Source organism: Martes martes (assembly GCF_963455335.1).
Source record: "Martes martes genome assembly, chromosome: 1".
NCBI lineage: Eukaryota > Metazoa > Chordata > Mammalia > Carnivora > Mustelidae > Martes > Martes martes.
This window is the reverse complement of record NC_137888.1, coordinates 11,366,278-11,434,711: the sequence shown is the minus strand read 5'-3', so window position 1 is coordinate 11,434,711 and position 68,434 is coordinate 11,366,278. Positions and strand designations below refer to the sequence as shown.

Here is a 68,434-nt window from a genome sequence, read left to right as displayed (position 1 = left end):
GAAAAAGCACAAAAAATGGAGGGGAGAAAGTATCTAAAAAACAGCACAATACTGGGGCTTCTGTTTCTGGATATGATGGAATAACACAGACCAGATTGACTTTCCTGCCTTAAACAACGAATAAACAAAAAGACAAAATATATTTTAGATAGATAGATGTTAGACAATAGAGAGTTCAGGACAGTACTTCCTGAGAGAAGAAAAATAAACAAGTAAGCCCTGTAAATACCCAAGCTGACTTCCTGGAGATAATTTCCAGCCCTCAGCACAGAGAGGAGGAACCCAGAGCCCTGTGAATTGAGAATGTGGGACTAGGAGCCCAAGACAGCTGAGGCAGTTGGATCTGACAGGGAGAGGAGAATGCTGTTCCAGAGAAAACTCTGGAAGTCTACGAAGGGTCTCCCTGAAGTATTTCACTAAGTACTGATTAGAGCATGTGTTGGGAAGAAACTTGAAGCTAGAGAAAGAGCCACTCCCCAAAAAACAAAGGGATCAACCCCTAGGGCTCATACAAAGCAGGGAATAGTTTACCAGCCAGAGTGGAAAACCTCATAACTCATGAGGCATCAGGAGAGTACTCAGAAGTCTATCTGTGGGGCAAATTTCGCCCCACGTTACACCCTTCTCTGGGATCACCTAACAGAACCAAGCCTCCAAAGGACAAAACTCTTCCTAAGTGAGCTAACTGCATCCCAGAACAAAACTCAAGCATATTTGTAGGAATACAGAAATGTCTAGCATCCAATAACGTAAAATTTACAGTGTCTGTCATCCAACCAAAAATCACCAGGCATGCAGAGAGGCAGGAAAATAGAACCCGTAAAGAGAAGGAAAATAAATCAATACAAACATTAAATAGAATTAGCAAACCAGAACATTAAAACAGTTATTAAAACCATATTTTGTATGTTCCAGAAGGAAACATAGAGGAAAGCGTTACATAAGGAAGCAAACATAGAGGAAAGCGTTAGTATGTTAAGGAGAGACATGAAAGGTGTATTAAAACAAAAACAAAGACAACCCAAATCAAACAGGAAAAACACAATGTCTGAGATGGAAAATATACTGAATTAGGGTTAACAGAGATTAGACGTGGCAGAGGAAAAGGTCAGTGGACTTGACAACATAGCAACAGAAATTATGCAAAATGAAGGCTTGAGAGAAAAAAGACTGAAAAGAAACAAAAAAGATGCCAATGAGGGGCGCCTGGGTGGCTCAGTGGGTTAAAGCCTCTGCCTTCGGCTCAGGTCATGATCCCAGGGTCCTGGGATCGAGCCCCGCATCAGGCTCTCTGCTCAGCAGGGAGCCTTCTTCCTCCTCTCTCTCTGCCTGCCTCTCTGCCTGCTTGTGATCTCCCTCTGTCAAATAAATAAATAAATAAAATCTTTTTAAAAAAAGAAAAAAAAAAAAGATGCCAATGAGCCACACCAGAGCTTCAACATAACCTATGTGTATTTGGAAAGAGAACAAAGAGAGGGCACAGAAGAAAAAATATTTGAAGAAGTCATGGTAAAAAATGTTCTGAACCTGATGAAAACCATAAACCCACAGATCCAAAATGCTCACAAACTCCATTTCCTTCAGCCAAAGAGAGACACAGCCTTCCCAATGGGAAGGGCCCTCTGAGTGTCCAGGTAGCCCACTAGGACACGAGCCCAGCTGAAAAGAAAATGCAAAGCCTTGATTCATTTATGGCCCCCGGGGCCAAGCAAGAGAGGCACGGGCTCCCCAGGGTCCCCCCCCACAACCCATGGAACTGCTCAGAGAAGTCCGATAAGTGAAGCAGATGGGGAGAACTGTCTCACCGACAGGGATCCCCAAACAAAGGCTCCTGAACAAAAGCAGGGTGTGGCGAGGGAGAAGGACTAGGAGTGGAAAGGCAGGGGGTCAAGGTAGAGAAAAGGGTGTCAGCCCGGAGGTGTGGGGAACACAGAGATGCCTATGAGCATGGCTGGCCTGGGGCAGCCTAAGCTTTTTGTCTACGGCTCCCTGTAGAAAACTGTCCTGAGAGCTGCCCCTGGGCACTCAAAGGCTCCTTACCCCTCCCCTGTCCTTGGAATGTGGGTTTTGCTTGCCTTTCCAATGCCCAGAGGCTGCTCCAAGGACTCAGCCTTGAGATGGGGATACGGCGTCGCGAACACCCGCATGGTGTACGTGGCTGAACCCGGTTAGGGCCTCCTTATCCGCTTTTAAGATTTGATGTTAGGGTGGGTGTGGGTATCCATTCGTCCTGCTTCCTCCTGAGACAAGCCTCATGTATAAATTCCCTTTGGTTATTAAAACTGCCACCTACCAATCAGGGGTGGTCTACCCCTTTCGTGGATCTCTCCCCACCTTCCATGTACCGGGAGCCAATTTCCCATTAGATCTGGAAAGCTCCTGGGAGGGCTGTGAATCAGCAGCTGTGCACCAAGTCTGGGGTGGGGAGGGCAGTTTCCCCCGTGACACCTGCCAGGCAAAGCTTTGGAACTGCTCGTGGTCGGGACTGACAGATCACACATAGCATTTTGTCCTGGAACTGGACTCCCTCACGTGGGGAGCAAAACAATTGGGGAATATTTCCAGCACATTGGTGGATGTAAAATCTGGATATCAGATGCCAGATCTAGGTCAAAGACAATTTGGGGAGCCACCAGCAAAACTGATAGCTAATGAACTCATACAGGGGAGGAGACCATGAGGGAATATCACTTAAAGTGAGAAGAAAGGGGGTAGGACAAAGCGGGAAGTGACACCAATATTTCAGTGGCAAGCAGTGGCATGGGTTTGTGATGGAGGTTGAGAAGAACGGCCAGAGGGTTAGAAGGGAAGGGAAATGACAGAAATCATGAGACCCCAAGAAGAAGAGAATGGGGGTGAGCAGTGCCTGGGTGGATCAGTTGGTTAAGTGGCTGACTCTTTGTTTTGCCCCAGGTGGTGATCTCCCAGTCATGGGATCTAACCCCCATGTCCCACTCTGCCCTCACCAAGGAGTCGCTTCATATTCTCACTCCCTCTCTATGTCCAGATCACGCTCTCACTCTCTAAAATAAATAAATTTTAGAGTCACTCTCCTCTCTAAAATAAATAAATAAAACCTTTTAAAAGGGGGAGGGACAGGAATGAAATATACTAAATGATTCTGAGAAGTCAAGTATGACAAAGGCTACAGAATCTAATGGGTTTGAATCCTAGAAATTAGCTGGTGATCTTGGCGAGAATGGGGTAAGCCCAATCAACGGGAGGGACTGAGAGCCAGACTCACTGGGCTGAGAAAAACACGGGCAGTGAAGAAATACAGATAGGTATGGATGAATGTAGTTAAATTTGGTTGTGAGTGGTAGGACAAAGGACCACTTCTGGACAGAGTAATTGCTATGCCTTTTTAAGACGGAAGAGACTTGAGGGTATTTCATCGTTGATGAAAAGGAACCAAAGAGAGAAGATGAAGTCATGGGGGAAGGGAAAGATTATCAGTGGAAAGTCATCCCTAGAGAGGAGTTGCAGGAGGGGTTCTGACGCCGCATGTCGTAGGGAAATATTTGTTCTGCTTGCCCCTGTGTGATGATAAACTAAGCATATTCCTTTGTCAGCAAATGCTGTTAGGTGTATAGAAAACGTGGCTGTAGATTTGAAGAAATGAGTTAACCTTCACGATGGGAGAAGTTTGCCATAAAACTCCAAGGCAACAAGATACAAAGGCAGCTGTTTCTAACAAGAGCTTTTCTAATGTGAAATACACAAGGAATGACTTTGTTAACCAACCCAGAGAGACAAAGATACACATGCAACACTAACTTACTGCTTTAATTAAAACAAAAAGTTTTAGTGCCTAGATATTTGTTTCTAAATACTATTTCCCACTAAAAGAAACCAAGGCCCCTTGGAGAAATGGCTGATTTCAGGACTGAGGCAAGAAAAGTCTAAGATAACCCTAGAACATCTTATGCTAGAAATGCTAAAAAAAAAAAAAAAAGATAGGTTATATCAGAAGGAACAAGAACCAGCTTGAAATAACTCTCACTGGCCAGAACTAGAATGATTTGCGCATTAAGGGGGATTTTGAAAGCAGTAAAACTGTATGATATTGTAGTGGTGAATAAGTGACATTGTGCATTTAGAAAAACCCATAGACCCAGACTACCAAAAAAGTGAACGCTAATGTAACCTGTGGACTTTAGGTAATAATAATATCAGTATGGAATCATGGATTGTAACAAGTATACCATACAAATACAAGATGTTAACAACAGGGAAATTGGAGAGACTGCGGGGGTGGGACCGAAAGGGAGTATCTGAGAACTATCTGTACTTTCTGTTCAGTCTAGCTGTAAATATAAAACTGCCCTAAAAAGTAAAATCCATTAATTAAAAAAAATTTAATAAGGATAGCAATGAACTAGAACCAACTGAACACAGTAAGAATCTATGTCCTTACTAATAATAAATGGAAAGAAGAGAAAGTTCTTTCATATCCTATGTCGACCAATAGTTGTATTTGGAGAAGCAGGATTGTAAAATTACCATTTCACAGCTACCAAAGTAAACTGTTTCAGACAGGGATCACTAACAGATGCTAATTCTAGATGTGAGAGTTTGATAAAGAGCAGGGTAATTTGCAAGATCTCAGGGTATCTCTCCACAGATTAGATGCAAGAGGAAAAAATAGCAGCTATACAATGGAGAAATTGGGTAACACCTTGACCATCTGATCAAAATTAGCATTACTAACAAGGGGCTAAGGAACATAGGGTGACTACAGATGAGATATCTGGGAACACCACATAATTTATGCAGTATTCTAGCCAGGAATATGTAACGTATTCTGAATCTAATCATGACCAGCATCAGACAAGCCCAAATTAAGTAGCATTCCATAAAATAATTGGCCTGTATTTTTTTTAAAAGGGGGGGGGGGCAGTGTTGTGAAAGACCAAAGGCAGGTAAAAGCTCCAAATCAAAAAAAGCTAAAGAAGTTCGGGGAAACTGTATAAATAGGGACAGAAATATTTCATTTGAACTGGAGAGTATGCATGTGGCAAAATATTAACAATTTGGGAACTCTGAGCAAAGGCTATGGAGGAGTTCTATTATTTTTGCAACTTTTTGGTAAATTTGAAAGTATTTCAAAACAAAAAGTTAAGAAGAACAAATTTTATGAAAAACTCCAAGTACAGCCTCTGATTAATCATTTTTTTTAAGATTATTTATTTATTTATTTGACAGACAGAGATCACAAGTAGGCAGAGAGGCAGGCAGAGAGAGAGGAAGGGAAGCAGGCTCCCCGCTGAGCAGAGAGCCCGACGTGGGGCTTGATCCCAGGACCCTGGGATCATGACCTGAGCTGAAGGCAGAGGCTTTAACCCACTGAGCCACCCAGGTGCCCCTGATTAATCATTTTGACATGAATTCAGGGAGTGGGGGGCAGGTTCTGAGTTAAGGTTACAAAGGCAGAACCATGGGGGAAATTAACTCATGTCTTATCCACAAACCATTACAGCAAATAAACTGAAACGTTTACTTACAATGTATTTTATTAAGATGGGGAAAGACCATGAAAATCTTCTGTGCCTTACAAATGCTATCAACTTAAAGATGAATTATTTATTTTTTTTTTCAAGATATTTACTAACTTCTGTAGCAACTGGGTAACACTGGCATGTTATGTGGCAGCATTGAAAAAAAAATGTACCATAAAATCCTTTAAAGCTGCTTTAATGAACAAATGAAGATAAAAATATATATAGACATACACTATATATAACTCTTGCATTTTAAAATACATTTGGAGGGGTGCCTGGGTGGCTCAGTGGGTTAAAGCCTCTGCCTTCTGCCCAGATCATGGTCCCAGGGTCCTGGGATCGAGCCCCGCGTGGGGCTCTCTGCTTGGTGGGGAGCCTGCTTCCTCCTCTCTCTCTGCCTGCTTTCTGCCTACTTGTGATCTCTGTCTGTCAAATAAATAAATAAAATATTTTAAAAAATAAAATACATTTGGATTATTTCCATATGGATGTAATTTTTGTTGCCAAAAATGCTGTGTGCATCTGTAAAAAAATCTCTTGCTTCCCATGGGTGGGGGGGGACTGCCAACATATTTTTAAATATTTCAAATGGAAAGTTTCAGTCTGTGAAATATTTTGGGCTCATTGCTCTAAATGCAAAAGAACAAACCTATTTCAACTAGTTTGCAAGAACAACTTGGACAGTAGGAAATGGAAATTTTAATTAAAACCTTAAGTCAAGGGGGGCCTGGGTGGCTCAGTGGGTTAAAGCCTCTGTCTTTGGCTCAGGTCATTAGTACGAGGATCCTGGGATCCAGCCCCGAATCCAGCCCAGCATCTGGCTCTCTGCTCCGTGGCGAGCCTGCTTCCTCTCTCTCTGCCTCCCTCTCTGCCTACTTGTGATCTGTCTGTCAAATAAATAAAATCTTTAAAAAAACAAACAAACAAAAAACCTTAAGTCAAAAAGTTGTTGGAAAGTCTTTTAAAAATAAGTATGATTTAGTAAGTGCAACAAGGAATTTCCTTTTTCCATTTGGACCCACTTATTCTCGTGGGATATTTTTCCATCTATGACATTGTTAAAGCACTGACAAACCCAAAATCAAACCTAAAATTCTTGACTGACAAAGTAATAAGCCAAGGCTTAAGAAAATACCAGGCCTGGGGCACCTTGGTGGCCCAGTGCGTTAAGAGTCTAACTCCCGATTTTGGCTCAGGTCATGATCTCAGAGTCCTGAGCTGGAGCCCCTCCATTGGGCTCTGTGCTGTTGAGCCTGCTTTAGATTCTCTCTTCCTGGATGTCTGACTCTTCCTCCACAACCCCCCACCCCCAACCCTTAACACCCGCTCTGGCTTTCTAAAAATAAAAATAATAAAAATAATGAGGCCTAACACTGATTAGATTTACTGAAAATCATTTTTCACTTAAAATGGGTGAATTTCATGGCATATAAATTAAACCTCAAAGTTGTTTATAAGGCAAAATCCAAGGGCACTGTTCTCTACAAATATTCATTTCATCACATAATTGATAATTAATATGGTTTAGTTGTAATTAACAGCTAAGCATGATTATTTCATCTCTCATCCTTTATATTTTCCGTTTTGCACATTTTAAGCATGGACCATCTATTATCGAAGCGTTTAAATAACGAGTTGAATGGTGGACCCAAATTGTTTACTGATAAGGGTAAGCGATCAAAACTGCTTTAGAGACCGGGGTTCCGGAGACCTTCCCAAGCCCCGACGCTGTCACGACTTTCTCCAAGGGTCCCGTGAGCCCCTCGGCCAGGTCCCCCGAAAACGAGCGCTCGACGCTTCCTGGCTTAACTGTGGGCACCCTTGCCCCTCGCTCACAGCGCTCTGCACACAGAAAACGGCCTGGTCCCCTCGGCAGCTTCCTCCTTCCTGCCTCCCCTAACCAGGCAGCCCCGACACCGCGTCCCACCGCCTCCGCGACCGGGAGGGGGAGAACGAGAGCCGGCAGCGCCCGGCCTCCGCCGCGATCGGAGGGCAGGCGTTGGGTAACTCCACCGCCGCAAGGCCTGAGCCAGCACACGCCGCGTTCCTGTTTGGGTCAAGGCCTCCCGTGAGGCGTAGCCTTTCCGGAACGAGAGGGTGGACCGCCGTGGGCGGTCACTGACGGTAAAAGGAGGAGCGAGAAGGACAGCGGGACAGACACCCCACTTCCAAGTGCGCATGCGCAGACTACCAACCTCCCACCAGGAGCGCACCTGCGCTCTAAACCCGCAGGGCGGCGCGCGCATGCGAAGGGGAGAAGCTAGCGTGGAGGGGACGCGCGTGCGTGGAGAGGCGGGGCGAGTGCGGGAGGGCGGGGCGAGCGCGGAGGGGGCGGGGGAAGGGAAGGGAGGGGCGGGGCGGGGCGGAGGCAGGGGGGTGCCCCTCGCGCCTAGGCCTGCCTCGCGTAGTTCGGTGCTGCGCGAAGTGACCGAGGATGTGACTTCCTTGGCCGGCGGTGGCCCGCGGACGATGCTCGCCCTCCTGGGCGCGACGACCCTGGTGTTGGTCGCTGGGGTGCCGTGGATGCTGCCGGCAGCCGCAGGTGAGCGACGAGGGATCCAGGCGCAGGCCGGGGGGCGGGGCGAGAGTCTGGGCGGTGGGGGCGTTGGAAGCCTCGGCCCCGGGGAAGCTGGCGTGCGGTCCGGGGGACCTCCGTTGGTGCGGGGGCACGGCGCTCAGATCGAAAATCTGGAAGCATTGGTGTTCCGAAGGATCGCTCCACGCCGCTCGCTTGGGGGCCGGCATACTCGTCCGCGGGCGGGGCACGCCCTCCCCGCCGGCTCTGTGGGCTTCCACCGCCGGGGTGCTGGGTGCGCCAGAGCCTTCCTGCCGGCTTTGTTTCTCTTAGATGAAGCCGGTCGCCGGGCTGGACCCTTAAGTCATAAACAAGGCGTCAGCGGCATATGGTGTTGCTGTTCCTGAAACATTGTCTCAATTTAGGGAAACAGTTATTCAGCCCCACGTGGGAGGGCGATAAAGATTGCAAGAATTTCGCTGCCCTCGGGATTCGTACAGTCTAATAAAAAGTAATAATAAGAGAAAAATAGGCAACCAAAATAGAGAGGCCGGGACCACCCGGCTAGTTTGCTGTCTTTATTAGTACTTAACGGGGACGCATCGGGGGAATGGCAACTATTACAAGGTTGACTTCGTAGTGAGGAGGGGTACCCAAAGAGAAAGAGGGACTAGCGCCGAAGGGCAGGAATCCAAGGGGTCAGTGAGGCCACCTAGTAGGTCCAAAGTCCTTAACTGTGCACTTAGAAAACCGTACCCCCATACGGTACAATGGTGTCCTACTTCTCAAACCCACCCATAAATATAATATATATAGTATATGAGTACTATGGTCCTGGTATAACCCGCGGTAATTTCTTTGAAGTCTTTTCTTGAAATTCTTGTATTCAGCTCATCGTGCGGTGATATAAAAAGAACTTCCCCAGAATTTTCACGTAAAAGTAGCAATCCAAGAGGATGTCCATTAAGATCCTTATTTTAATCTAAATTAAGGGAGAGCTGCTAAATTAAACTTTATACACAGCTAGCATTTATTGGACTCTTAACGAAGTGCCAGGCAATTCTCTAGGTGTTGTTTTTTTTTAATATTTTATTTATTTATTTGACAGAGATCACGAGTAGGCAGAGAGGCAGGCAGAGAGAGAGAGGGGGGAAGCAGGCTCCCCGCTGAGCAGAGAGCCGGATGCGGAACTGGATCCCAGGACCCTGAGATCATGACCTGAGCTGAAGGCAGAGGCTTAACCCACTGAGCCACCCAGGTGCCCCTTCTCTAGGTGTTTTAAAGCTATAAACTCATGTAGTTTTCAGTACAAAGCTACAGCTATTATGCTCATTTTACCATAGAGCAAACTGAGATACTGAATAGCTTGGCCATGCAGCTCAGCAGTGGCCGAATGGGAAATTAAACCCTGGGAACCAGGCTGCAGAGCCCTGGGCTTAAGAGTAGTCTGTTTTCCTAAAGGTTAAACAATTTAAATTCTCAATTCTCCATCAATATTTGTTACGCACCTAGTTACCTTTCAGTTAACCAATGTACTTTTTTCCTCTATGGAACAGTAAAATGGTCAAAACTCAGTAAAATTTTAACCCAAACTAGAGATGCTAATGTTGCTCTCTTTCAAAGCCATTAAAATATTCGTACTTTTAAAACTAGTCAGTTCAGTTCTGGGACCCTAGCCTAAGAAAATTACCCAAAATATGGGAGGGAATTTATTATTTGTATGGACGTATGTGTTTGGATTTATGTCAGACTTAAAAAGATCGTAAGTCGTTTCTGATCATCCATTAAGAATGTGAAACGCTGGGGGCGCCTGGGTGGCTCGGTGGTTAAAAGCCTCTGCCTTCAGCTCAGGTCATGATCTCAGCGTCCTGGGATTGAGCCCTGCATCTGCATAGGGCTCTCTGCTCAGCGGGGAGCCTGCTTCCTCCTCTCTCTGCCTGCCTCTCTGCCTACCTGTGATCTCTGTCTGTCAAATAAATAAAATCTTTAAAAAAAAAAAAAAAAAAGGAATGTGAAAGGCTGGAAGCAACTGGATTAAGTGCCCATTTATAGATCTTTCACACTACAAAGGTGAAATAGACGCTTTTCAAAAGGATATTGCTTGGTCTTCCAAATGCTAAGATGTCCCCAGCTGCAGTGTCTCCATCCTTTAGCAGAGGAAGGATGCAGCCCAGAGGAAATCCCTGTCTCGACCCCATCAAATTTCTTCTCCCTGTCTCAAGGGCCACAGTTAGTGAGATTAGACTAGTCTAGACCAGAGACTACAAATGCTGTCAGATCTTTTGTTGGTTCCTGTAAACCCAGTCAACTCCCCTTTGGCTGCATATAATCTATAAAATCCCAATAAATGGGATGAGAATTAAGTTTAAAGGGAGGGGTGGAATAAGGAAAGGTATTGTCCTTTGTGATGAAGTCTCAGAGAAAATAAGTGCAAAAAAGAAAATTGAGGGTGGGGACACTCAAGGAGGAGCTCCCCAGATTTAAAAAAAGAAAAAAAATTTTTGGAAGATATTTTCTCAGCTCTTTCCTTTTGGACTTCATACCATATCTCTAGCTGGAGACTAGAGGAGACAGTCCCAATAAAGAAAGTTCTACGTAAGGACTCCTATGGTAGAAAGTCTGCCAGAAGGTACCATGCTTGCCCCGAGGCAGAAGTAAAGGCTAGAAATATTATAGGAACCAGAAATAAATTTGAAAGTCTGACCTTTTAAAAATTTCAGCTCATCTCAGTGAGAAATCAGCGCTTGGTGCTGTTGAAGAAACTTCTGTGAACCCAGCACTATGCTGAGTCCTCTGAAAAATGCAGATTGAGTAACCCACTGTAGAGACCCTGCCCTTAAGGAACTTGGCATCTAAATAGGGATCTGTGTTTCATTCAAGAAGCAATTGGCTTTCTTTTGAAATATCTTCATTCAGCAAGTTTTGAGATCCTACTAGATGTCAGGTACTCTGCTGAGTACATCTGCTTTCGTGTGAAATTGACCAGTAGGGATCCGTAGTCCAGCATGTAATGAAAGAACAAGGTTAGCGTGAGCCGCAGTGTTAAAGGAAGGTTTTCTGTAAGGAGTCAGACTTGAGCTGGGTCTTGGAGTATTTGGGTAATCGGAGAGGAAGAAAACAGGTTAGAGGGGCCGAAAGGGAAAAATAAGAAGAGAGGACATCCAACTTCCTACTAGAAGTGTAAGAAATAATAGATCTCTAGACGGAAGTCCTTAAAAGTAAACGGAAGGGTTCAGGCTCGATATGAACACCTTTCCGAGTTCCTGTAGGGCTTGGCTGACGTGATAAACATTCATACTTCTGTCTCCCGATTTTGTCGTGTGAATATTTGGTTTCTGTGACTAGCTGTTAACTTTGAAATCACAGCTGCTCCATTCTGTATCAGAATATATGAAGCATATATACAGGATGTGAAACCAAACTGAGGCCATTAACCGTTGAACCTTGTATCCTTTACATCACTTCTAAGATCAAAGACAATTTTTATACAGAGACTACTTTTTCTCTTTGTTTGTTTGTTTGTTTTAACCTTAATTGCTAAAAAATGCCAGCTGTCATCTGAACTTTCAGCAAGTTGTAATCTTTTTGCTGGTGGAAGGTCTTTTTTTTTTTTTTCTTTCCAGCACGCTGAGTGTAGTCTGTAATCCCCTTCACCCATTTCCCCCATCCCCCCATCCCCTCCCCTCTGGTGACCTTCAGTTTGTTCTCTAGAGTTAGGAGTCTGTTTCTTGGTTTGCCTCTCTCTTTTTGTTTTCCTTTGCTTATTTGTTTTGTTTCTTAAATTCCACATATAAGTGAGACCATATGGTATCTGTCTTTCTCTGACTTACTTCACTTAGCATAATACTCTGTAGTTCCATCCATGTTGTCGCAAATGGCAAGATTTCATTCTTTTTATGGCTGAATAATATTCCATTATATATGTGTGTGTGTATGCATATTATATATATATATATATGACATATTTTCTTTATCCGTTCATCAGTCAGTGGACATTTGGGTGCTTCTATAACTTGGCTGTTGTAAATAATGCTGCTATAAATGTAGGGGTGCATGTATCCCTTTGAATTAGTGTTTTTATATTTTTTGGGTAAAGAGACTTTCAATTAAAAGATCAACACTGATTTTCTTTCTTTATTTTTTCCGGCTTTATTGAGATATATATGATATATAAGGCTTCCCTTTTATAGACTAAAAGACCTCAACCTTTTTCTAGCTCTCTCAAATATGGAGATTAAATACGTAATTAGCAGCCGCCCTGTGCTGAGAGCAACTGTTGGGGGGTTTTTTTTTGGATTTTTTTAATATGCTTTGTTATATTTGAATGTATTCATTCTTTAATCAGTGACATGAAAGGGAGAGCAACATTTTTTTTTTTTTAAGATTTTATTTATTTAATTGACAGAGATCGCAAGTAGGCAGAGAGGCAGGCAGAGAGAGAGAGAGGAGGAAGCAGGCTCCCCGCGGAGCAGAGAGCCCGATGCGGGACTCGATCCCAGGACTCTGGGATCATGACCTGAGCCGAAGGCAGAGGCTTTAACCCACTGAGCCACCCAGGCGCCCCTAGGGAGAGCAACATTTTTAAGAATATCTACAGTGTATATGTAACTGTCTTCTCCCTTGTTGCCTTGATTTCTAGGAGGAACAAATCTAAACTCTCCTCAAAATGTAGAGGTCGACATCGTTGATGATACCTTTATCCTGAGGTGGAACAGGAGCCGTCCGTCTGTCAGGAATGTGACTTTTTCAGCAGATTATCAACTGTACGTGACTGTAATGATCCCTTTGCAAGAATCGCCGTAATAATTTTGAAAATCCTAACACCCTCATTTATTTCTCAGATTTGGGAACCGGTTGTTTTTTCCATCTTTGAGAGAAATTTTGTGTCTACGTAATGTTTATAACTTCCTTTCTACAAACAGAGACTTAGTCCAGTTCCTCTTTGGGTGGTGCCCCAAGAGAGATTTGAGGGATGAGGATGGCAGACAGCTTTCATAGACCACAGCCCTACCTTCTCTCTTTGAGATGCGCCACCTTCTTTGAGTATAAATTAGGCTCTAAACTAGAACATGTCTTGAGGTTATGGAAGAGTACCCCAAAAGCTCTATCCAGGGTCTTGAGATAGGCCTCCCAGTTCTCCTAGGGTCAGGCTTTTTTTATTATCCCCATCATATACACGGTTTTAATTCAGGTAAAATTTATTAGCATCAGTATATAGGATCCTGCCTTTCCACAGACTCTGTTTCTGGAGTTTCTGCCTTCTCCCCAGCGCTCACGTTCTACCTCATAGCTGCCAAGAGGTTGGGCAGGCGGGAAGTTGCCGAAGAAAGGATTCCAGAAGGAGCGCGGCTCAGGAAGTACAGTACCTTGCTTTGGGTGTCAGAGCTCTGTGGGCTAACTCTGATCCTTGCCCAAGAAAGAGCGGCCGGTAATTGGGCAGCGAAGAAACAGGGTGTAGGAACCCCAGAACCAGGATCCCCCACTTCAACCATGGCCCCAGCACTCAGTCCTCCAGTTGATGGTTAACAGAACTGTGAGATTAATGTCCTCTCACAGCTTTAGTCATTTGCGTGTGTGTGTGTGTACATAAATGTGTGTACACGTACACAAACATGGATACATACATTGATGGTTTTTCTCGGAGTTAATCATTTAAGAATTTTTATCTCTAGAGATGTTCTTTAAATTGAACTTCAAGTTTTGTCCATTTCATTCTTTGCTTTAGTTCAGAATTTTCTATTAAACAACTATTTTAGGTATAACAGGTTGTTTCAGATACTCTTTTTAAAGTTGCCCTTTTAGGGGCGCCTGGGTGGCTTAGTCGGTTGGGTGTCTGCCTTTGGCTCAGGTCCTGATCCTGGAGTTCCGGGATCGAGCCTCGTGTGGGGCTCCCTGTTCAGTGGGGAGTCTGCTGCTCCCTCTTCATCTGTGCCCCCCACCCCAGCTCTTGTTCTTGCTCTCTCTCAAATAAATAAATAAATGAAATCTTTTTTAAAAAATAAATGGGGGCGCCTGGGTGGCTCAGAGGGTTAAGCCTCTGCCTTCGGCTTGGGTCATGATCTCAGGGTCCTGGGATCGAGTCCCGCATCGAGCTCCCTGCTTGGCGGAGAGCCTGCTTCCTCCTCTCTCTCTGCCTGCCTCTCTGCCTACTTGTGATCTCTCTCTGTCAAATAAATAAATAGAATCTTAAAAAAAATAAAATAAAATAAATGAAGTCACCCTTTTAGTAAAGAGCATAGACTGCTCCCTCGTGTTGTTCCTTCACACATTCTGTTGTCGATACTAAATTCTCCAGTCTGTGGCAGCCTGCTTTTCATCCTTTGACTCTGACTTCAGCATCACATGCATTATTTCAGTATGTCCTCATTCTGGTCTCTTCTACCAGCTTTATAAATAATTGCCCTATAAAGATATGCCAGACTACAAGTTTAGGGAGATAGTATAGCAATAGTATGGGGTGCTGGGGACTTGGGCCAGGCTGCTTGGAGACAAAGCCGTCCCACGCTATGTATGCTTTCACCGTTTCCTTGTCTGTTAAGTCGTGATAAAAACTAAAATGACCCTGTGGAACTTATCATCCAAACCAAGACCCTTTTGAGTTAAAAGGGCCAGTTAATTTTAGATAAGCTGGACCAACGAGCTTAAACCAGGGCCACCCTAGGCAAACTGGGATGGGACACCGCCCTGCCCCTCCCCCCACCGTAATAAGGTGTCTAACTTAGAAGGCTGTAGAAATATAGAACAATTGTTGGTTTGTTTACGATTTTATTTATTGATTTGAAAGAGAGAAGGAGAGCACAGAGGAGAGAGAAAAACAGACTCCTCGCTGAGCAGGGAGCCCTACATTGGGCTGGATCCCACGACCCTGAGATCATGACCCGAGCCAAAGGCAGACACTTAACCTACACTGAGCCACCCAGGCGCCCTGAAGCATGTAAAGTATGAAAAGTGCTCAGAACAGTGGCATGGAGTAAGTGATCAATGGAAGTATAGTTAATAGCAGTAAACAAGTATCTTCTTAATTAAAAAAAAATGGTTTTTTTGAGACAGAAAATGTGAGTGGGGGGTGGAGCAGAGGGAAGGAGAGAGAGAGCGAGAGAGAGAATCTCAGGCAGGCCCCATGCCTAGAGCGGAGCTGGACACGGGGCTCCATCTCAGGACCCTGAGACCATGACCTGAGCCAAAATCAAGGGTCGAACGCTTAACCGACTGAGCCACCCAGGCACCCCTTACTGTAGCGTTTCTCCGAACATAGGACAGATGCCACCGGTGATACAGAGACACATAAATAAGCTGTTAGGATTCCAATGACTGTAGGACACATGCTAAGACATCGGTGTTAGTGACCTGTATGCAAAATCTTGTTACGACGTGTGTAGTGTTAGCATTCAGTCTTCCATCCGGTAAAGATTGCGTGCCTTGTATGCCAAACACTCTCCTGGGTACTTAGACTATATGGGTGAATAGGAAAGGCAAAGATGGCATCTCATTGTATTATGGCACGGGTTTTACGAAATGAATTTTCTATCAGTTACCTCATTGTCTTTAGACCATGTTGTGTTCTGATCTAAATACTTTATATGATAAAGTTGGGTTTCGTTGTGTTTTTTGTTTGTTTGTTTCTTTAAGGCTAATATAAAAGCAATTACCAGTCCCTCGTAATACAAAAACACTGGAGTCAAGCATGTTTCTGCATCTCCTGGAACAAGAAAGATGGAAGGGGAGAGGGCGAGTGGGTTGGAACCATGTCAGGGCTTAGGTTTACAATTTTTATAAAGTTTTCTGTTTGTTTGTTTTTAAGATTTTATTTTTTATTTATTTGACAGAGAGACACAGCTAGCGAAAGAGCACAAGCAGGGGGAGTGGGAGAGGGAGAAGCAGGCTTCCCATGGAGCAGGAAGCCCGATGCGGGGCTCGATCCCAGCACCCTGGGATCATGACCTGAGCCGAAGGCAGACACTTAACGACTGAGACACCCAGGTTTCCCTAAAGTTTTCTGTTTCTAATAAGGGATTCTGGCTTTTTAACACAGATTCTGATGTGGAGGGGTTTCTCAGGAATGGTATCATTAAATGCCAACTCTGGCCTCACAGCTCAGAGAAGTAGAAAGGGAGACTGGCCAGGAATAAAGTTTCCCACATACCAGTGTATATTTTCAGTAATTTTTTTAAATGTTTCCTTTTTGAAAAATGAGATGGACTTATATTTGGGCAGCACAGAAATGATGTGGCTAGATTGTTCCTAAAGTCTGTTATCTTAAAAAGCATTTTTAAAATGAAGTCTACAGGGGTGCCCGGGGGCTCAGTCGTTAAGCATCTACCTTCCGCTCAGGTCATGATCCCAGGGTCCTGGGATCGAGCCCCACATTAGGCTCCTTGCTCAGCAGGAAGCCTGCTTCTCCCTCTCCCGGCGCCCCCTGCTTGTGTTCCCTCTCTCGCTGTGTCTCTCTCTGTCAAACAAATAAATTCTTTCAAAAAAAAATAAATAAGGGGCGCCTGGGTGGCTCAGTGGGTTAAAGCCTCTGCCTTCGGCTCAGGTCATGATCCCAGGGTCCTGGGATCGAGCCCCACATCGGGGCTCTCTGCTCAGCAGGGAGCCTGCTTCCTCCTCTCTCTCTCTGCCTACTTGTGACCTCTGTCTGTCAAATAAATAAAGAAATCTTTAAAAAAAAATTAAATAAATAACATGAAAATTTATCCCTCCCTCCTCTGCCCCCTTCCCCTCCATAAAGCTTGTGCTAGAAACTATAAATCAGTCTTGACAGAAATGCCTTGTCAGAGGAGAGTTTCTCTGCCTGGTTTAAGGTCGACAGGGCTTCACATGGGCAACAATTCCAAAACCTGACTAAGTTTGTTTTCCGTCTCACCTTCCCATCAGCCTCCGGGAGGGGGGGGTGGGGGCAGGGGGGCGCAGAGTGACATGTGGCAACATGTCCTTTCTTAATTTCTTCATGTGTTTGAAGAATCTGATATCGATCAGTTCTGCTTTTTAATGGACTAAACAAGGAACTCGTCAGTGTATACAAACATTTTAAGTTCTTCATTTCTAGTGATGGAGTAGGAAGAATTACTGCAGAGCAAAAGGGACGGTTTGGTTTTGATGAGGGCAGAGGAACTTCTCACACCCTTTCTTTGGTCTGGTAAACCCAGTCAGAAAAGTTCCAAAGGGGATCCTCAGATCCAGTCACCAAGTTTTCAGTGAGGAAAAGATCCAGAAATACAGGAGTTGGCCTGAAGTCACACAGCTGTTTTTAACAAAGCGGACACTTAGGTCCACTCTTGGTACCTTCTAGGTTCTTTCTTTCTCTGCTTTGTTGAAATCCTAACGCAACCCGTCACAGAATTACAGAACTGTGAAAAAATTAACCGTCGGAATGATTCCACTTTCTAAATAATAACTTGGTACATACGTGCTGGGCAAGTGTGCCACGTTGCCACTAAAATGTTCACAGGCCATTAACTCAAACAGAGTAACTACTTAGCCTAGTAGTTTCTGGTTTTACTAAACAGTAGTCATAATAGTGGTTATACCAGTAGTTAGAATAGTTAAGAGTTTCAGTGAACAGAAACCGTGTTGGACTCTTTTGTATTCATATATTTGCTTCTTCATTCATCTCCTTTTTTTAATCTCAAAGACTTGAAAATGGCGCTTGGCTCAAATTGCCTGGCTGTCAGTCTGTGGCCAGTACCGAATGCAACTTTTCTTCAGTCAAGCTCAATGTTTATGAAGAAATTAAACTGCGAATAAGAGCAGAGGAGGGCAACAACACTTCTCCGTGGCGTTATGTTGACTCATTCACACTGTTTGAAAAAGGTAAGAAGTTGCCCGCCGAACTACAGGCTGTTGCTCCCGAACTACCCTTGTCACAGCTCACTTCCCAACCCCATTCCTGTGTGACGGTGTAACATCTCCCCTTTAAAAAAAAAAAGGCCAGACTGTTTTCATGATAATTCTAAGACTTATCCGCCCCTTCCTTTCCATTCTGTCTTGAGTGTACACTGGAGTTTTCCAGAGGCTGATGGGCGACAGGGAAACCCACTGACTGACTTGCAGAAGCGAGCGGGAGATACATCTGTCTTCTTGGTGAAGCCAGACCTTAATGAAACTGGGACAAGATGTGACACAGCTCCACTCTTCTCGCCATGTCTGTTTTGGGAAATGTTCTTTTTTTAGAACAAATATCTGTCACAGCGCAATGGGTTTACCACTACTAACTCTTCATGAATTAGTATTTGAAAATATCGGTTTTCAGGTTTAATAATGCAAGGCGTAATCTCCATAAACAAAATCTCTTTTGGACCCTCCGTTTCTTTGAGTGTGAAGGGCTCCCGAGACCAAAACAATTGGGAACCCCGGCCCTCTGTCAGAACTCCCGAGAAGAATGATGTCTGGCCTCTCTCGCTTCTCTGCCCACCACTGTCTCTGCAGCCCTGTGCCCTCAAACTCCGTTCCTCCTCGCTGCCCAGAAACCACTCTTGTCAAGGACTCTGGTGACTTCCTCAACGCCCAGTGAGTTCCCAGTCTCTTCTGGCTCAGTTCCTGTGTACCACCACGGAGATCACTTGAAACCCGTCCACTTCTGGATCTCCAGGGCCCTGCCCCCTGCCCGCTCTCCTCCTGCCATCCACCCCTCCTTTGCCCCTTTCTCCTGGCCGCCCAGACCTTTCAGTGCTGGACCGCTGCAGGGCTGGGTTGTCGTACGTCTTCTCCTTCCACACTCGGTCCACTGGGAATCTTACGACTTTTAAGCCCAGCTCCGTGCTCTTGAGAAAAGCCCAGACTTACATCTCCAGCCCCACTCCTTCCCCTTGCCTTTACACTGTACCGCCAACTCTCTTTCCACAAACATCTCTGCTTGGGCGTCCAGTCATCTGGTCAACCAACGCTCTTGATTTCTTCCTCAAAACGTGCTCTTCTGGCGGATTTTTCCATCCCCGCTATGGACAGCACCTGTTTTAGTTGCTCAGGCCAAGAGCCTTGGAGTCATCTTTGGCATCGCTTTTGCTCACGCCCTGCATCCGGTCTGTCAGAACATTCTGAACGATCGATCTTCACCCCGAAGCAGATCCCTCGTCGCGTCCACCGCTGCGACCGGCCTTCACCAAGCTGCTCTCTCTCGAGCCACTGCGGTAGCTTCCTCCCAGCCTTCCTGCTTCCTCATGCCTCAGCTAAGATGATCTTTCCAAAATGTAAATCCCAGCCTGGCACTCCTCCGATCTCAGGCCTCCAGCAACCTCCCAAAGCTAACTGCCGAGCTCTTCCTTTGTCCTCTGGCTTCTAGCTGCTTCCCTGATCTCATTTTCAACCATGCACCTACATGAGCCGCCTTGTTGCCTCTTGAAAATGTGAAGCCTGTTCCCACCTTGGAGGCTCAGCCTGGAATATTCCTTCCCTAGATAATTTGCCTGATTCAGTTGTGGTAGTTTATATGTGCTGTGAAATGTGTAAACCTGGCGATTCACAGACCTGTACCCCTGGGGATAAAAATACATTATATGTTTATTAAAATAAAATTAAAAAAAATAAAATAAAAATAAAGATAATTTGCCTGACTGACAACCTCACGATTTTTGGGCCTCAGCTCAAATGTCGCAGAGAGGCTTTTCCTGACTGACTTATCTGAACCAGGTCTCGCCACCGTCTTCTCTCCCTCTGTGTTAACTTCATCTTTCCTTACAGCACACACGACATTATATGCATTTGTCTGTTTGGGGATTTTGGCCATATTCCCCTGCTCGAGTATAAGCTCCATGAGGGACTTAAGTGTTACTAATGCCAGGTACATAGGATGTGCTGAGAATTTTTTGCTGAGTGAACGTTTCAACCCTGTATTGATGAAGTTATATAGTAAACGTGTTCGGTTTTTTTTACAGCTCAAATTGGTCCCCCAAAAGTACACTTAGAAGCCGAAGATAAGGCAATAATCATCAACATCTCCCCGCCTGGAACAAAAGATGGTGGCATGTGGGCTTCCGATAGCTCAAGCTTCATCTACAGCTTAGACATCTGGAAGAACTCTTCAAGTGGAGAAGTGAGCATTCTTTTTACCTTTGTTCAATGTGAGAGAAAAAGGACCTGAATTTGTTCAAAATACTGACCTTAGACTTTTTTAAAGAGCAGACTTCTATTTTTTTTTTTATTATAGAGAAAGACTAAAACTGTTTACTCCAGAGATAAAATTTATGAATTCTCACCAGAGACCACCTACTGTTTAAAAGTTAGAGCAAGACTTTTGCCAAGAAAAACCGGTGTCTATAGTCCCGTGTATTGTATAAAGACCGCAGGTAAGGAGGAAGTTGTATTTTAGATTCAGTAAATGTGTATACAGAGGGGCACCCTATTCATTCTGGCAGTTTTCCTCCCGGTTGCTAAGTGTATATGATAATAGATACTAAAACGAAAATATTACAGCATTTACTTAAGCAAAAAAAATAAAAGTCACAGTAACTGGGATTTTTTTGTCTCAAGTAAACAGTAATGAAAGTTCTGTCTAAAAGTCTAAATATTTTTCTCATGACAAGAACTATTTTTTCGGGGCACCTGGGGGGCTCAGTGGGTTAAAGCCTTCGCCTTTGGCTCAGGTCATGATCTCAGGGGCCTGGGATCGAGCTCCAAATTGGGCTCTCTGCTCAGTGGGGAACCTGCTTCTCTCTCTGCCTGCCTCTCTGCCTACTTGTGATCTCTGTCAAATAAATAAATAAAAATCTTAAAAAAATAAAAAATAAAAAAACTATTTTTTCTTCAGAATCCACTTCCAAAAGGAAGAAAGTAGTTGCTCAAGGAACAGTTAGTCTTCCAAAAAGTATACCTTTATAAGTGAAACGTTAAGATGTGAAAGCATCCTGATAATATTTTGTCAGTGACCTCCTGCCTATAATTAAGGTCAAAGGTTAGGAGCTTAGATTTGTTTGTTATTTGAGTCATAATTTTAGTATGCTTCGTTTTTAAAATCAAACATACAGGAGAATTGAAAGTAAAGTTTTCCTCTTCCGCCTCCTCACCCCAGTTCCATTCATCAGCATGTAGCCCTGCTAGTGGTTTGTGTGTCTTTCCTGCTTCTCGTGGGACCTAAAAGCATACACACAGACGTGTAAACGGTTTCTTGGTTTTGGTTTTTAAAATGAAAAAATAGGATCCTGGTAGATCGATCTTACAACTCACTAATTTAACCTACGACATTGAGGATCCTTTTGTATGTTGGCACGTACCGATCTATCATATTCTTTTTTTTTTAAGGTTTTATTTATTAGAGAGAGAACACGGGGCAGGGGGACGGGGAGGCAGACTCCCCGCTGAGTGGGGAGCCCCATGTGGGGCTCGATCCCAGGACCCTGAGATGATGATCTGAGCTAAAGGCAGACGCTTAACCGACTGAGCCACCCGGGTACCCCACCACGCTCTTTTAAATAGCTGCGTACTATCACCTTGTGTGAACAGACACCATTTGTAACTCCCTTAGCTATTACCTCCTGATAACATGTAAGCCTTTTCTTTTCTTTCCCATGCTGTTAAGCTGTTAAGAATTCTTACCATGAGGACCCCTGGGTGGCTCAGTCAGTTAAGCGTCTGCCTTCAGCTTAGGTCGTAATCTCAGGGTCCTGGGATCAAGTCCTGCATCAGGCTCCTTGCTCAGTGGGGAGCCTGCTTCTCCCTTTCCCTCTGCTGTTCCCCCTGCTTATGTGCTCGCTCTCTCCCTCTCACAAAAAAAAAATAAATAAAATCTTAAAAAGAAAATTCTTACCATGTATCTCTCTCTCTCTCTCTCAAATAAATGAATCTTCTAAAAAAGCAGGGGGAAGGGGGGCACCTGGGTGGCTCAGTTCTGTTAGGCATCTGCCTTTGACTCAGGTCATGATCCCTGGGTCCTGGGATCGAGCCCCGCATCGAGCTCCCTGCTCAGGGGGAAGCCTGCTCCTCCTTCTCCCTCTGCCCCTCCACCCTGCTCATGCTCGTGCTCTCTCAAATAATAAATAAGTAAATAATTTTTTTTAATTACTTAATTTGGTACTCATGGTACTCTTCATGCCATGTCTTATCTCACTAAAGTAACAATGCATGCTTCTCTGTGTATTCTTTGTCTTCTAGTTGAAAATAAACTGCCTCCACCGGAAAATATTCAAGTTGATGCTAAAAATCAAACCTATGTTCTTAAATGGGATTACGCGCAGGAAAATGTGACTTTTCACGCTCAGTGGCTCCAGTAAGTTCGATTCCATGAGTTTCCTTTTGCTTAATTTATTATGATTCCTTTCCTGCCGCTTCAGCCCCCTACAGCTCCAGGCACAGGGGCAGACTGCTTGGGATGATTCTATCATACTGGAAACGGGATATTTAATTCTGGTCCCTGCTCTGCCGTTAACTTAACTGGATGACCTTGAGCTAATCCCTTCATCTCTTCCGGCCTTGGTTTCTTCGTTTGTTGTAATATGGACATATTTAATAACATCTCGTGTACTTACTGGTGCTTTTTTTTTTTTTTTTCAAGTGTGCTTCTCGCTGCGTGTCTCATTTCCCAAATCTGGAATAGTTGCCACATGACCCTGACCTTTTCTTCAGAGCTCGCTTGTTCCCCGAGTCCTAGGAATGATCTCAGTCCAGTCTGTCTTATTCATTTCGAATCAGCCTTCCCACTTTCTTGACAGTGTCAGTGGTTTTGGCAGATTTTTTCAGGGATCACGTCAGTGGGAAACGAAGCAAGCGGGACGGCACTGTGTTGCGGCCGACTGTGGGTCAGGTCCGAGAAGCGCGTTTAGTTCATGTTGGCTGGAAAGCTGTAGGGGATAAAGAGGTAAAACCAGCGGAAGGAGGAGCAGGTTGTGGGGAGGAAGGGGACAGGTAAGCAAGCTCTCTTGGGAACAGAGGAGTAGAGGGACCAGAGGCAAGTGTAGCAGGGGCAGGAAACGGAGAGTGTGAGGAGGGAGAGAAGCAGGAAGTCAACTGAGGGCGAGGGGAAGGGAGGACCACTCTGGTGAACTCTCCGTCCTTCCGTCCTTCCGTGTTAGTCATGCAGTGGGAGCGCGTCCGCGCCTGCAGGCCCCTTGACCCTGCCTGACCCGGAAACTGGGCGGTCATGTCGCGTGCGCCAGACTTGAGAGGGCTGGGGTTTCCGGTGGCCGGTCTCGAAGTCTCTTGGGAGCACTCGGGCACGCTGTAGGGAGCACCGAGGGGATGGTGAAGGCACGGTAGTGCAGCACGTGGTTCCTGGAATCCAAGGCAGGTAGCTGAGGTGTCGTAGTGACGGTGGTTTGGGGCCGAGGAGTGGTCCGCAAATGATGAGGGTGACAGAAATCCAAAATGTAAAGGTGGTTGGGGCCGGAGAGACCCCAGAAGCCATGTGGAGAGAGAGGAGATGTGAACAAGGCCTTCATTCATGAAACACGTATTTTAAAATTAGACACAAGAGGGCACGTTAGGCAGAGCTACAGCACGAGGGAAGCTCAGGCCACAAACAGATTGAAAATCAGGTTAAGGTCAGAGGTGGGGGGTGTTCCTGCTCTGTAGCAAATCACCACAGATTTAATAACCGCTTCAAGAGTGCGCTTATCTGCCAGTGACTTCTGGTCAGGGGACCAGGCCTGGCTTGGCTGGGCCCTCTGCTCAGGGTGTCGCAAGGACTCTTGGAGCCCATCCAGAATGTTGCTTACCACCCACGTGAGAGAAGCCCTACCTGAAGAACAGTTGACTGTTTGGTCACGGGAGAGCAATGAGAGAGAAAACCGAATACGCAGGATAGGGTGAGAAGAGGCTTAGCCTCAGACTGTCCTGTAGGCCTTTGGGTGCCATTCAGAATTTCGCATCGAGGGGCAGGTGACATGAAGTGTGTGTTCGAGGAGGGGAAGATCGCCACGTTGTATGTGGACCATGGAGACGCCAAAAGCGAGAGAACCAGTTGGGAGGCTGTTGCAGTTGCAGACTTGAACTGGGTTGCTTTGAGCTGCTGGTTTCTGAGTAGTTTACTTGACCCCTCCAGGCACCGGTAATGTCCAAGTTCTATGTTGACTGGCTCTTGCCACACTGTGGCGGATATCTCCATTTTACCACTCACCCGTTGGTGTATGGGTGATATGTTTCACAGCTGGCTTTCCAGAAGAAAAAAAAAATGCCTTATTTGTAGCACTTGCCAATTTTCATACTGTAAATACACCTACCGTGGTCCCTTTCAGCATGACGTCACTGACCATGGCATTGGGAAGAAATACACAGGAGGCCCCCGTTACAGAGTATTGCCACCGTAGAGATACAATAGACATAAATAGCTTTGAGCACAGGTAATAAAACGTAGTGAAATAACCAGGACAAAATGAGTTTCGATCCAGTTTGTCACCTGTGCTTCTGACCTGCCAGCTATAAATTTAAAAAAAAAAAAAAAAAAAGAGTTTTGAGTATTTTTTTGAGTATTTTTATTTTTAATGCAACCTGTGTATCTGTAAGGTGATGTACTTTATTTTGTAATAATGGCTTTTAATAACTGGCTCGCACCATTTGGGAAAATTCGTGGGTGGTTCTTGTGGGCTGGCTTGGATGGGCTTTGGTGCAACAGCGCTCCCTTCTTGTCACGCCCCAGAACAAGGGCTCTGGTTCTCTTTGTGGTGTATGCTTGTCTCTTACAGTGTAGTGTGAGCTTCCTGAAGGTGGCGACTGTTCCCCTCTGTGACATGAACCCCGAACAGTATCTAGAATGTTCTAGGTATTTCATAAATATTCATTGAATTACTATGTTTGTAATTTTTTTTTGTCTTAAAAGCGCCTATTTAAAAAAGATTCCTGGGGACAATTCAGGTAAATGGAAACAAATACCAAACTGCAAAAATGTCCGAACTACGCAGTGTGTCTTTCCCAAAAATACTTTCCATAAAGGAATTTACCTTATCCGTGTTCGAGCATCGGATGGAAATACCACATCTGTTTGGTCTCATGAAGAAAAATTTGATACTCACTTACAAAGTAAGCCAGTAGTTTTTCCTTCGGATTGTGCTTCTCTGATTTGGTACAGAGTCTTAACATTGTTTTTCCGAGTTGAACGTTGTGTCTGTACACTTTTTTCCCAGTTACCCTGTTTCCTCCGGTCATTACCATGAAATCCACTAACAATGCTTCCCTGCGGGTCTATATCAGCGCTCCGGAAGAGTCGGAAAATAAGCCTGTGAACCATCTTTACCCGCTAATTTATGAAATTGTATTTTGGGAAAACACTTCAAATGCTGAGGTAAAAAAAAGAAAAAAAAAAAAAAACAACAACTATGTGACGTAAATCTATAATAGAGGGTTGTAACTAGGATTTGGGGAAGCAAAGCTTGAAGTTGAAATTTTAGGCAGGTTTTTAAACTTGGGACTGTAATTAACTCCGATATTTACAACAAGAAGAGTATTAGCATCTTTCTCTGTTTTATGGCTTAGTTATAGATCACCTGCCTCTGGGCATCCCGGTGTGTTAACATTCGGATCCCTGCACCTGTTACTACTCAAATCAGAATCTCTTGGGTGGAACTCAGGAATCTGTGTTTTTACCATGATTCCTGGGCATTCATCTAAACCAGAGTTTCTCGGCACTGGCAACATTCAGACTGGATAAGTCTTCGTTGTGGGAGCTGTCTTGTGCGTTGTAGGATGCTTACCCTACTGGTGGCCAATAGCACTGCCTCCCCGTGGTGACAACCACAACACCCCCAGACTTTGCCAGATATCCCCTGGGGGCAGGGTACGTCCGAGGGGGCAAGAGAATCTCAGATGATCCGGTGGTTTGTGGCCCTCCGAGAGGAAAGCGTGCCTCCAGAGTTCAGCTTTGCTGCACAAAATCCTGTTGCTAACAGTTCAGTTTCATGGCAGGGAAAGGATTTGAAAACAGTCCTCTAAAAAGGCTCCTCAGCAGGGGCAGTCATGGAAAAAAGAGTCAAGAAACACGGGTTTTTAAACACTAATATTCGAGGGGTGCCTGGGTGGCTCAGTGGGTTAAATAAGCCTCTGCCTTTAGCTCAGGTCATGATCTCAGCGTCCTGGGATCGAGCCCCGCATCAGGCTCTCTGCCCAGCAGGGAACCTGCTTCTCCCTCTCTCTGTCTGCCTCTCTGCCTACTTGTGATCTCTCTCTCTCTTTGTCAAATAAGTAAATAAAATATAAATAAATAAATAAATAAATAAATAATAAAACACTAATACTCGAAAACCACAGACAAAGGCAGTACACAACATCGGATGACCCACATGATTCTAGATCTCTTTTCTCTACGGAATTGCAATCAAGGAAATCGACCTTGAAAAGTCTGGTGGAGTTGAGTTGGGTGGATAAATTCTGTAACCTGACTTTATTTTCTGTTGGAAATCTAAGAAAATTATAATGACTTGGCCACTTCCCTTTTAACTGTGTGAACACACTGTAACTGAAGCATAGTTTAGCCCACTGGAATTACAGTCGGTTCTCAGTTGTCCCTACATCAGGGGAACAACTTTTTGTGTCTCAAGCCATCAAATTGTGTAACCTTAGGCAGGATGCTTTTCCTCTCTGAGATTTTGTTTCCTCTTCTCTAAAGTAGCAGTAGTCATAGTAACTCCGTTTTTTTTTTTTTTAAAGGATGTTTATGAGGTTTAAAATGAGGTAACAGGTGCCTGGATGGCTAGGTTGTTAGGCATCTGCCTTTGGCTCAGGTCATGGTCCCAGGGTCCTGGGATCGAGTCCCGCATTGGGCTCCCTGCTTCTCCTTCTCCTCCTGCTTATGTTCCCTCCCTGCCTGTCAGATTACTTAATTAGTTAATTAATAAATAAAAGTTAAACATAAAATAAAATAAAGCAAAATAAATAAATAGAATAATAAAATAAAATAAAATAAATATGAGGAGCACCTGGCTGGCTCAGTCAGTAGAGCGTGCAGCTCTTGATCTCAGGGCTGTGGGTTCAAGCCCCACATTGGATATAGAGATTACTTAAAAATTTTTTTTAAAAAATCTTAAAATGTAACAAAAGAAAACACTTAGCACATCAATTAACAAATAGATAGTAGAGATTAAGTAATTTCAGTTGCTGTCTTATCCTGACAGTAATCACAATCATAATAGCAGCTCACATTTACTGAAAGCTTATTACGTACCAGGTACTATGGTAATTTACGTGAATTGTCTCAGTCGTTCTTCAAAACAATCCTGCCAGACTGCCTGATCGATCAAGTCGGTCTGCAGACACTTGGAATGGAGAATCTCTTTAGTACTTCCCTGACACCGGGCTGCCAGCGGTACAACGTGGGCGGTTGTGATGCGAGGATGGTTCGGCTTGGCTCTGGGGCTTCTCTGCATGTTGCACGTGGTTTCTGGTCCGAGGAGGACGAGGGACGTGGGGAGGACCCAGCCTCAGTACGGGCTCCACAGTCAGTCAGGACACGCGTGAGTGGGAAAAAAATCAATGGGTTTTGAGCCACAGGATATTTTGTTATAGTACATGACATCACGTGACATTATTTTGTTGCATTATTTTTGTTGTTGTTATACAGTATTATTGTGGCCACGGCTGACTACTGCAGGGAGCAGCAGTAATTGTCCTCATTTTACGGATCTGAAAATAGGGCCAAGAAGAAATGAAACAACTTGCCTGAGGCCACATAGCTATAAGCGATACCATAATACAGGCAATTTAAGGTCCGAGCCCCGCCTCCTAACTACCCCTGCCCCCGAGCAGAGGAAATACAATGACATTTAAACCAAACCAACAGGTATTATAAATTTAGAGCTGTCTTAAGAATATGTCATATTCCTTTTTGGAAGCAGCATTTTTAAGTTTGACTTGGGTTGTAACATGTGGTCCAAAACGAACGTATATTTCTTTTTTTTTTTTTTAAGATTTTATTTATTTATTTGACAGACAGATCACAAGTAGGAAGAGAGGCAGGTAGAGAAAGAAGAGGAAGCAGGCTCCCGGCTAAGCAGAGAGCCCGTTGCGGGGCTCGATCCCAAGACTCTGAGATCATGACCTGAGCCGAAGGCAGAGGCTTAACCCACTGAGCCACCCAGGCACCCCCAAATGTATATTTCTTTTTTTTTTTTTCAAATGTATATTTCTTAAACATACACCAGCTAAGTGGTTGGGAGAGGCCAATCTTTGACTGAATCTCTAGAGAATTTAGGAAATCGACATTCCCTATCTGATTTCGTAAGGTGACTAAATGTTATCAATGATCTACTTATTTTCTTATAGAAAAAAATTCTAGAGAAAAGAACTGATTTTACTTTTCCTCAATTGAAACCGCTGACTGTATATTGTGTCAAAGCCCGAGCACTCATTCAGGATGAAAGGTGGAATAAAAGCAGTGTTTTTAGTGATATTGTGTGCGAGAAAACAAAACCAGGTCAGAATCTTTCATTATCTCTTTGTCTCTCTCTCTCTTTTTTTTTTAATGTAAGTGGACTTTTAAAAAATAATTCAATTCACTGAAAATTGTAAAGTATTTCCTTATTGCTATACAAGTATGAAGAGAATACTTTCTTCATGAGCTACATGAATCAAAAGTAGACCTTCGGGCTAAGCCTTGCAGTTTTAGAAAATATTTCAATGCGCAGTTCAGTGTTTTTGAATGCTTTATAGTTCATCCAATATGCATGTAATTAATTGCCTTAAAAAATTACTCTTTAACGTATAAAAAGACTAATTTTAGGTGTTTGGTTTTGCATAGTTCTTAATGTAATTATCGTGGGAGAATCGCTTCATTAGTTCAGTTGTGAGTTTTGTTCCATGGGAATGGTCAGGTCCCACCTTGTATTTTACAGTTTCCAGTGTTGGCTTGTAGATGGCTGATTAGTCACGGAATGGTATTAATTATGCTAGCTCTGTATCACAGAAGGGCTCGAGAACACTTTGCTTGTTGGGAGCTAAATGTCAACATTGCATCCTTCACCTTGCCCGGCCACTCTTTAAATGGAAATGCATTGCCTAAAAAAAGGGGTAGAAGACTTTCATGTGGCTGGCTCAGTTGGTAAACATGGGACTCTTGATCTTAGGGTCACGAGTTTGAGTCCCATGTTGGGCATGGAGCCTACTTATAGAGAGAGGCATAAAGGGAAAGCATTGCCTACAACTGTTGTATGCTCCATGTTACCAGAAATATTTCTAAGGGTATATCATTTCATAGATTTTTCTATTTCCTTCCCACATAGCTACAGTTCATCCATGTAAACCGTCAGCATTGTTAACGTATTTGTGTGTCGCGATCTATGTTGTTGCTAAATATCACTTACTTATTTTTAGGAAATACTTCCAAAACCTGGCTCATAGCTGGAGTTTGTGCTGCGCTATTTTCCATCCCGGTTGTCATCTATGTCATGAAACTTCTCTTTCGATGTATCAGTTATGTGTTCTTCCCATCAAGTAAACCTCCTTCCACTATAGATGAGGTATGTGACTTTTGTCAGTGGGTGAATTTTTCTTAAAATGAATGGGAAATATATTTGATTTCCATGCAACATACGCATTTTCTTGATCTCCAGAAAACAATACAGACTGGGATATTTTCTTCACTTTCGGTAAATTGGCCGTAGAAACAGCCATTTAATATCAAATAACGTGGACTAGTAAGGTTTGTCCTTAATCTCATAGTTTTCTTCAGTTTGGCTATGTTGGCACTTGTTTTATCATGGAAAAGCTGGGTATTCACCCAAAGCCTACTATACCCTCATCAGTGCACCCCGTGGGTTACATCACAGAAAATGAAATAACAGAACATGAGCCTCCTTTCAGGATACCTCACGGGCTCCTATTCGACCCCACCGTGAGGTCGGCATATCTAATGAAAGCACTAAATGACAAAGACCTAAGCCCGGACTGAGCCTGGGGGTGGCGTGGCCACCTGGGGCGGGGGTTCAGACGGCCTGCCTTGAGAGTATCGCTTGGAGCCCTGGCTTTGGAGTTGGCGAGACCCGAAGGGGAATTGTTGATCAACTATGATATATTTGCACCTGTTAACTCTGTAGACTTAAGCAGATCCATTAAGAGAACTTGAGCAAGTGCTTTTGTGCTGTTAAGTCTCAAAAGAAACTGTCCACAGTCCCAGTGCACCCCCCTTTCCTTCCTCTCCCACGCTCTCCGGCACCCTCTGCCCCCTCTTGAGTCCTTTTCATGTACCTGCCCCAAGACAGTGCCAAGAGGCATGGGACCTCACTAGTGAGGGGCTTATTCTAAATGTCAGATAGCAGTTTCTAGGCTCCAAACTGGTTTTTAATGTTTTTGCATATAAACCAGTACCACTGGTTTTCTCGGTAGCAGATTTAAGAAGCTGAGGCCACTGGACCTAAAAACTCTTACATTTTAAACAATTTGTTCCTGTTCTTCCCCTTTCTTTAAATTAGTATTTCTCTGAGCAGCCGCTCCGGAACCTCCTCCTTTTTACTTCCGAGGAACTAACGGAAAGATGTTTTATAATTGAAAACACAAACACTATCGCGGCAGTAGAAGAGACTAACCAAACTGATGGAGAGCACAAAAAATACAGTTCCCAAACCAGTCAGGATTCGGGGAACTATTCTAATGAAGATGAAAGCACTGCAAGCAAATTCAGTGAAGAGTTCCTGCCTCAGGAGACCGAGTGACCAGAAGCAAGTTCTAGAATGCTCGGGAGTTCTGGGGGAGCCGCGCTCGAAGCCTGGGCTCCTGCTCCCCTCAGTAACTGTGCAGTGGGTACCTGCTCGTTCAAGAAGGAGGATGTCTTCGGGTCACCGGTCCAAAAATACAGGCAAGCACTTACCTCTTGGACAGAAGTTTCCTCTATTCCTTCCCGTGGGCAGAGCCTTGAAAGACCTGTCGCTGGATGAGTGAAATCCAGAAAACGTTCTCTAATGTCATCTCAAGTTCCGTTGCGCTCACGGCTTGTGGCAGAGCACACATGGTCACTGTGTCCCTGTCGGTGACACTGTCACCGTGTGCCTGTGGCTGCCCGTGTCACCGACTCACCCTCCATTCTCCATGTTACACACCATTCAGGAGTTTTCCGGAAGTATTTTAGATACTTTTGACACTGAAGCTAGGCCCTCGGGAAGTTTCTTTAGCAAAGCTGGATGCCATGACCACTGGCTTTCTGTAAAATAGCTTCCTCTGGAAAACATCTGCAGGTGCCAGAAATGTGACCTGTACAATTTTCAGGGGAACCCTATCCGTGTGTCCCCAAAACCTTGGCTCCTACATCACAGTCACCTCTCCCTTCTGTGGTTTAGGATTCACATCAGGTCATCCTTTCCTGAACACTAATACTTCCCAGCTCACAACCTAATTCCTAACCTAGTAGAACAGTAGCAGCTTCTGATGTGAATTTGCAATGAAGTGACAGAAAGGGACAACTATCTAATTAGAGAAACTGTTAGGATATTTTAAGGTAAGGGAGTATGTAGAAGTTGGTCACGGTGTCTGCAAGAAGCCTTGGGACCAGAAAATGCTCCTGACAGAACAGAGTAAGAAGCAGAATCATTCAGTAGGAGGAAAGTAGGTGATGTTCGTGAAAAATAAGAGAAATGCGTCTAATCAGCTTTTAATTATTAACATGCTATGGGGTCGCTCATGGTTGTTTTGGGGTTTCTTTCCTTTCTCAGTTTTATTGAGATGTAATTGACATGTAACTTATCTGTGTCCTGTTTTGAACCCGGCCCTTCTCTGTGGGTGTCCCTTCTTCTCTGCTTACACGCACTCAGGAAAGGGAAGGTTCACTATCACGGTAAGGAAGAAAATGTAACTGGGAGGAAAACCTAAGTTTAAGAATTACATGATGCTTTTCCAAGGCCACCTGGGGTGTATTCTTAAATTATTCATGGAAACCCTTTGTAGGAATCAGTCTGGGGATTTTGGCAGCCTCCCAAGGGAAGGGAGACAGAGCCACACAGCACGCTGGGACGTACGCGACCAAAGGCCAGTATTATTTCTGTCGTCGTCCCTGCTGATGTCCCACGTTTAGCCGTGGGGGAGAAGAGCTGGGAGGCAGCTGCTCTGGGACAGCTCCCCCTCGGCACCGCCACAGCGCCACGGAGCACACCACGTGCTTTGCTGGACCCGCAGCCCTGGCTTCTGGCAGAGCGTAGAGGGGATCTGGGAGTGGACCCTGATGTGGGTCACATCCCGTTAGGATAGCCATAAAGTACTTACTAGTAGAGATTCTGATTCGAAAATTAGAAACGCTGCTCAGAGCTATGACCTTTAGAATCTGACCAGAAATTTACAACCTATAAAGTTATTTTTTAAATAAAGAGTTTGTATCTTTTCCCCCACATGTGACCTTAAAAAGCAGCCCTGGTTTGCTCTTAATGAATTCTACATACAGAAACCTTCCTTCCTCCCCTGTCCTTCCTGCAGCTCCTCCTCGACATGTTAGGTTTGGTTTTCGTCTGGTATCTGTCTGTCCCCCTCAGAGACCGGAAGGTCTCTCAGCACAAGGAATTTCTTTTATTCATCGCCGTATCCCCAGTATCTGCAGCAGTGCGGGGCCTCACTCATGGACGGTGCGTGGGAAAATATTATCGAATGTGTGAAATCCACAATTTGAACCAAGTGGATGCTTCTGACTGTTGTCTGTATGTTGGTTGAGTTGCGGAAGGACATAACCACGTGTCCGGTGTTTCTTTGCGGTAAACTTGTATTTACATTTTTATTTTAAACCCTATTGCCATGAGCGATTTTCTGTAATAAACGCTGGAGCCGGAAGTCTTTGGTTTTGTTGTTGTCGCGCTTAGACCTGATAAATTTTCATGGAGAAAAGCCGCCACAACCCACGACTTCATGAGATACTCGCGGCAGAGGGGACGGATGCCCGGGCCCAGTGTTGCACTGTCCAGCATTGGGTAACCGCAGCTCCCAGCCAAGGAGCTCATTTGCTTGCTTTTCGCCTTTTCACAACCTCAACTTAAGACTTGGAGGGAGCACAGCCCTGATTGAGTTTGTAATGGCATTGCAAACTCTGCTTTCCTGAACTAAACTGCCTGCCTTTTGCAAATCCCTCTTCTCAGAATACATTCAAACTTCTAAGGGTACTCCCCAATCCCACATGTAAACTGATTCCTCCTGCCATCTGGACAGGTTTATTTTTGTTTTTTTCTTTAAAGATTTATGTCTTTATTTTAGAGCGAGAGCAAGGGGAGGAGTGGCGGTGGAGAACGGAGAACGGGGAAGCACGGAGCCCAGTGCAGGGCTCGATCTCATGGCCCATGAGATCATGACCTGAGCTGAAACCAAGTCGGACCCCTCACCCCCCTGAGCCACCCAGGCACCCCTATCTGGACACGTGTACTCTGATGTTGAACACGATTGATACTCAGGCTGGGGACCCTTCAATGATCTGTTTTTAATAAGCTTCCTCAAATTTGTTTTCTCAAAAGGAACAAGGAAGTGAATGCTAATAAATACATCTCTGACACCCACGGACTGCCCTGTCACTTAACTAGTACCAGTAACACCCAGTTTCTTGTCACTGCATTTTTTTCTTGGGTGTAGGTGACCACAGATTCAAGGTATGGGGACCGCATAAATACATGTGGGTATTTGTCATGCGATATTTATATTGATGGAGGAAAACCAGGACTATTTTTTCCATCACCCGAGAGGAAAATGTCAAGAAGAGAGAATTTGATGGTTTTCATGCAAAAAATATACCAGTTTCCTACCTTTCATGAAGCCCGTTCCACATGGGACTCACATTCTAGCCGAGGCTATCTTGTGGATGAAGTAAAAGTGATGAGGGAGAAAGAAAAAGTTGGCAGAGTAGATAGTCTGGCTTAGGAAAAACAGGTTTGGGGAAGAAGGAGAAAATAGATTGTTGCTTTCAGTCGCTGGTTTAAATTAAACTGTCCTTGGGGCACCTGGGTGGCTCAGTCAGTTTAGTGTGGGACTCTTGATTTCGGCTCAGGTCATGATCTCGGGGTCCAGCTCAGTAGCGGGGGAGGGGGGCTCTGCTTCAGAGTCTCTCCCCCTCTGCCCCTCCCCCCCTTAAATAATAAATATTTTTAAAAATTAATTAAACTGTCCTCAGGGTAAATCTCACTACCCCTGCCCCCCGATCCTCCCCAAAATTTCCTAGCTCCATCGGAGAGGAAGGAACTGAGGGAAAAATGAATGAATGAGAAAAACATTCGCCTATCCTCTGTCAAGTAGAAAGTCCGTTTTTCCAAGGGATTGGAGTTAGTCCTTAAGTAGAACAACAAATAGCATAGTCCCAAATCTCCTCATTTTTTTTAACAGTCTGGAATCTGAGTTAGAAAAAGAGATGATTATGACTTTTATAGGATAAAAAGGTACATTGTCCAGTCTGAAATCTTCCTAAAAAGACCTCCACCTCTTAAACACATAGAAGTCGTCGTCGTGACTCCACACCCACTCATTCATCCAGGTGCTACCCAGGAGAGATTTTAGAGTGCTCTGCCTCGCTAGAGCCCATTCTGCTAAGTGGCAAGCTTCACAAAACGAGGACTCTTTTTTTTCTTTTTTTTTTTTTACTCTGTAGCTGACACTCCGTTAAATATTGCAGAAGTGATTAAGCAGGGCATTGAACATACATAACGTAGACCGGGGCTGCCACTAGATGAGGACAAATCACCCTGTTTGGATTCACAACTCGCTGGTATGACAGATTCTTACACGGCTGGGCGTGTCCTGGGGAAACAGGAAGAGGGCAGCGTGCAGCTAATGGTCCCTAGATTTAGCAAATTACAGTTGAATTACAGTTGAATTTCAGATGAACAATGAATAGGTCTTTTGCCCAAACATGGCATGGGATCTACTTATACTAAAAAAGAAGAAGGAGGAGGGGCAGGAGGAGGAGGAGGAGGAGGGGGAGGAGAAGGAGGAGGGGGAGGGGGAGGAGGAGGGAGGAGGGGGAGGGGGAGGAGGAAAATTTAAAAATCTTGTTGCATAATCCTTTGAATACTTTGGCATCTTAACCTATAGAAAGATGAATACGATGAGATTTTCTAAATGACTCCTACCGCCTAAAAATGTAGAGGTCATCTTTGTGCCCCATCTGTCATTTCAGATAAACAACGAATACCTTTTTAGTCCATGTCCCGTGCAATATTTGGGGCATCCTTCTACTAAAACATTCATTTTTTTACCTGAAATGCGCATGTAACTGGATGTTCTGTTTTTCTTTTTAAGATTTTATTTATTTGAGACAGAGAGCGAGAGAGAGCACGTGCATGCATGAGTGGGACGGGGTGAGGTGTAGAGGGAGAAGCAGGCTCCCCGCTGAGCTGAGAGCCCGACGTGGGGCTCGATCCCAGGACTCTGGGATCATGACCTGAGCCAAAGGCAGATGCTTACCTGACTGAGTACCCGGGTGCCCCACGGATGTCCTATATTTTTAATCTGTCAACCCTGCTAATGTGAAGTTTCAAAAGTACTATTAGGCCCTCCCAGACCCCTCAACCAATGTAAGTAATGTTTCCTAGAGAAATTACCTTAACATTAACTACAGTTAAGAGAGTTAATATTGCAAAGGTTTTCTAGCCAGAAAAAAAAATTCCCATCTAATTCTGCCCCCAGGAGAAGGTGTTGAGGGGGGCATCCGGATCCTGTGGGGGACGCAGGTCCATCCAAGGGGTCTGCCCGGCTGCCCACCCCTCTGCCAGCATTCCTCCTCTGGCTCTGACCCACGTATTTCATATCACAGTTACTCTCATGCTTGTTTTATTTTTTCCAGTGGACTGTGAGCAACTTGAGGTCAGGTGTGCTCTTTTGTCTTCGGTTCCTCAGGCAAAGGGTGCAAAGGGTGGCCTTTTGGGAGACATGCTGAATTTAAGTGGCTTCACCGTTTTCTTTAGCGCTGTTTCCTCGTGTCACTGTCCAGGAGTAGGACTAGTGGGTCGCAAAGCAGAAATGCTCTGACAGGCGATTCTGCTGGATTACTTTTATTTGTGGACGTTCCTTCTTTGCCCACTAGACTGTGCCCTCCTCCCGGACAAGGACAGTCTTTGACTCCGTCCTTTACCTTCCTTAGCACCACTTACTAAGAAATCAATACACTAATACACTAATCAATACTAAGAAATCAATACACGAATAGATGAACTTTCAAACGTCCTCCTCCCCCCACCCCCAACCAACTCTGCTGTGTGCCACTCCAGCAACGGACCCCCGGGTGCACACTTTGGCTCAGACCAGAGCTCTGCGAGGTGTCTCTGACTCTTCCTTCTTGCTCCTTATCCAACCCTTCACCAAGTCCTGTTCATTCTACCTCCTGAATAGCTCTTGAGTCCTCTCATTTCCAACCCTACTGCCCCATTGCTAGTCTACACCCTCATCTGGGCTACCTCATACCAGCCTCCTCTCTAGCTCCACTCCTTCCTGTCCTCCAGGTCACTGTCCCTCGGTCACTGGCCCCACAAAGCACCCCAGTTCTTAGGAGAAAGTTAAGTTACAACTACACAAGTGGGCAAGGAAGAGTGGGTCTGGAATGTTGGGAATTCCCTTGGGGCACGTTTTGGGGCTTCCATGTCAAGGGATGACTGGGAACAAGCAATTCCAGGAACAGAAGCTGACAACAGCCAAGCAGGTGGGCACGAACCTCTCAGGGATAAAGGTCTAGGTTATCCCAGTAGGCAAGCAGCTTAGACCAGAAGAGGTGCTGACTGAGAGTGAGGAGAATCTCCTGGGATGAGAGAGGAGGAAGAAAATGAGGATTTATTATGGCCTGGAGACCATCTTGAGAAATGGGGACTATCGCTGTCCCACTAACTTCCCTATTACAAGACTTTCTTTTTTTTTTTTTTTTTGTGACCAGCCATCACCTGAAAGAACAAGTGGTTCTGAGTGGTACAGGTGTTGACTGTAGCAGATTCTTGCTGGTTCCTGCTGCCTCCCCATATTTCCACGCCATTCAGTGCTTTTGTGCATGAGGGAACTTCCAAACCTCTGTCTTCCAAAACCCCTTTACCCAAGGATTGATGAGAGTTGACATCTCGCAGGTAGAGGCCAGAGATATTACTAAATATCCTACAAAGCACAGAACAACAAAGGGTGAATTTTTGGATCAAAATTCAGTTTTGAGGGGGAAAAAAAAGCCAGCTGTTATTTAGTATGGATTGCACTATATCTCTAGACTGACTTGGGAAAATAGTGCCATATTAGCCATATTGGATCTTCCAATCCATGAATATAGTATATCTTTCCTTAATTTCTTTCAATAATTTTATTTATTTATTTATTTATTTAAAGTAGGCTACATGCCCAATGTGGGACTTGAACTCGTGACCCTGAGATTGAGGATCACATGCTCTATTGACTGAGCCAGCACCCGTCAATAATGGTTTTTAGTTTTCAATGTCTAATCCTTGCACTTCTTTGATTAACTGTGTTCCTAAATATTTTATTCTATTTGATGATATTGAAAATGGAATTGTTTTTCTTAATTTAATTATCAAATTGTTTGTTGCTAGTGTCTAGCGACAAAAAACAAAACAAAACAAAAAAAAAAAAAAAACACTGTGAAGTGAGGGGAACCAAGCCATTTTATTGATGGGCTTTGAGGAAAAGTTGGAGGGTAAGAGTACAACGAGATTCGACTTCCTCAGCCGGGCTGGAATCTCCCCAACCTCACAGCTGCCAAAGCTAAAAGCAAAATTTCTATTTATTTACCCTGCCACTTTACTGAGCTTATTTACTAGTTTTTACGGTGGCTTTGGTGGATTCCTTAGGATTTTCTATATTTTTTTAAGATTTTATTTATTTGAGAGAGAAAGTGAGCAAGAGAGAAAACAGAAGCAGGAAGGAGAGAGGCAGAGGGAGAAGCAGACTCCCTGCTGAGCAGGGACACCCACCCCCCCCAACATGGGGTGGATCCCACGACCATGATATCATGACCCGAGCCCATGATATCATGACCCGAGCGGAAGGCAGACACTTAACCAACTGAGCTACCCAAGTGCCCCTAGGATTTTCTATATACAGGAGTATATCATCTATAAGTAGAGATAATTTTACTTCTTCTTTTCCAGTACAGGTATCTTTTGTTTTTCTTATCTAATTGCCCCACCTAGAACTTCTAATACAATGTCGAATAAAAGTGAATAGTGTCTTGTTCCTGATCTTAGAGAGAAAGCTTACGGTCTTTTACCATTAACTATGATGTCAGCTGTGGAGTTTTTTGTAGATACCCTTTATCAGGGTGAAGAAGTTTCCTCCTATTTCCAGCCTGTTAGGTGTTTTTAATCATGAAAGGGTGTTGTATGTTATATGCTTGTCAGTTGTTCTTTCTGTGTCTACTAACATGATCTATTGTTTTGTTTTGTTTTGGTTTTGGTCCTTTATTTTTTGTGTGTGTAGGTTAAATGGACCTGCATTGCCAGAATAAATCTCACTCGATTATGGTGTATAATCCTTTTTACATGTGACTGGATACAGTCTGCTAGTGCGTTGTTGAGGATTTTTGCATTCATTTTCATAAAAGATATTGGTCTGTCATTTTTGGATGCATTGTCTGCTTTTTTTTTTTTTTTTAAGATTTTATTTATTTATTTGTCAGAGAGAGAGAGCGCGCGCGAGCACAGGCAGAGGCAGAGGGAGAAGCAGGCTCCCCGCCGAGCAAGGAGCCCGATGTGGGACTCGATCCCAGGACGCCAGGACCATGACCCGAGCCGAAGGCAGCCGCCCAACCAACTGAGCCACCCAGGCATCCCGCATTGTCTGCTTTTGGTCTCAGGGTAATGCTGCCCTTATAAGATGCTTTGGGAAAGGTTTCCTTCTCTGTTTTTGGAAGCATTTGTGAAGAATTGGTGTTAATTTTTCTTTAAATGTTTGGTAAAATCCACCAGTGATACCAGGCTGGTGTGAGCTTTTCTTTGTGGGAAATTGGATTGTTATAGGATTGGAATACTAATTCAATTTTTTTACTTGCTATAGATCTATTCAGATTTTCTGTTTCTTCTTGAATTAGTTTTTGTAGTTTTCATCTTTGTAGGATTTATCCATTTCATCTAAGTTATCTAATTTTTTTGGCATACAATTGTTTATCATATTCCTTTATAGTCCTTTTATGTCTGAATGGTTGATACTAGTGTCTCCTCTTTCATTCCTGATCTCAGCACTTTTGGTCTCCTTTTTTCAGCTAATAGTTTGTCAGTTTTATTGATCTTCTCAAATAATCAACTTTTGGTTTCATTTATTTTCTCTACTCTTTTTCTATTCTCTATTTCTTTTATTTTTCACTCTATTCCCCCCCCAGATAGCCTTTATTTTTTTTTATTTCTTTTCAGTGTTCCAGAATTCATTATTTATGCACCACACCCAGTGCTCCGTGCAATACGTGCCCTCCGTAATACCCACCACCAGGCTCACCCAATCTTCCCCTCCCAAAACCCTCAAATTGTTTCTCAGAGTCACAGTCTCTCATGGTTCGTCTCCCCCTCCAATTTCCCCCAACTCCCTTCTCACTCTATTATTTGTTCATTTTTTAAAAGATTTTTATTTATTTATTTATTTGACAGAGATCACAAGTAGGCAGAGAGGCAGACAGAGAGAGAGGAGGAAGCAGGCTCCCTGCTGAGCAGAGAGCCTGATATGGGACTTGATCCCAGGACCCTGGGATCATGACCTGAGCCAAAGGCAGAGGCTTTAACCCACTGAGCCACCCAGGTACCCATATTATTCGTTCTTTTACTCCCTTCTGTTTCTTTGTGTTTAGTTTGCTCTTTGTCTTCTAGTTTCTTAAGGTGAAATGTTGGGTTATTGATTTTAGGTCTTTCTTCCTTTTTTTTAAAGATTATTTATTTATTTCAGAAAGAAAGAGAAGCAGGGGGGGCAAAGGGAGAGGGAGAGAGTCTCAAGCAGACTCCACGCTGACCATGGAGCCCAACTTGGGGCTGGATCCCAAGTTCCTGAGATCATGACCTGAGCCAACACCAAGGGTCAGATGCTTAACTGACTGCATCACCCAGGCTCCCCTCTTCTTTCTCAATATAGATATTTACAACTATAATTTCCCCTTGAAGCCTTAGCTGCATCCCATAAGTTTTGGTATGTTGTGTTTTCCTGTTTGTTTATCTCTAAGTGTTTTCTAATTTTCCTTGTGATTACCTCTTTGACCCATTGATTGTTTATAAGTATGTTGTTTAATTTCTACATATTTGTGAATGTCCCAAATTTCTTTCTGTTACTGATTTCTGATTCATTCCATTATGGTCAGAGAACATATTTTCTTATGATTTCAATCCTTTTAAATTTACTGAGACTTTTTGCATGGCCTTACGTATGATCCATACTGGAGGATGTTCCATAAGCACTTGATAAAAATATGTGTTCTGTTGTTAATGTTCTGCAGATGCCTATTAGGTCTAGTCGGTTTATAGTATTGTTTGAGTCTTCTATTTCCTTGCTGATTTTCTGCATAGTTGTTCTGTACATCATTGAAAGTGGGATATCGAAGTCTTCAACTATCATTGTCTGTTTCTCCCTTCAATTCTGCCTGTGTTGCCTCATGTATTTGGGGTGCTGTTGGTACATGTATATATATTTATAGTTTCTATTTTGCTTGATGGGTTAACCTTTTTTCATTATAAAATGTCATTCTTTACCTCTGGTAACAATTTGTGTCGTGAAAGTCTTTTTTCTTTTTTAAGATTTTATTTATTTATTTGAGAGAGAGAGAATGAGAGAAAGAGCAGAAGCAGGGAAGGGGAAGAGGGAGATAGAGAAGTCGACTCCCTACTGAGCAGGGATCCCGATGCAGGGCTTGATCCCAGGACCCTGAGGTCATGACTTGAGCCAAAGGCAGATGCTTAACCCACTGAGCCACCCAGGCACCCCTTAAAAGTCTATTTTTTTATTATATTTGTACAGCTATATCTGATATTAGCATAGCTGATACACAGTATTTTTTTAAAGCTCCCCAGTTGATTCTGAGGTGTGGTCAGGGTTGAGAACCACCAGGACAATAATTCTAAGATAGGAGAGCAAGAGGGCCTATCTTTTACCACCAGATCTGTTTATTTAGCAGGATGTTCCTTAAACTTGAGAAATGTTTGGGCCCCTTTAAAGGAAAAAAAAAAAAAAAGCTGCTTTGGCATCTCCCAATGTTGACAATTTTTTATTATAATATTCCCTAAGTATGTGTGAATTTAAAACTAAGTATAAGTTTCAATTTGTAGCTCTCATATAATAAAATCAAATCCAGGGACGCCTGGGTGGCTCAGTTGGTTAAGTGGCTGCCTTCGGCTCAGGTCATGATCCCAGCGTCCTGGGATGGAGCCCCACATCGGGCTCCTTGCTTGGCAGGGAGCCTGCTTCTCCCTCTGCCTCTGCCTGCCTCTCTGTCTGCCTGTGCTCGCTCACTTGCTCTCTCCCTCTCTCTCTGACAAATAAATAAATAAAATCTTTTAAAAAAATCAAATCAAATCCAATTTGTAAATGAATTATAATAAAAAATGTAAAACAATAAAACTAAAGCAAAAAACATTAATTTAATATTTGAGTTCAGCACGGCTTATCTACCATACACCCTGCAATGAATCAATTCAGCCATTACTTTTTTAAATCAAACTATGATGAATGTGCGATCATACATTATATGGTTAATATTATTTGACTGCCACTTGGTTGAAATAGATCATACTAAGTTGATGTTTGTTTATGTCCCATTACCTGAAAATAGTCAAAATACTACTACCGTGCCCCAAGAAGATCCTAAACACAAACATAAAACAGGTACGTTCTGATGATTCCAAAATATGCCTGTATTAGACTTTTAAGTTCACTATCAAAGTGAAAGCAAATTTTTTTAAAGATTTATTTATTTATTTATTTATTTGACAGAGAGAGAGAGAGAGAGAGAGAGAGAGAACAAGCAGGGGCAGAGGGAGAGGGAGAAGCAGGTCTCCTGTTGAGTAGGGAGCCCAATGTGGGGCTTTATCCCAGGACCCTGGGATAATGACCTAAACCAAAAGTAGATGCTTATCAACTGAGCCACCCAGGTGCCCCAAAAGCAAATTGTTTAATTTCTGGAAGAAAGCTCGTGGACCCCACAAATAAATCTGCCATCTGGAAACAATGGCTTGGAACTGTTCGTTCGTTCTTTCTTTCTTTCTTTCTTTCTTTTTTCGGGAGAGAGAGTGGGAGAGAAAGAGAGAGAGCCAGCATGTGTGCACATGTGAGGGAGGGGCAGAGGGACAGAGACAATCTTAAGCAGCCTCCATCCAGCTCAGAGCCTAACTCAGGGACTGATCTCATAATGCTGAGATCATGACCTGAGCCAAAATCAAGAATGGGCTGCTTAACCGACTAAGCCACCCAGGCACCTCGAAACTTGTCTTTAATGGTGCGCCTCAATCCTTTCCAGAGGGCTTCACACGAATCCCTCAGAGGATACTTTTTCTTTTTTTTTTTTTTTTAAGATTTTATTTATTTATTTGACAGAGAGCACAAGTAGGCAGAGAGGCAGGCGGAGAGAGAGAGGGAGAAGCAGGCTCCCCGCTGAGCAGAGAGCCCGACACGGAGCTCGATCCCAGGACCCTGGGATCATGACCTGAGCTGAAGGCAGAGGCTTAACCCACTGAGCCACCCGGGGGCCCCAGAGGATGCTTTTCAAAGTATGGTTACACAAGGAGTTTCTTGAAGTTCTATTTGTGACTATATCACCTCGAACAACGAGAAAAAGAAAACAAAAGAAAGAATCTCATGCTGGTCACCATGACCTGACCCAGAAATTGTTTGGTTGTTGGGTTCACCCATCGAAAGAAATCAAGATAAAGCAGTTGAGCAAATGCTTTGTCACCATCTCCTCTAACTAGAAGCACCTTTGCCTCTTCATGAGCAGAACTTTGTAGTAAATGAGTCATTGAGAAGGACGCCCCACATCTGTAGTAACAGCTTTGGAGAAGACGGGAAGGAAGCCCTGCTTTGGAACTGAGTTGGACCAGAAAGGAAATAGCACTAGCCCCAGGGTATGATCACCACAGTGCACACCCTGTTAATTGAGATGACTCATTAAGATGTGACTCAGGCCCCTACACTCACGTGTTGAGCAAGCACCTGAAGATGAGTGTACAGAACCATCAAATACCATTACCCAGGGAAAGTGACTAGTAGTGTCTCCGGGCCCATCCACCCCGCAGGGAGATGCCAGACCATACAAGGTAGCACCTTGCAGTTATGGATAGAGTGCAGTGTGGGGACAGTGTTTGGTATCACCTCTTCCTTCTTTGGCCACTGAACCCAATAAGCAGCCTCCATAAATGACCTGTGAGTTCTCTTCCTACAGAACATGTTCTAATGTATTTAGTCCAATTGGCTCACGTAAGAAGTTTTTGAAAGAACTTGAGTATGATGGTTTCCTTTTATCTTAATTCAACTAGTTAACTCAGGGGCCATATGGAGCAATGTTTAGCCCCTTTTAGAAAATGAGAGAGAATAAAAGTGACTTTTCCCAGAACAGTAGGCAAATTAGCTTGTTAGATATACTCAAACTCTCTTCCAAATATCTTCTCAACAAACCAAGAAACTGGGTATCTTCATGCATTTTCCTTGGAAGATTCGTTTTAGGCCCAGTTTTTATGTTACTGAAAAGTATTCTACTTGCCTTTCACCGACAATCTGTTCACTCTTACGTTAAGACTTTTGCAACGTTCGCTGTACTTTCCAACAGCATGGCACATGGGAGGGCTTTCTAATAGAAGAGAAACATGAGGTGGGTCCTTCATTTCCACCACCTGGCATCTCTTTCCACTCAATCACACGGCCCATCTATAGTTTAGGAGCTCCCCAGAGAGTTCAATATATACCCAAATCCTACCATGGTGCCCGGAATATGTATGCACTCAATTCCTATCTGCAATGAAAGAATAAAAAAAGACAGGACTACAAAAAAGTATCTTTATTTTCTATAGAGTAATGGCTGAGGATGTCATCTATTATATTACCAAATAATGGTCCAGCAAGGATTAAATGAAATAAAATTCCCCTGTGAAAGTGTTTATATTTCCAGAGTGTGGAATTTAAGGCAGACTAACAAATTCAGCAAAGCTGTAGGATACAAAATCAATACACAAAAATTAGTCACATTTCTATACATGAACAATGAATGATCTGAAAAGGAATTCAAGAAAACAATTCCATTTATGATAGTATCAAAAAGAATAAAATACTTAGGAATAAACTTAACAAAGGAGTTGAAAGATTTATATACCAAAAATTATAAAACATTACTGAATGAAATTAAAGAAGACATAAATAAATGGAAAGACATCCTGTGTTTATGGATTGGAAGACTTCATATGTGGTTAATATGTCCCATACCACCTAAAGTGATCTACAGAACTGATGCAGTCCCTATCAAATCCCAAGGCTCTTTTTGTAGAAATAGAAAAAAATCCAAAAATTTATTCAGAATCTCAAGGGACCCAAACAGCAAATAATCCTCAAAAAAGAATAAAGGTAGAGGCCTCATATTTCCCAACTTCAAAACATGTTATAAAACTATGTTAATAAAAAAATGCATTTGGGCTTAAAAACAAAGACCAATGGAACGGAATAGAGATCCCAGAAATAAACCCTTCCATCATCAGATGATCTTCAGCAAAGCTGCCGAGACCACAAAAGAGTGAAAGAATACTGTCTTCAAAAAATTGTACTGGAAAAATTGGATACCCACACACAAGCAAATGAAGTTGGACCCTTACCTTATACCATATGCCAACTCATGATGGATTAAAGACCTAAACACAAAATCTAAAACTATAAAAATTTTAGAAGAAAACATAGGAGAAAAGCTTCATGACATTGGATTTGGCAGTGGTTTTTTTGGGATATGACACCAAAAGCACAGGTAACAAAAACAAAAATTGACTCCTCGAACTACATCAAACTTAAAAAATGTCTGCACATCAAAGGAAACAATCAACAAAGTGAAAAGGCATCCAACAGAAGGAAGAAAACATTTGCAAATCGTGTATCTGTTAAGAGGTTAATATCCAGAATATATAAAGAACTCCTACAACTCAGAACAGCTGGGTGGCTCAGTCGGTTAAGCGTCTGCCTTCAGCTCAGGTCATGATTCCCAGGGTCCTGGGATCGAGTCCCACATCAGGCTCCCTACTCAGCGGGGAGTGTGCTTCTCCCTCTGCCTGCCGCTCCCCTTGCTAATGCTCACTCTCTCCCTCTCTCTATCTCTCTGATGAATAAATACAAAAAAAAACTTAAAAAAAAAAAGAACTCCTACAACTCAACAACAAAAGTAATCTGATTAAAAATGGACAAAGGACTTGAATTGATATTTCTCCAAAGATATACAAATAATGAACAAGCATAAAAAAGATGCATGATATCACTAGCCATTAGATAAACATAAATCAAAACCTCAATGACATGTCACCTCACATGCATTGGGATAGCCATGATAAAAACCACAGACAATAGCAAGTGTTGATGGGTATGCAGGAAATTGGAACTGTTGGTGGGGATTGTTAAATAGCAAAAATTCAATCAAGTACACTTTAAAGATCTAGTTGGCTTTCTTAATCGATTCATGGATTGAGCAGCATCCCATCTAGCAAGTAGAGGGGATCTCCAAAGGGCTACAGAAAAGGAAAAGTTTTTAAAGGCAGAGAAGGGGTGGAGATAAGGAAATGATTAGCAAAGAATCTGTGGCTTTAGGCAAGGTCATCCACCAATGGGGCTAGAATGGGTCTATCAATAAATTTCCTAGCACTGCCCAGAAAATTCCCATGTTGACAAGCTAAATGTTATATCTCTAGGGGGTTGCAACTTGTAGTCTGGTTAGGTATTAAGTCTTGGTTTTACTGACCTGGGGACTTAACCCAAGTGACATCACTGGGGCCTGTGGTTTTCTTTTAAGCAGGATATAAAATGGTGCAGCTGCTATGGAAAGTAGTATGGCGATGCCTCAAAAAATTAAAAATAGAACTACCGTCTAATCTAGTCATCTCACTTCCATGTCTATATTCATAGAATTGAAAACAGGATCTTGAAGACAGAGAAGACACCCATGTTCATTGCAGCATTATTCACAATAGCCAAGAGATAAAAGCAACTGAAATGTCCATTGATGGGTGAATAGCTCGAGAAAACATGGATACATGCAATGGAATATTATTCAGCCTTTAAAAAGGAAATCCCCTCACATACTACAACATGCATGCGTCTTGAGGACATTACACTAAGTGAAATAGGCCAGTGACAAAAAGACAAAATACTCTAGGATTCCCTTCATACGACGTCTCTAAAAATGTCAAACTAATAGAAACAAAGAATGGAGGGAGGGCCTGGTTGGCTCAGTCCCTAGATGATCCGACTCTTGATCTTGGGGTTGTGATTTCGAGCCCCACACTGGGTGTAGAGATTACTGAAAAAGAAAGAAAGAAACAAAGAATGGTGGTTGCCAGAGACATGGGGAGGGGAAAATGAGGAGTTGTTCTTCAATAGGTACAGAGTTTCAGTTTTGCAAGATGAAGAAGTTCCGGGGCTCTGTGGTACAACAATGTGAACATAGTTAACACCCCTGAGTTGTACATTTAAAAATAGTTAAGATGGTACATGTTATGCTATGTGTTTTTATCACAGTTTTTAAAAAAAAGAATTATCTGTGTTTTAGAAATGAGGACTTATTAGAATTTTTGTGTATATATTTTTTATTTAGAAGATTTTAGTCACAGTGGAGCAAATTTGCAAGTCAGGATGTCCACATTTTGGCTTTTATTGACGAGCAAACCTTCACGTTATTCTATGTTTTTTTTAAATGTGAGATTCTATGTATTTTATTTCTTTCTGACAGTGAGTTTAAAGAGTCAGGTTTGGGGGAAAAAATCATCTGAATTGTACACAGAGTGAGTTGAAGTAGATTGAGAAGAAACAAACCTAAGCTATCTCAAGATTGAAGGCTAATCAATGAAGAAAACGTGTCACGATTTTATTTTTTTTAATTTTGTTTGTTTGAGAGAGAGAGAGAGAATGAGCAAGGGGAGGAGCAGAGAGAGAGGGAGAAGCAGGCCCCCCGCGGAGCAGGGAGCCCAACACGGGGCTCGATCCCAGGACCCTGAGATCATGACCTGAACGGAATGCAGATGCTTAACCGACGGAGCCACCCAGGCGACCTGTCATGACTTTAATAAAAAAGAAATTTAGGGCAGGGTTACTGTCACTGACGGCTCCATCTCTGTTCCTGATACGTTCTTTCCTCCTTTCTCTGAAGGGGATCTGTTTTCTTCGCTGCCATCATTTGAGCTGTCCAGAATACGAGTATAGACATATTTTATTATAAGATTCATTACATACAAATCTTGTTTGAAAGCAAGCATGCAGTTAGTCACACAGGCTTTTGCTGATACAAAAGCAAAGCAAGTACTTCCCCATTTTTCTTAAATAGTGAAGAAACAGAAATGTCAATGTTTAGGCTGAGAAGAAGGATGGGTAAGTTGGATGTAGGAAGACAGTGGTGTTTTAAACATTTTGCCTATGTGTCCCCTAAAAGAATTTTTTAAGTCCATATACTCCCTTACACATTTTTTTTAAAAGATGTTATTTATTTATTTATTTATTTATTTATTTGAGAGAGAGAGAGAGAGAGAGAGACAGTGAGGGGAAGGGCATGTGCTCTCTCTCTCTCTCTCAAATAAGTCAATAAATCATAAACAAATAAAGAAAGAAAGAAATTTTACAAATTAACAACACACCTTTCTTCTGAACTGAATTATCATGGCCTTGATTGGTAACATACACTTGCTCAAAACTTAACTAGCTCACAACATTTGATGCATCATTTTTAAGTGTAAGAAGCAAAGTTTCAGGGGCACCTGGCTTGGTGGAGCTTGTGGTGCTTGATGTCAGGGGTCATGGGTTCAAGCCCCACACTGGATGTGGAGATTATTCTAAAAATAAGTGGATAAAACATGCACCAATTGAGGGATAGGATTCACTCATAACATTAGTAAGCCCTATTAAAGACCCAGGAAAACATTAAGAAAAAAAAAAGAAGTAAAATTTCATTAGAAACAGATCTCTTGGGGCGCCTCAGTGGCTTAGTCGTTGAACATCTGCTTCAGCTCAGGTCATGATCCCAGGGTCCTGGGATCGAGCCCCGCATCAGGATCCCTGCTCAGTGGGGAGCCTGCTTCTCCTACTTGTGTTCCCTCTCTCGCTGTCTCTCTCTGTGTCAAAAAAATTTTTTTTAATCATTTTAAAAATGCATCTCTTGAGAAATGGCTGGAGCTTCTTCCTTCCGTTAGCGCAGGTATGTGCGAATGTGTGGTACTTCTTGCCTGATGCAGACAGAGTCCAACACGGTCTCTGATCTTGCTTTCCCTACGATGGGGTGATGCTTTGCTGAGTCACTGACACGTCAGTGAATTCTGAGTTACAGGTCAGAAGCTACCTAGTGAACCTTCATCAAAACTTATTTCTATTCAGACCACAGTCCTGCAAGATGGGGGTCTCCATTCCATTACCAATGTCTTAGTGATTGACAAGGAAAAAGCATTCTTATCAATAGACTAGCTTCCAGAGACCCATAATCAATATTCTGGAGCCCCCACATGACCTTCCCCTCCATGATGATGTGGGAAACAGGCAGGAGGGAAAGGAAACAAAATTAAGTTTCTTTATGACCTGCAGCCCATTGACAAGGACCTGAGATAGGCAGAGTGTGACATGCCTCCAGAAAGCTCCCAGCTGTCTCAATGTTGGGGCCTTACTAAAGACAAAACGACCTTAAGGTGACAAAAGCCAGGGCTCCAGCACCCTGAAGGTCTTCTTTAGCAGAATAAAGTCCTTTTGGACACCTCCTTTTGTCCTTACCTACCTCACCTCCCAAGTATATAATCAGTCACCCCTCACAGTCAACCCCCGCACAGCAGCACTTTCTGCCCACGGGCCTGTCCCCGCACTTTAATAAAATCACCTTCTTGCACCAAAGATGTCTCACAAATTCATTCTTGGCCGTTGGCTCCGGAACTCCCCAACGTTCCAGAACGACATGGCTCCCCAACCTTCTGCACCTCACGATAGAGGAACACATCACCATCTTTGGAGAAATCTTGCCCAAAAAATCAGTCCTGAACTGATCAAACCTTAGATCCAATAACCAATTTACAGGAAACACGAGGAGCAAAGAAACATGCAATAGGACAGCATATGGGTACAACTAGCAAACTCTAGCTGGTGAGCAAAGGATCTGCTCCCATTAACAAGTCAAGTGCAAGGAGAAAGAGAGAGTCCATTGATTTTCCATTTTGATTTAAACATGCAAACTACAGAGAAGGAGAAATGCAGAGTTGGAGGGACAGTTGGGACAGTTATGAGACAGTAACAAGTTTTAGCACTAACTGCATTTTTATCATATGAAATACTAATTTCTTTTCAGGCAAGATCATGCTATCAGGGTTCCTTGGATGTTGAAGACGTGACGGAACTCACGGAACTCACGTGGGTTTACTCCTTGGTGAGTCACAGGTAGAGACCACGTCGGGTGGCGTCATCACACAAAGGACACTTTATCTGCCCCACGGGCACTTTATCTGGGCTCACGGGGAATAACTTCCAAAGCTGTGACTCCTGGAACAGGGGTGAGTGAGTTCCTTTTATTTAGGGTTAGGGGAGTTTTGTCCCCCTGTGTAGAGGTGGGCATTTGGTCACGCGTGCATCTTAAGGAAACACGCCTCTACATACATTACATTCTGATAGTAAGGTCTGTGCTCCTCCTCTAGCGGAGATTTTAACATGAGAATGAAGCAGCAGTAACAATGGAACAAGCAGAAGGGTCTCTGGGCCCCTCCAAGAGCCGTCTGAAGTCTGAACGGGACCCAGGACCGGGTCTTGGGCTCATTATCCTGGGCAAGGATCACAGGGTTTACTCACTTTTGCTACAGCCCTGGGAGTTCTTATCACTACTCTCTCATCTCCCATCTGGTTAGGCTTTTTCCTGACCTGGTAGAGCTGGTCGGTTTTACATTCCCTTCCCTCTGGGGAGGAGGAGGGGGTGGATATCCTTAACTACTGAGGTGTGTGCATTTCACTGTAATTCTGACACATCCTAGGAAGTTCCGCAGGGAGGGGCTGGGACCAGTGGGGCACAGATCACGTGGGGAGGAAGGAAGGGGGGAAACAGGTGGGGCCCTAAAATGGCTTCTCTGTTGTGACTAACACTGTATCTCATCTTTTCTCTGGGGGCCCCTCACTGTTTGCTTACAATGACACGTAGTGAAGTACCTACAGAGGAAGCAATACGGAACTGTTTGTAGATGAAATAATAGGACATCTGGGCTCTATTTCAAAATAATACTGGATGCACCCGAGAGGCTCAGAACCATAGTGCAATGCAGTCAGTGTGATACACAGATCAGAAATGAAGAGTCCCTTCCCTCACCTGCTCAAGTGTTGCCCCTATCGTATCTTCAGGGACATCCCCCAGTGAACCCCTGTCTGGGGCAGTCCCCATCCACGGTCTTGGCCATGCCCCAGGGGGTTGCCCCACCTCAGAATACCTCTGAAGGACCAGCCCAGCTCCAGAGCCCTCTCTTCCTTCCCCTCCCTTGCACAGAGCTGATCCTGCCAGCCCACTAAACCTCCTCCAAGCTAACCTTGTCTCCAAGCCCGCTTCCCAGGGAACCCATTCTGCAGCAAGGTGAAACAAGATTGGCCATGGGTTGATCATTCTTGAAGCCAGGTGTGGTTGGCAGAACTCAGAGATGGTGTCCAATACCCCCATGCCTGGTGCTAAACAGCTTGTATAATCCCCAGATTTGTGACTATAATGGATTTTGCTCCCATGATTAATTAGATTAGATTAGATTAGATAGCACCATTGACCTTAAGATAAGGACATTACCCTCGTGGGCCTGACCTAATCACATGAGGCTTTTAAAGCTTAGAGTTTTCTCTGGCTCTTCTCGGAAGAGGAAGTCGGAATTTGAAGCATGAGGATTCGACACGGAGGAGTCAACACAGTTTGCTGTCATGAAGACCAAGGGAGCCAAAGGCAAGGAATTTGGGTGACTGGTAGCCACTGGCTGATGTCAGCATGTAAATAAGGTTCAGGTTCTTAGTCCTGAAGGACTGAATTCTGCCAATGAGAAAAAGCATCACAGAGGATCTTCCTCCCTAAGAGCCTACAGAGGAGAACTCAGTCCAGCCAACCCTTTGATTTTATTATTATTATTTTTTAGATTTTATTTATTTATTTGACAGAGAGAACGAGAGAGCACAAGCAGGGGGAGCAGTAGAAGGAGACGGAGAACCAGGCTCCCTGGTGAGCAGAGAGCCCAACACCGGGCTCAAGCCCAGGACCCTGAGATCATGACCCGAACGGAAGGCAGACGCTTAACCATCTGAGCCACCCAGGTGCCCCTAACCCTTTGATTTCAATGTCATCATATGCAGAGCAGAGAACCTAGCCATGTCTACATGGTGTGGTCAACAACTCTATAGGTTTAGAAGTTGGGAGAATTCATCCTAAATGACCAATTACTTATATGGTTCAAGTACACATTTATCCTAACCAAGAAGGATTCATTTTATTTCATTAAAATTATAACTGGATGGAAAACCATAAAAGAAGTTTGTTTGTTTGTTTTTTTTTCAAGAGAAGAATTGGAAATGAAGTGTCCTGTGTATTTGTTTTCTTCTAAAACTAGACTGGGGTTGTGCCCTAAACCTTCCTTCTGTAACTGGCCCTGCACCAGCTGTGACTGGTATCCACTTCCTGTAACACACTTCTTTATGATGATACTCATCAAGAATAAATACGTGAACTGAAGCCTGGGTCTTCCCAGTTCTGTTGCTGTTTGTCATTTCAGGGAAAGGAAGTTGAAAAAAAAAAGAAGGCTGAGTGCATTCATTCATCCTACCAACCCCTGATGTGTGTATTGTGTGTCCCACACTGTACAGATCTCTTCATTTCCAAGTTCAAGCATCACTGACCTAGACTAATTGCAAATGTAGGTTGTGTAACACTGTCACGTTGTTCCTTTGGCTTTAAACAACTGTTATGGAGAAATGCAAATTTCTCTGTATCCTCATTGGTTGATAGTTGGCCCTTAAGCCTGTTAACCCACTTCCTCAAATGTATAATGTCTGTTATTTCAAAAATTTCCCCTTGACTAAGCATGCAGTATCTAGTTATGCTTCCTCTAATGCCGGGATGCTTATTTTTTTCAAGTGTGGAACTTGAAAAGCAAAAATTTAACTGCCATAAGAAAAATGAAATTATTGAGTTCATCGTCTTAAGGCTTGGGAAGAAATAATTTAGCATTATCATCGAGTACTTCTTGTTAATGTGGTACAGTGCTGAGTTTTACAATTAGGCACTAAATAGTGTCTCAAAGGGACAGCGGCTTCAAATCCCAGCTCTACCACCTACTGGCTGTGTGAACGTGGGCAAATGATGTAACCTCTCTCACCAAGCTGGTACATAAAATTAACCACCATGTGGTTGATAAATTAGTGAACAATTGATTGATTCATTAAAATAAGAGTTCAATTGCCTACATTGACCTATTGCCACTGAAAGAAAAAGAACACACTACAAAAATACTTTCCAATTTCAGGTTTTTAAAAAAATAGACATCCATATTTTCTCTAATGTTAATTATTAAGGTGCTTTTAAGAGTTAAACAAAAACTGGCAAATGTTCTGGATTGTTATAATGGTTGCACAACTCTATAAAATTACTAAGAATTATTGAGTTGTACTCTTAAGATGGATGTTTTGTGGTATATAAATTATACCTAATGAAGTTATGTTTTAAAAATAAATCAGGGAGAGACACCTGGGTGGCTCAGTTGGTTAAGCGTCTGCCTTCAGCTCAGGTCATGATCCCGGGGTCCTTGGGATCGAGTCCTGCTCGGGTTCCTTGCTCAGCGGGGAGCCTTCTTCTCCCTCTGCCTGCCACAAACCCTGCTTGTTAACATGTACAAACATTTCCATTTCATGAAATACATCCAAACGAGAGAGAATTACAGCACTGAGACAAAAACCAGACTCCACAGTATTTCAACATAAGTAGGACAAAGTTTGGAGACAGTTGGAAAAGAGTACTACAGACAAAATCTTGACAGGCACAGAACACAATCTTTTAAAAAAAAAAAAAAGCAGCTTTGTTTCTGCTTACAAAGGTGACAAGCTTTTTCTTACTTTTTTTTTTAAGTTTATTTATTTGTTTATTTTTAGTCGTCTCTCCACCCAACGTGGGGCTCAAACTCACGACCCCGAGATCAAGGGTAGCACACTCTTCTGACTGAGCCAGCCAGGCAGCCCACAAGCTTTTTCCTATAAATTTGGATGACCCTGAAAATGCCAACAGCTTTGGGGAGGAAGGGGCTAAAAAGACACCCTTTTTAGATCTAACCACAAAGTCACAAGTCCCCTGGAAGGGACTGGGCCTCCCTTCATGCTCCGAAGGACAGCCTCACATCAACCTGCCCTCTCCTTACTTGTTCTCCTCCTGTTTTCTGGCACTGCTGACTTCTCTACTTCTCCAATTTTGTCAATGTTTCTTATTGTTTTCGGGATAAGTGGTCATAACATCCAATTTACTGGAGGCCCAGAGACCCAACTGTGTAGACTGTCCCCTCAGATGGCAGCTCCTAGAAGGGAGTCAAACCGGAGGAAGAGAAGGTACCACTTTCTCCATGAAGCTCTCCATGAACACAGAGGTCTGACCATGGGCCAGGGTGACCAAGAGGGTGACAGAGTCTGAAAACTAAGGATATGTCCCTCGTGACCTTCAGTTGGGCCAACCTCTATTGACCCAACCCAACCCCAGTGGCCAGGGAGCATGGGAAGATCAAGCAGCACAGAGGGGCTATGGGGAAACTCTCTGAAAGTTCTGGCCAGGAGGTCTGGGATGTCAGCAGCAGTGCAAGCAGCTCATTTGGGGAGACGACTGGAAGGAAGGGGGACCATCACATAGTAGGGCTGCACGTGGCAGGCGTAGCTCTGATGATATGTGTAGACCCTTGTTTTCTGCTTTTGCCATCTTGTCTGCCCTTCTTTCCCCATCCAGAAGCTCCTGAAGGAATGCCGAGGAGAAAGAAACCCTTGAAATCCTGACCTCCCAACAACGTAAGCCGAAAGAACACCTGGATTGTTGAGATTTCAGATTTGTTGTAAAGGTAACACAATGGGCACGCATACACCCACACACAGGAAGTAGGACACACACACAATGGACACACATACACACACACAGGAAGTAGGACACTGCAGAGATGCTGGTATATAGGAAAATGACTCGTTTCCTATATTTATCACTTATCCAGCCACTTTACCAAGGTAACTGATATTAGTAAAACTTTCAGCTGAGCCTCTCAGGTGTTCCAGAAACAGCAGTTCTCAAAGCGTGAGAGGTGCGAGAGTCTACAAGATCGAAATTATTTATTTTCACAGTAATGCCAAAAAGTTACTTGCTTTTTTCACTCGCATTCACTCACAAGTGTACAGTAGAATTTTCTAGCAACTGCATTGTGTGATGCAGCATCTGCTGAGTGCAGAGCCTGCCAGTAGACCAGAGGTTAAAGAGATTTATAAAGCTGCAAAAGAAAAACACCTTTCTCACCAAATGCTCTTTTGTTTCAGAAAAATGTAGTATTTTTCATTTTTGTGTAACTTGTTACTTTTGAATTAATTAATAAGTAAACATTTTTTAAAATTTTTCTCAGTCTTAATTTATATCTATAAGCCACATAGACAAAAGTTGTTTGGGGTCCTCAGCAAATTTTTAGAGTTTGGTAAAGAGTCCTGACACCAAAAGGTTTGAGAACAGCTATTCTAGAAAAACGAATATGCTATATACAGATGGTGGTGATTTTGTATTCTTATTTTTGATAATACCTCTTTCTCACTTCTTTTCTTTACTAGCCAGAACTTCCAGAGCCATGCTAAATAATTCCAGTGAGAGAACAGGGGACTAGTTTAGTTCCTGGCTGAAATGGATAGCCTTCAAATGTGTTCCCAGAACCTGGTCCTATTTTCTCATGCTGCATCTTGTTCTAGGAAATGTTGACAGGTGTTCTAAAACAGTGAGAGTTTTGTGATGCCCTGCTCTGTTGTTGCAGAGGTGTTTCAAAGTAAAGATTTTTTTTCTTTTTTGGTACTTAAAAAAAAAAAAGTAGCCTTTTACTGCTAGTGACTGTGTGATTTTAAGCAAATCTTTTTACCTCCCTGAACCTCAGTATTTCTCACCTATAAATGGGTCTGTTGGACTGGGTCAATGCTTCTAAACTGGTTGGTTGATATTAAAATCACCTGTGAAATTGATGAGGAAAGCTTTCTTCATGGAAGAATTCCAGCCAATAAAAGCAAAATTCAGGTGGCTGGGTGATGGACCTTGGGGGGGAGTATGTGCTATGGTGAGTGCTGTGAGTTGCATAAGACTGATGAATCACAGACCTGTACCCCTGAAGCAAATAATACATTATATGTTAATTTTTTTGAAGTACTGAATTTTTTTAAAAAAAGCAAAATTCATGAGACAATCATAAGATTAGCATTTTGCAATTCTTAGTGGAAGAACTGATTCAGGAAACATTCATCAATGGGTGATGAAGCCATTCCCTAAAAAGCCAGGGGACAGAATAATTGCACAGAGACAAAATACTTACTTACTAACTGCAATGGGGAAAATAGATCTTTACACTGGACAGGTCCTGCCATCACCACCCTATATGATTCGTCACTAAATGTGAGACACCCAGCATTATAGAAGCAGGGATGTGATGTAAAACTAGAAGGATTCTTAATCAAAATGCTTACCTAAACCTAAGTGAGCCTTTAGCCAAGAGGCAGATCCAAGCCTTGCAGGGCATAAACTATAAACAACACTGGGAGTCCCTCTTTAAGAAAAATAATACAAAATTAGGTACGAAAGTGAATATGTGGCATGAGAAAATAAAATCACAAGCCACAAATCTCAAAAAAGGTCAAATATCGTGATATTGGGGTGCCTGGGTGGCTCAGTTGGCTAAGCATCTGCCTTCAGCTCAGATCATGATCCCAGGGTCCTGGGATTGAGCCCCATGTAGGGGCTCAATGTTCAGCGGGGAGCCTGCTTGTCCCTCTCCCTCTGCTGCTCTTTCTCTGTCAAATAAATAAATAAATAAAATCTTTTTTGAAAAATCCTGGATATCACAAAATCTGGGAAATTAATATAATGTTGACACTAATTACTGCCTGCCACGTCTCTGTAACAGTCTTGCCCTCCATTTGTGCCTGGATGCTCTATGATCAATTATGTAATATCGTTTTCTGCAAAAGAGGGGCTCTTACCCTGGATGCATGGTCAAGGAGGGGGCATCCCACCACACCTTCCTCCCCAGCTGACCCAGAGGCTCTGGGGACAAGCCCTGAGCATTGCTAGCCTTTACACACACGCAAGTGTTTCCAAAGTGCAGTGAGAACCACAAGCACTGGGCTAGGCCGGGTCTAGGCTTCCTCCACCCCCAGCTATGACTCTCTCCACCTCACACAACAGGATGGCAAACAGAAGCTTGCCAAGAGACAGGAAACCAAAACCCCAGGGCAACAACCAGCCCCGTGACCCGAAATACCCACATTTGGGCAAATGGGACTAAAGGCTCTGAGAACACCTAGACCACATGATCCTCCTCTCGTTGCTTCTGCCTTGATCCCCGCTGGGGCCTCAGAGACTGCTTCCCAAATTGTTAGTCTGGAAGCATCCATGAAGCTGTTGGATGGTGGGCGCGCAGGGATTCAACTGCACGACCCTAGGGGACACCCTGGTGGGATCCCGAAAGTGATCTTATGTACCCATTTGTAGTCACTCCCCATTTCCTGCCTTCTGGCCCCGGCTACCTATTCATCTATTTTCTGTCTATGGATTTCCCTGTTCTGGATGTTTCGCAGAAAGAGAATCATACGACACGTTGACCTTCTGGGACTGATTTCTTTCATTTAGCTCAGGGTTTTCAAGGCTCATCCCTGTGGTGGACGTATTAGCACTTCTTTCTTTTTAATTTTTTACTGCTGAATAATTTCTGTGAAGTGGATATATCATGGTTTGTTGACCCATTCCTAAGTCGTAGGACATTTGCTTTATCTCCACGTTGGGCTGTTATGAAGAGTGCTCTGGCTTCTCACTTTTGAAGGTGACCCATAATTCACTGATGGCCAGGTCCCTCACAGGCTACTACTCCTCCCAAATGAGGAGGCTCAGGACCAAGGCAGGACCTTGGCAGCTCAGACTGCCTTGGTCCTGCCCCCTTCAGATGCCCGGCCCTGAGGGTGAATCAGAACCCCGATGTTTCTTCTTCTACCAGCCTCAGTCAAGCTCCCCCTGCCCCCATCCATCCATCATCCGGTGACACTGAACTTCAAAGCAAAGGAGTAGAGAGTCCCAGTCACTTTTTCTAGAAGCCTCCCTGGCATCTCCAGCATGTCCAGCTGGAGGCATCTCTGAATTTCATTCACTGACTGCACCAGACTAAAAGGTCTTGCCAAGCTCCCCCACCACCATTGGCATAATCCTTGGGGAGCTGCCTTATACCTACAATGTCAATGTCAGCCCTTGACCTCCAAATGGACCTCAAAGGAAACTCCAATTTTCACTCCAAAAGGAGAAGCTGCTTACAGCCCCTGATCTAGGGCTGTGCCAGCTTCACCAGTCTTAGATCCAGCCTCCATTCCTGTCACCCAGGAGCCGTGTCGCACATCTCTGTAATGTGCTACATGTCTGAGAGAGCCTGAGATTGTCCCCCAGGACTGGGCAGGCCTTGACTTCCGCGTGCCTTCTTTAATCAGAGCACAAGAGAGGGCAACCAACCCATCCCAGTTTATCAGGGACTCCCCCAGTTCCAGCAAGGAAAGTCCCCTTTCTGAGGAAATACCTTTGGTCCCTGGCATACCCAAACCATGAGGGTACAATGTATTTTATTTAATGTCTTATTTTATTTGTTAAATTTAAATCTCATGAATTAATATTCAGTGTATTATGAGTTTCAGAGGTAGAGTTCAGTGATTCATCAGTCTTACATAACACCCAGAGCAAGATATATTTGAGCCACAACATTGGCTAATGACGGAGGAGGGCCACAGGAAGTCAGTCTTGGAGTTGTCCCTGGTGGGGGACCTGCCCAGTAAATATAAAGGACTCGTCCACAGATGTAAGGATATGGAGTAAAAATCCCCACAGAGAGGCACAGAATTCAACAAGGGACAGCTCCTGGCATCATTTTCGGCTTCATTATTATGTTTGAGAAAAAGCTAGTCACGTTGAAGCATACAGTTCGGTGGCATTTAGTACACTGACAGCATCTATATCTGTATCTAGTTCCAAAATATTTTTAGCACCCCCAAATGGAAACCCTGCACTCATGAAGTACGTCACTCCCCACAGCCCTCCTCCGAGGCTCCAGCAGCCACCAACCAGCCTGCTTTCTGTCTCCGTACGTTAGCTTATTCTGGACATTCCATGTAAATGGAATCACACAATATGCAACCATTTGCGCCTGGCTGCTTTCACTCAGCTTGTTTTCAAGGTTCATTCGCGCCGTAGCCTGGGTCATTGCTTCATTCTTTCTGTGGCTGAATAGTAATAATCCACAGCATAGTTGTTATGTTCATTGAAGGTTTGAGCGGAGCTCAGACTTGCCCCAAACCCGTCCAAGAAACCAGACAGACCTCAGCAAATGCTTGTTCTGCCTGTTGTTTTCAATATTTTTTAAATTGCTTAAGAGTTTTACTTTATTTCTTATTTCAGAGAGAGAGAAAGGACGAGAGGGGAGAGGGGATGAGGGAATCTCCAAAGACTCCCCACAGAGCACAGAACCCGACTTGGGGCTTGATCTTACGACCCCGAGATCCCGACCTGAGCCGAAACCAAGAGTTGGAGGCTTAACCGACGGAGCCACTCTGGCTGCCCTGGTTGTTGTTTTCAACCTCACAAGTAAAATATCATAATGTTTTCATTATGGGGGCGCCCGGCTGGCTCAAGCAGTAGAGCTTGCGACTCTTGGTCTTGGGGTTGTGAGTTTGAGCCCAACATTGGGCATAGAGTTTCCCTAATTGGAAGAGGAAGAGGAAGAGGAAGAAGAGAAAAAGAAGAAGGAGGGGGAGGAGGAGGGGGAGGAGGAGGAGGGGGAGGCGGGGGAGGAGGGAGGGGGAGGAGAAAGACTCTCATTATAAGACAAACAAAAGTCAAACAGTAGTCATGAGCCAGGAAAGTTGAGCTGGGCTAGCTCTGCACACAGGCGCAGAGAAATGGAGGCAATCACCTCTCTCCTCATCCGGTGTTTCCTCCCTCCCCTGCTGACACCTTCCCCTCACCTATACACATGCTAAGGTCTCCCTAACTGAAAAAGATCAACAGAAAATTTCCTTTGGCCCTACCACTTCCTGGGTGCACCACCGTCTTCATGACCACACTCCTCTCGGCTTCCTCACACCCACTCACTTGCTAATCCCTCTTGGTCTGGCTTCACCAACCGGGCTCTCTCAAAGCCACTGCTGCCCCCAGCCGCCAGACCCCCCGGGGCTTCGGTCCAATCTCTCCCGACCTTTCCCCTGCAGCCACTGACCCTGCTGACCCGCCACCTCCTTCTAAGAACTGCTTTTGCCTCCCTCCTCCTCGGCCTCGTCTTGGCGTCACTGGTGTTCCTGTCTTACACTCCTGTGGGCTCCAAGACCCCAGAGGCGGAGTCTGGGTTGTCATTTTATACCCTGTAGAATGTCACATGCCTTATTGTTTCTTAGTAAATATTTGTTGATGGGATGTTATTGGAGCTGTCGGTGTGTGTTTGTTTCCAGAATGAGACTGGGACTGATTTCTTGCCGCCCTCAGAGCGTTTTTGGTCTGTTTGTTTTTTTTTTTTAAGATTTTATTTATTTGTTTGACAGACAGAGATCACAAGTAGGCAGAGAGGCAGGCAGAGAGAGAGGGGGGGAAGCAGGCTCCCCGCTGAGCGGAGAGCCCGATGCGGGGCTCGATCCCAGGACCCTGAGACCATGACCTGAGCCGAAGGCAGAGGCTTAACCCTCTGAGCCACCCAGGTGCCCCTCCTCAGAGGGTTTTTTTAAGCATGTGAAAGAGCATGGGACCTTGACCTAACTGATTTTTAAGCAGTACGGGATGTGATCAGAGGGTTTCGAGGAATAGTTTCCTGGGTTTCTTGATGTTCGCAGCGCTTACTGTTACTTTCACACTTAGCTAAGTAACCTTTGATACTGTGTGGTTATAACATAATAACCACATGTCTCTTTGTCTTCTCTGTCAGGGGTGAAAAATTCGAAGGGCTTTAACCACTGGTAAAAGTGTCTTCTCACATCAACCACATAGCATCAAATATTATGCGAACCAGAAGGCTATTTTACTAAATGGGTTGAGTACAAATTGCAAGCAGATTACAAATTTGCCCGAGCTCAGCAGAGGGTAAATTAGCCGAAGACATTATTCTGGGAAGCGAATTCCACTCTATCGCCCCCTTTCCTGTGACTTCTAAGCCAACCTTGTGACTGACTGTAGCTTCCAAGTTCTGTCTCATAGGGTCCGGAAGTCCACGCTGTGTTAACCTAAGTGTCCCTGGGGTCATCCCAGGCTGCGTCATGCCTCCCTCTGCCATGTGGCCCAGGAAGGCTGGTCCTGTTCAGGAGGAACCTGGGACAAGGACAGGTCACCCAAATTAAGTGTCCGGGGGCTCATCAAGGACTTGGCTCTCCATTTCCACTCCAAAGAGGGACCCAGACCCTCCCTGTCTTAAGCATCTACTTTCCCCCAAAATGATGCAACAGCCCAGGCGACTTCACCACCCCACTAAGCCGATTCTGGGTCCGAGGGTGTCCTTGGCAGCTGGGAATTTGCTTCCCTCTTTTCCTGGCCCCAATGGGCATGATTCCCCTAAAGGAACCCCCGTGTCCTCAGCCACCAGCTGAGACACACGAGTCTCTCTTTATTTGACTTTGCTTCCCTTTAGGGGAATTGTTGAAATCCTCAATTGGATTTCCAAGCCTTTCCCTGACATTGTTGTTGGATAAGCTAACCTCAGAGTTACATGGTGACATCTGTCCCATGGAGCCCCTCATACTAGCCCTATACCTCCTGGGCACTTGCTCAGGGTCCACCACACTCTGGAGTTGCTACTAGAGAGCGAAGGGGAGGCGGGCTGCATACCCAGGGTTATCGTTCAATAGATGGGAGCGGTTATCAGCACAGGCAATGCAGCACCTTACCTGGAAACCTTGGACCAGGAATGTTTTAGCCATTCAGGTCTTAGACAGGTGATAAGGTAGCATGTCCGGCATGCTGCGGGCCAGCAGCCTGTAACCAAACCATTTACGGTTCCCAGGGGACACTCGTAACTATTTCACATTTAATGGGATAAATGAAGACTCTATAGAGCTTCATGGTAATTCAGATCTTGAGTTATAAAAGAATTTGTGATTTCCAGAGCTCTTTGGATTTTGGAACTGTCAGAATTGTGGACCTGGGGGCCCCCAGCTGGCTCAGTCCGTAAAGCTTGAGACTCTTGATCTCAGGGTCATGAGTTCGAGCCCCATGTTGGGTATAGAGATTACTTAAAAATAAAATCTAGGGCACCTGGGTGGCTCAGTGGGTTAAGCCTCTGCCTTTGGCTCAGGTCATGATCTCAGGGTCCTGGGATCCAGTCCCGAATCGGGCTCTCTGCTTGGCAGGGAGCCTATTTCCCCGTCTCTCTTTCTCTCTCTCTGCCTGCTTCTTTGCCCACTTGTGATCTCTGTCTGTCAAATAAATAAATACAATATTTTTAAATTTTTTAAGTAAATAAATAAAATATTTTTTAAAAATTTTTAAATAAATTAATTAATTTAATTAAATAAAATCTAAGGGGCACCTGGGTGGCTCAGTCGGTTAAGCGCCTGCCTTTGGCTCAGGTCGTGATCCCAGGCCGGGTCCTGGGATTGGGTCCCACGTTAGGGTCCCTGCTCAGCGGGGAGCATGCTTCTCCCTCTGCCTCTGCTCCTCCTTCCTGCTCATGCTCGCTCTCTCAAGCAAATAAATAAAATCTTTTTAAAAAAGAATCGTGGACCTGTATTATATGGATTACATGCCCTAGTTATTTCATTCTGTGACAGCGGCTTCTTCAAAGACAGCCTAAAGTATGGACCTACTCGTTCCTCAGTAGAGACAGATCTGGCCTCTTGGTGGTTTTTCTTATCAGCTCCAGGGACATCTGACACGCAGGCAGGCCAAGCCCCAGTTTGTTTATGACATCATCACTGGGGTGTTGGCAGTGACACGGGAGTTTCCTCCAGGCCCTGGGGCTACCTGAGAGGGTCAGAACTTCCAGCACTGATTTGGAATCATTTTGTCTACGGGTGGGTCCTTGTCTGATTTCCAATTCAGATTAAGGGTTAAATAGCTGTAGAGTTAAAATTCCCTGTAATTGAGGTTCTTGAAAAGGCGGACTCTGACTCACGGGTATATAGATGGATCTGCTGTCTTGACAATCATTGACAAAGCATTTTGCAACCCTATGTTTAAAGGTGACATATAATTTGTGTGTGTGGCTTGACTGAGGTGTAACTGGCATACATTCATGCTATGCATATTTGAGTTCTCCCCTTGTAAGCTCTTGCTTGTAACAGACAGATTCAGTGGTTTGGGTGGCTCAGTCATTAAGTGTCTGCCTTCAGCTCAAGTCATGATCCCAGGGTCCTAGGATCAAGCCCCCGCATAGGGCTCCCTGCTCAGCGGGAAGCCTGCTTCTCCCTCTCCCACTCCCCCAGCTTGTGTTCCCTCTCTCGCTGTGTCTTCTATCAAACAAATAAATAAGATCTTTTTAAAAAAAAAAAGCCAAAAACACTCAAAAGAAGGTCTAAATTTCAATAGTACCAACGGGATAACACACAATTAATTCCACCTTTTTTGGGAATCCTAGATCTGCTACTTCAAAAAGAATCCAGTGCAAGATAATGTGGTATCCTGAATTGGATCCTGGAACAGGGAAAGGGCACTAATGTGGAAACTGGAGAAATCCAAACAACTTTTCGGGTTTAGTTAATATCAAGGGACCAGTGTTGGTTTCTGGATTTTGACAAGTGTCCCTTAGTAATGCGAGAGCATTGGGGAAACTAGCAGGGGGAGGGGGGGGCCACACCGAATCCTCTGTACCATCTTTGTGCCTTTTCTGTCAATCAAAAATGATCCAAAATACGAACTTTACAGAAAAAAATTCCAATGGCAATTGGTTACTAAAGGAGAACATGTTTTATCACAGGTGCTATGTTTTAAACAAAAGATTTTATTATACCCCTAAATACTGCACAAACAATAGCTCTTTTCCTTTTTTTAAGTTGTATTCCTTGAGGCGCCTAAGTGGCTCAGTCAGTTAAGCATCTGTCTTCGGCTCAGGTCATGATCCCAGGGTCCTGGGACCAAGTCCCACATCGGGCTCCCTGCTCAGCGGGGAACCTGCTTCTCCCTCTCCTTCTGCCTGTAGCTCCCCTTGCTTGTGCTCTCTCTCTCTCTCTCTCTTTCTCTCTCTATCGAATAAATAAAATCTCAAAAAAAAAATATTAGTTTATTTTAGAGAGGGGGAGGGGCAGAGGGAGAGAAAAATCCCCAAGCTGACTCCTGATGAACACGGAGCCAAGGTGGGGCTCGATCCCGGGATCCTGTGATCACGACCGGAATGGATATCAAGAGCTTGATGCCCAACCGACTGAGCCACCCAGGCGCCCTGCAACAGTTCTTATGTCACCATTTTTTTTTTAAGTAACAGCAAAACACATTTCACTTTCTAGTCCTACTTTCCCCTCCTAATTGGTTTTACCCTCTTTCCTTATTCTTTGCCATTGTCACCTGCGGGGTCCTTTACCTACCAGTGACAAACCATTTCTAAAAGCTGGCTTGAGCTGAAGATTGGTATTTTGGTTCTTGGAAATGAGATTAATCTGCTTTCAAGTGAAGGAGCCAAACAGGAATTTAATTCACAGAATAGAAAACAGTCTTTGCTGTTTTGCCAAGTTAATGTTGTGGCGTTTGGGGGAGGGGTGGGAGGGGGAGCTTTTGCAGAAGAAGAGCCTGGGGAAAAACAAGCAGCCTGCCCCTCCCCTCTGCCACCCTGCCCCAGGAAGCTGCAGGTGGAGATCCAGATCCTTGAGGGGTCGCATATGGACCCGCTAGGGAGCCCAGGTTGATCTATCCCCTTTGACTGGCCTGTTGAGCATCTCAGCTGTGCTCACTGCAGGTTCAGCACCTGTGAGCCCTTCCTCCATTTCCCGGGTTTTGTCCAAACGCTGGAGAGCCCTAGAAAGTTGGGCAGGGAGCTTGATTTGATCTCCTTGACCAGCAAAAATGATTCGACAGTTCTTGTTTCTGAGGGTTGCAAAGCCAACGCACAGCGGTGCCCATCCTTTTAAAAGTTACACTTTGATGAAAAGCTGTATCTAGGTCAGGAAGTGCAGAATCTTTTCAGTAATTTTTGCCTCTTAGGCTGTCTGGCTTTCTGTTTAAACAGGTTTTTTTTTTTTTTTTTTTGGTTGATAATCATTAAATTTCTGAAGGCTGAGAGTATGTTGAAGTTTACATGTAGTTATAATGCTTTGGTCTGGGCTGCAGCTAAAGTGTCTAGGACGATGTCTGGCATGTGAGTGAGGAGTCAATTAATATATGTTCAAAAAAATTTAGTTGAAGAATTGAAAAAGTAAACATATCCACCTCTTTGAATACTGGGATAAGGCCAAACTTTGGTGTGAGCATAACAGATTTCCTAGAATTGCCTTCATGCGAATGGAAGTGTGTTAGGACTAATTCATTTCCCAAAGCGATGAGTGATGTCCGTTTGTTTGGGAAGCAAATGGTGTTTCTGGGTCTGAGATCGGCCAGGTACGTTCCGGGGCTTCGTATGAATAGACACCCCCCCGTACATTTGGGGGAGGGAGTGAGGAGGTATTCACTGTTTTCCCCGGGTTCCCGTGTACTTGGGACAATACCAGCAGGCGACTGCATGTCTGGGGAAAGTCTAGGCAGGTCAGGAGGCTCCCCCAAGTCAGAGAGGGTGGTGGGATTGTGAGCTGGGGGTGAGATCCTTAGGTAGGTGAGAAGAAACTGCCACTTCATGAACCACCCCCCCAAGTTCCTCCAGCAAGGGCTCCCCTCAAGCTATAGTTGGGGACTTTGAAAAGCTGTGTGGATCGGTACCTCTCGGGGACCGCTGAAGGTCACCTCAGCTCCTGCCAGGGCTTCCCTGCTCTCCACACGGAGGGTCCAGTCACCTCAGGACCTACCACTAGCCCTGGGACAGAAGAAAGAGAAAGGTTCCTACGGAATCCCCAACTACACACACAAGGAGAACCTCCTGGGACAGAAGCCAGTCCGTCTCAACAGCATGTCCAGCGTGGTCTGAGACGTGAGGGGCTGTGTTTGCTGATTGGCCTGGGTGTCCTCTGTCACTGTCACTAAAAACGTCAGCTCCACAAGCTCAGAGTTTCTGTTTCTTGTGTTCAGAACAGGGCCCAGTGTGCGATGCTATTGCGGATGTTAAATGAGCCGGAGATGGAAAGAAGGAAGAAGGAGGGAGGGAGGAAGAAAGAGAGGAAGGGAGGGGAGGGGAAGAAGGGCGGACATAATACCAAGGCGCGCTTTCTGATCATGCTTTACTCTCCCTGGACTCCTTCTGTTCCTGCCTTCACCAACAAATGTACCTAAATGAATTTGGTTGTTGTTTTGTTTTGTTTTGTTTTGTTTTGTATTCTGTGGCTCCCCAGTAAGTCACATAACGATGATGTTTGAGGTTTCAAAGAAAAAAATGGAAGTTCATGTTGACCATAGCGTAAGATGGCAAGAGAAGGAAAGAAGTGCCTTCACAAGGCATTGAACACCCACGAAGCGGAAGAGGCGCGCCGTGTAATGGGCTGCTGCACGATGCCCGTGACTTTGCGTGACCACAGACAGAAAGGATTGGCCGACCCAAGGCTTCAGCTGGAGGGCTGCTCAACAGTGAACCTGAGGCGTCCGGCATCTTTTTTCCCGGGTCCAAGTCATGGAGCTTTGCAAAGTCAAGACTGCGTCTGTAGAAAGGCCTGGAACTATTGAGAGCCTGATTTTTATATCGTCATGAAGCACCAGCATGCAAAAAACAGGATTCCCTTCTAGCTCGGCCTGAACGTGGTTTCTACAATCTTCCCACAAAGGGGGTAGTGAGTCACGTGGCCCCCTTGCCAGCTTACTCTGCTCAAGAATTTAGGTGGTTCAAGATGTAAGCTTTGGTTGTCTGGGGGTTATAAGATTATGGGGGAAGTTTTTCTCTTCTTTTTTTTTTTAATATTTTATTTATTTGAGAGAAAGAGAGAGAAAGAGCATGAGGTGGGGAGGGTCAGAGGGAGAAGCAGACTCCCCGCTGAGCAGGGAGCCCGATGCAGGAACTTGATATCGGGACTCTGGGATCACGATCTAAGCCGAAGGCAGTCGCCCAACCAACTGAGCCACCCAGGCGCCCTTGTCTCTTCTTTATTATTTTTCTGCATTCTAGATTCACCACAATGAGCAGATACTGCTATTATAGCAAAGACAAACACAGTAACGAAGGCTTGCAAGAATTTCAGTTCCACGGTAAGTTAGCCCACATGCTAAGGGCCAAGCAAGGCAAAAGAAGCCGTTGTCTAGAGCAGAAGTCAGATTGGAAGCAAAATGCATGTGGGGTTTTTTTCTTTTTAAGATTTTATTTAGTTATTTGAAAGAGCGTGCACATGCACAAGAGGAGGGGAAGGACAGAGGGAGAGGGAGAAGCAGACTCCCGGCTGAGAAGGGAGTACAACGCAGGGCTCGCTCCCAGGGCCCCAGGCTTATGACCTGAGCTAAAGGCAGATGCTTAACTGACCAAGCCGCCCAGGCACCCCGAAGTACATGTGCTTTTAACTGACTTTCTCTTCCCTCAGATACCAGTGCACCTATGGACATTAAGTAGCCTGGTTTGTATTTTGGTTGCTAGAAAGCTGATATTAGAACATGAGTAGGACTTTTTTGGACTACATGTGGACAGACGGACTCCCCACCACAACACACTCTGTCTTAATTTCCTAGACTCGTATTTTTGCCCTAGCCTGTAATTCTGTAGCTAAAATTTTGGACCATGTATTTTTTCTTATTTATGAGCCTTTACATTAAAAAAACAACACATATGGAACAAACAGCCATACAGTATGTTATTCTAAGCTGCGTTAGAATTCTAGAGAATGAGGTGCAGCGTTAATTTTTTTTTATTATAGAGAAATAAGATTCAGCTGCTGTTTCATAGGTACTTAGCTCCTGCTAAGCTGGTGTGTTGACCCAGGTAATTGGCATAAATGACGCCACACACCAGCTTCTTCTCGAAGTCTGAATTTGGCAGGAGTCTTTTCAAAGGGAACGTGTAGCCAGAAAGAATTGTCTGTGGAGAGGAAGGAATTAAATGAAGGAACCTGCCGATTGCTGATCATTCCTCCTCTTCACTACTGTGAGTCTCTGTTGGTCTCTGTTGGTCTCTGCCCCTGGTTCCTGGCATACAGTTCCTGAAGCCCTTGTAATTTCCTGGGTGATGGGGGTGTCTTTTGTTCTGATGAGGTAACTCTGAGTGGATTCTTGGGTGGCTCCTGGATGAGAGCTGATCACCAGATAGAACAAGCCATGATTAGAAGCTCATGATTTTCTCTTAAGAAGGGCGAAGGGTTGAAAAGGAAGTTAATGATTGATCATGCCTACGTGAGGAAGCCTCCATAAAACATGGCTGGACCTTGAGGGCCTTATGCCAAGTGAAATTAATCAGAGGGAAAGATGAATACTGTATTCATTTATATGTGGGATCTAAGACATGAAAACTAGATTCATAGATACAGAGAACAGATTGGTGGTTGCCAGAGGTGTGGGTGAGAGTCAAGAGAGGTGAAGGTGATCAAAGGGTCAAACTACCAGTTATAAAATAAATAAGCCTTTCTGAATGTAATGCACAGTGTGGTGACTATAGTTAACAATACTGTACTGTATATTTGCTTGCAAGTTGCTAAGAGAGTAGATCTTAAAAGTTCTCATCACAAGAAAAATAAATTTATAACTTTGCATGGTAACATGTTACTAGATTAATTGTGGAGATCGTTTCTCTTTTTTTTTTTTTTTTTTTTGAGGATTCTATTTATTTATTCAAGAGAGAGAGAGAGCAAGAAAGAGCACAAGCAGGGTGGAGGGAGAGGAAGAGGGACAAGCAGATTCCCCACTGAGGAGGGAGCCCAAGACCCTGGGATCATAACCTGAGCTGAAGGCAGATGCTTAACCAACTGAGCCAATCATTTCTCATTATATAGAGACATCGAATCATCATGTTTTACACCTGAAACTAATGTATGTTACATGTTAATTAAATCTCAATTTAAAAAAAAATGAAGAAAAGGAGATGTGGAAGCAGAGATTGGGGAGAGAAAGCGAGAACTTGTTTTCAAAACCTATGTTTGAATCTTTTTTTTTAAAAGATTTTATTTGACAGACAGAGATCACAAGTAGGCAGAGAGGCAGGCAGAGAGA

At 44.1% G+C, this 68,434-nt stretch overlaps 1 protein-coding gene across 2 annotated transcripts; it reads left to right on the top strand.

Annotated features, from left to right (window-relative positions):
- Positions 1-7,861: 7,861 nt before the first annotated feature.
- IFNAR1 (interferon alpha and beta receptor subunit 1) lies at positions 7,862-33,385 on the top strand. 2 transcript variants are annotated; one of them, XR_013966520.1, is made up of 12 exons: positions 7,862-8,043; positions 12,656-12,779; positions 17,651-17,829; positions 19,890-20,047; positions 20,162-20,300; positions 22,102-22,216; positions 24,761-24,960; positions 25,065-25,222; positions 28,195-28,345; positions 29,242-29,387; positions 30,339-30,721; positions 33,091-33,385. XR_013966520.1 is itself a non-coding variant. In XM_080798174.1 (11 exons), the coding sequence occupies exons 1-11, from the start codon at positions 7,971-7,973 to the stop codon at positions 30,576-30,578; spliced, it is 1,683 nt and encodes a 560-aa protein (XP_080654300.1). In that variant the 5' UTR covers positions 7,956-7,970; the 3' UTR covers positions 30,579-32,673. The 2 variants fall into 2 exon arrangements, 1 of the variants encoding a protein (XP_080654300.1); XM_080798174.1 differs by lacking the exon at positions 33,091-33,385 and having other exon boundaries at positions 7,956-8,043; positions 30,339-32,673.
- The last annotated feature ends 35,049 nt before the right edge of the window (positions 33,386-68,434 follow it).

Bases quoted from the DNA above. Each gene is read 5' to 3' on its own strand.
- IFNAR1 (XM_080798174.1), top strand. From the start codon at position 7,971: ATGCTCGCCCTCCTGGGCGCGACGACCCTGGTGTTGGTCGCTGGGGTG. The intron at 8,044-12,655 runs GTGAGCGACGAG...CTTGATTTCTAG, and splicing joins GATGCTGCCGGCAGCCGCAG to GAGGAACAAATCTAAACTCT. The intron at 28,346-29,241 runs GTCAGAATCTTT...ACTTATTTTTAG, and splicing joins GTGCGAGAAAACAAAACCAG to GAAATACTTCCAAAACCTGG.